General features: G+C 44.3%; 1 protein-coding gene across 1 annotated transcript; it reads left to right on the top strand.

Moving 5' to 3' along the window:
* Positions 1-31896: 31896 nt before the first annotated feature.
* Positions 31897-59240, top strand: LOC148511501 (uncharacterized). The gene is made up of 12 exons (XM_088442112.1): positions 31897-31986; positions 32401-32640; positions 35495-35603; positions 35957-36042; positions 37669-38134; positions 38230-38340; positions 38460-38970; positions 39325-39438; positions 39595-39729; positions 52266-52406; positions 58532-58810; positions 59141-59240. Exons 1-7 carry the CDS (start codon positions 31897-31899, stop codon positions 38726-38728), a joined length of 1371 nt encoding a protein of 456 aa, XP_088298238.1. The 3' UTR covers positions 38729-38970; positions 39325-39438; positions 39595-39729; positions 52266-52406; positions 58532-58810; positions 59141-59240.
* Positions 59241-72089: the final 12849 nt, after the last annotated feature.

Here is a 72089-nt window from a genome sequence, read left to right as displayed (position 1 = left end):
GTGCAAGGGTTAGTCTAGCTGCTCGGTAAGTAGCTTTACCGTTCTATACACAGTAGCAGGTGTACATGTTGTCTTTGTTGTAGAGAGGTGCGTGGGAGTGGCCGACATATAAACTCCCATAGGTGTGGAAGTTGCCTTACTAAATCTTATCTGGGTGTGGAATTTGCCTTTTTCAAATCTTATCCAGGTGTGTGGGCGCCGCCGACTTAAATCGTCCACAGGTAAGTGAAAGTATCTTGATTGTCTTTCACCAGTTTAAATCTTTATTGAAAAGCGGAGGATTTTGTCTCAGAATGGGAGCCATGCAAACAGTAGAGATGTTAGACAATGATGTGCTGCTAATGGAGGCGCTGATCAGATCAGCCCGTCGTATTCTGCATACTAAGTACAGTACTTATGCAATAAGGTATTGTGATTTATGGTTTAATATGACGAGGAAGAGTGTTAGACCGTTTCCCAGAATTGGTAGTTTTGATAAGGATGTATTAGATAATGTCCGGGATCACATCAGTTTGATGCGCTCCCGAGAGAAAAAGGTCAAATATTTGAATGTTTAAAATTGTGGCAGCAGGAAGGGGATGCGTGGCTTAAAAATGTGCAAGTGACGCAAACTAGCGTTGCGAGTGCTTTGCCAGAAAATACATCCGCGACACTGAATTGCAATATTGAATTGAATTGGAGGAGGTGAGCCGCAAAATGACTCGCATGTGCGGCAAGGTAGCGTTGTGGAAAGTATTACCAGCAGTTCACGCTCACCTCCTCCACCTTATGTGGATGGAGGTGCAAGTACAGTTACCAAAAATACCCATAAAAATGTAACAAGCAATTTGTACCCTCTCTTAAGCAACCATAAGGAAAATGTTTATGATGTGGATGATGAGCCTATTGTAATGTCTGCCATTTCCCATGCTGTGCAAATGATAGATGCTGCATCACCACAATCACGGGTGGTGCCGCCATCTCCATCGGTAACAGCAAGGGAAGTGTTAATACACTCTGCACCCATAGAGGAAGTTGTTAATACCATACGTAGCAGCAGATTAAACCCCCAACTAGGTAACCAGGTCAGAGGTAGCAACGCTACCGGTCTGCATCCCATTCGGACGATAACTGTTCCGAATGGAAATGCAGATGCGAATGGTGTAGTGCCCATGAGGTAAGTAGTAATGCATTGTCCCTGGACAAGAGCAGAACTAAATTCCATCATAAATGATTTCCCCGATCCCAAAAAGGAAATAGGCAAATGTCAAAGATTTTTGAGAAATTTGGGTAGTTCTCATGAGCCAACTAATAAAGATTGGCGTGTGGTGTTAAGGGCCTGTCTGCCACGTAATACCAACGTGACAAAATTTATCACGGATTGTGTATTGGATGGTGACGTTCCCTTAACAGACCAAGTAAACCAAGGTAACATTTCCCGCATTGTAACTCAATTGGGTGTATATTTTCCAGCAGTAGTTAACTGGAACAAAATTTTCACAATTAAGCAAAAGGAGAGTGAAACTGCAGAATATTATTGCGACCGGGCTCTGTAGGCTATCACCCAGTACACTGGGTTAGAAGATATTAAAGATAGCACTCACCACAGGGGAATGATAGTCACGGTACTCATGGATGGTCTGAAAGATGACTTAAAGACTCGGATTCAGACCTCACAACCTGGTTGGAGGGGACTCACAATAGATAACCTCATAGAGTCTGCCATAGAACATGATAAAAATATCACAAAGAAGAGAGAGACCCAGAGCGAAAAACTAATGGCTGTCAGTATCCAAGCTCTGGAAGGAATGACAATAACATCACAGCCAACCGACACACCTGCACCCAAACACACACCTGCACCTGAACAATTACACGTCCTCACCAATCCCCCACCACAGCAAACACATCCTTACCCCACATATCATACCCAATCACAGGCCTCATATTACCCACAAACTTCATACCTCCCACAATACCCTTATCCTTCACATCCTTACCCATACCCACCATTTTTTCCTCTTGCTCAACTCCTACAACAATCCTTTCATCCAACCCATTCAAAAATATGTGGGACACGTAAGTAAGAACTGCAAAGTGAAGAACACCACACAGGAACACGAGTTTCCCATGGGTTCATAGGTAACCCCAGTATCTTCTCCCAGGCCTTATATGACTATTTACAATCTTTTCAACCTATCAATGGATCTATTCTAATGTAAAATGTGGACGATTTATTGGTGTATTTTAGGTCATATTTAAATTATATTAAACTGTTGTGCTTTATCTCCCACTCATAGGACACAAGGTTGCTAAGGATAAACGACAGCCATGCCAGGCTGAGGTCGACTACTCAGAATACTATCAAACCCAGTGGCCCAGACATTATTTAGAGCAGTAGCTATTAATAACAAGATTTAATTGCAGGAACCTGATTGCAGATACTATATCCCTAGAATTATTAAAAATGATAGGGAGACTTATTTTACAGGTGACAATTCCAAGAACATGTGTAAGGTGATGGGTAACAACACTAAGATTATCCCAGACTGTCTTTTCCTTTATTTGCCCCCCTTTGAGATACTGTTCAAACAGGCAGCCTCATGTGAAAATATGATAAAGAGGTTACTGTGCAGGATCTCACGAAGATGAATGAGAATAACTGAAATTGAATGTGTTATTAACTAACATCTCTAATGCAAGCTGTCATGATGTCAAATCTGGAGAATTTGTTATGATACAAATTTTTTTTAGCTCAGGTTGTTTGACTGATCGGTGGAAAGGTCCATATCTGACGATACCACATCCTCAAAGGGTGGCCGAGGAAGATACGTGGGTCCATTCCACTCACTATAGGGAGGTTAACCAACCGGTGGAGATACAAGGCGGAGACAAGGCCGATAACGTGGACCTGTCGATTGCGTGCTTGTGCTGGAAGGATTAAAAAGGTGACGGTGAGATATCTGAGCTAAAGAAATGTGTAGATCAGTGCTTCCAGCAATGGAGTGGTCTGCTGTGGTCATCCTAGTTCTTTTTCTTTCCAGAGTTTTTTGTCGTGATGATCTGTTTGGGGATACTCAGTGTCTGTGATGGAGGACCGAATGAGGAAATGGGAGCTGATGGCAGTGCTGATGGAGTGGAGTCAGGAGGAGTGCAATGCCAATCAGGGGAGTGTCTGACCAATTTTAGTATTGTAATTGTTATGTTATTTGGGAAGAATACTTCCAGAAGTTATGACCCTCACACATGTTGAAATGCTTAGTAAACATAAAAACAAACACTCACCATATCTTCACACGCAATATGAACATGGAGGCAAAAGAGACATGATACCTGGTGATGTGCATAAAGCCACTCAGTTAATTAGTGAGACAACTGGCTTTCAAGTTTTAGTCACACTGGATCCCACCAGAATTGCTCGGGGTACATTAAATTTTAGATATATTCAGGAACTTTCTAAATTGATAGATAATATCACCGAGATGTGCGATGACACATTCAGGTATACAGGGAGAGAATTGCAAGCATACAAGATAGAACTGGTGCAACACAGGCTAGTGTTGAATTATTTAACTGTTGTTACTGGAGGGTATTGCGTAACATTATGTCACCAATGATACCAGCAATCCTAAGGAGGTGATAGACCAGAAGATGGATAAAAATTCTGCAGCTAAAATGGGAATTTCATAAGAACCATAATGCTTCAGTGGCTGAAGTAGGGGAAAAGATAGAAGGATGGGTGTCATGGCTGAACCCAGTGAAATGGTTCTCAGGTCTAGGGGAATGGGTCCAGGAAGTGATCGCCAGCATAGGCAAATTATTGATCCTTATACTGATTGTCATCATAATAATTGGCATATGTGTCCGGTGTGTTCCTATTGTGTTGAAGTGTGGAAAATGTAAAAATAGAGTAAAACAAAAGAATGAAATCACGATGGTGGCCAGTATGAATACTGAGGTAAATACAGAACTGCATTACAACCCTGAGCTAGGAAACACCATCATTTAATGTATTATATTTAGCCATGCATAGAATGTATTATTGAAATGTTATTTTTAAAACACCTCAGATAATGTAAAGTCTAAATTCCCCTTCAAGACTGCTTTTATAAGACTGGTGCATCCCCACACCTTTCACATGATCTTCCAAGATCCGCGGTGTGCGTATAATAGTAGTTTTATGTCCCCACCCAGAGACACATTATTGATGGATTAAGAACCACCTTGTGCCATCCCATAATAACACTAAATAATATGTAAATGTAAGCCTAAATTAAATTCTAATAGCAGATTGTGATAGCATGTTGTTCGCTATCAAAGGGTGGACTCTCAAAGCTGGATAATTGGCTGAGACAAGATCAGTTTAAAATTGAAGCGTGCGCGACGCCATCTTGCGTATGGCTGCTAGACTCCATTTTAAAAACAAGAATCTGCAAGACGCCATTTTTCGACCAGCGTCACTTTAAGTTACAACTCACGAGCTAAGAACAGATGGCAATGTTTTTGATAATCTACCAAGGGCAACTAGAAGAACAGCCTCTTGAGAAAAAGTAAATAGAATAGACAATGCACCAGAAACTGTGAGTGCTTTACATACAAATTGGGAATCCCTGTATGCAGATAAGTATAGTTGTGGCAGTTGTAATATAACCCAGGCATTGATCTACACAATTGAATGTGTCTGAATCCTAAACAGGTTTTAGCCCCACACCCAGACAGAATGGCCCCAGCTTCACAGCTGGAGGTAACACATTTGCATTGCAGTCTGAAACTGTGAGTGAGGAATGATATGTGTGTGTATGTATGTACATATATATATATATAAATATAGATGGAATCTCATGCATAAACACCGCACATTATGCACAATTGAGCTGCTAACATGACGCCCAGTAGCGAATGCACAAATCCTGCATGCGAATGCTGTTTATTAGCATCATGCGATTGCATCTTTCACCATTTCACATACACACATTAATACGAGTGAATGCTTAAGATCCTGTATGAAAACGCTGGTTGTTAGCTTAATGCGCACGCATCTGTCCCCAGTTAACTAGAGTCTTCATATCAAACCCCGTACACTCACACATTACATATTCACTTACAAGGTTCCATTAGCATTAAGGTATAAGATTTAAGTTGGTTCAGTTAGTATAAATGCTGTAAAATAAAGATATTTGATAACTAAGGTTTTATACATGCTAAGAAAGCCGTGTTTGGTTTTGTACTGATGCATACTCTTTCCACAGTATTCCGGTGATATCGGTGGGGAGATCGCATCATGCATTCTGGAGTTATGGACCGCAGAGACTTCAAGCAACAAAATGTATTAACTGTTATGATGTTGCAGGGGGCGGATAGGCAGAGATCACCAGCTGTTAGAGGCTGGGTGAGTCTATTTGAACCAGCCTGTTAAATGCTCTGTAACAGATGCTTCTCCCCTGGGAACCAATGATATCAGCAACAAACTTCTCTATTGTCCTGTCTATTCTGGGGGGTATAAACATGTGTGCTCAAACACTGGGTCTTAGTCTTCATGCTGAATGCTGACGGACGAGGGGTTTCTTGCTGATACCTAACATCTGGACCAGAGGCGCTGCGTATGTATACTGTACTTGGGTCTGTATAATTCCTTTGCGCTAAATTGTACACAGATCATAGCGTGTAACTGACTGTACTTTTACTTGAATAATACTTTGTGCTTTGGAACCACAGATTCCAGGTCTAAGTCTTTATTTACTGTATGACTGCGTACGCAAATTAGCGTCATCCTTAGAAGGAATAGGCAGGATATTAGAAGTAGGGGTGTGCACCGGCCACTTTTCGTGTTTTGTGTTTTGGTTTTGGATCTGGATCTTTCTTCGTGTTTTGGATCTGGATTGGTTTTGCCAAAACCACCCTTCCGTGTTTTGGGTTCTGGGTTTTGTGTTTTGGATCTGTATTTTTTTTTAAAAAAAGCATAAAAACAGCTAAAATCACAGAATTTGTAGGTTTTTCTGCTCCTATGCTATTATTAACCTCAATAACCTTAATTTCCACTCATTTCCAGTCTATTCTGAACACCTCACACCTCACAATAGTGTTTTTATGTCCAAAAGGTTGCACCGAGGTAGCTGGATGACTATGCTAAGTGACACGAGTGGGCGGCACAAACACGTGACCCATCTAGGAGTGACACTGCAGTGGCAGACAGGATGGCAGTTAGAAAAACTAGGCCCCAAACTGTACATAATGCAAAGAAAAAAAAGAAGTGCAAGATGGAATTGTCCTTGGGCCCTCCCACCCACCCTTATGTTGTATAAACAGGACATGCACACTTTAACAAATCAATCATTTCAGCGCCAGGGTCTGCCACACAACTGTGGCTGAAATGATTGGTTCGTTTGGGCCCCCACAAAACAAGCTGGCAATTAATGTGTCCCTGCACAAACTGGCTCTACAGAGGCAAGAGGTCATCCTCATCTTCCTCATCCACCGATTCCTCACCCTCTTCAGTGTGTACATCCTCATCCTCACAAAGTATTAACTCGTCCCCACTTGAATCCACCACCACAGGTCCCTCTGTACCTTCTGGAGGCTGGTCTCCCTGGAAGAGCTGATAATTCATTTTGATGAACATCATCTTCTCCACATTCTGTGGAAGCAACCTCCTACGCCTTTCGCTGACAAGGTTCCCGGCTGCACTAAACACTCTTTCGGAGTACACACTGGAGGGGGGGCAACTCAGGTAAAATAGAGCCAGTTTGTACAGGGGCCTCCAAATTGCCTCTTTTTCCTGCCAGTACAGGTATGGACTGTCTGACATGCCTACTTGGATGCTGTCACCGATGTAATCCTCCACCATTCTGTCAATGGTGACAGTATCATATGCAGTGACAGTAGACATGTCAGAAATTGTTGCCAGGTCCTTCAGTCTGGACCAGATGTCCAAACTTGGTCCTGCCTGCCCTGCATCACCGCCAGCGGGTTGCTTAGGATACCTAAGTTTTTTCCTGGCAGCCCCAGTTGCGGGAGAAAATGAAGAAGGAGCCGTTGACGTGTCATGTTCCGCTTCAGCTGACAGTGTGTTCACCAGCAGGTCTTTGCACCTCTGCAGGCTTGTGTCGGCCGGAAAGAGAGACACCACATAGGCTTTAAACCTAGGATCAAGCACGGTGGCCAAAATGTAGTGGTCTGATTTCAACAGATTGACCACCCTGGAATCCTGGCAAAGCGAATGAAGGGCTTCATCCACAAGTCCCACATGCCGAGCGGAATCGCTCCGTCTTAGCTCCTCCTTCACTTTCTCCAGCTGCTTCTGCAAAAGCCTGATGAGGGGAATGACCTGACTCAAGCTGGCTGTGTCTGAACTGACTTCACGTGTGGCAAGTTCGAAGGGCTGGAGAACCTTGCACAACACGGAAATCATTCTCCACTGCGCTTGAGTCAGGTGCATACCCCCTCCTTTGCCTATGTCATAGGTGGATGTATAGGCTTGTATGGCCTTTTGCTGCTCCTCCATCCTCTGAAGCATATAGAGGGTTGAGTTCCACCGCATCACAACCTCTTGCTTCAGGTGATGGCGGGGCAGGTTCAAGAGTGTTTGCTGGCGCTCCAGTCTTCGGCACGCAGTCGCTGAATGGCGAAAGTGGCCAGAAATTTTTCGGGCCACCCAAAGCGTCTCCTGCACGCCCCTGTCGCTTTTCAGAAAATTCTGCACCACCAAGTTTATTGTGTGAGCAAAACATGGGACGTGCTGGAATTTGCCCAGATGTAATGCCCGCACAATATTGGTGGTGTTGTCAGATATCACAAATCCCCAGGAGAGTCTAAGTGGGGTAAGCCACTGGGCGATGATTTCCCTCAGTTTCTCTAAGAGGTTGTCGGCGGTGTGCCTCTTACTGAAACCGGTGATACACAGCGTAGCCTGCCTTGTAACGAGCTGGCATTTCTGAGATGCTGCTACTGGTGACGCTGCTGCTGTTGCTGCGTAAGGTGATACATCTACCCAGTGGGCTGTCACAGTCATATAGTCCTTAGTCTGCCCTGTTCCACTTGTCCACATGTCCGTGGTTAAGTGGACATTGTGTACAACGCCATTTTTCAGGACACTGAGGACACTTTTCTGACGTTTCTGTACAGTCTCGGTATCGCCTGCCTAGTGAAGTGGAATCTAGACGGGATTTGGAACCGGGGACACACTACCTCCATCAATTGTCTAAATCCCACTGCACTAATGGCGGATACCGGACGCACGTCTAACACCAACATAGCAGTCAAGGCCTCAGTTATACGTTTTGCTTCAGGATGACTGCTGTCGTACTTCATCCTCCTCGCTAAGGACTGTTGGAGGGTCAATTGTTTAGTAAAAGTAGTGGTGTTCCTACTTCCTCTCTGGGATGATGAACGACTCCCAGCAGCAGCAACAGCAGCAGCGGCAGCAGTAGGCGTAGCAATGCAGGATCCTCCGGAGGAATCCCGGATAGGAGAGTCAGTCATGCCAGTGACATGGCCTGCAGGACTACTTCCGATCCTGACTAAGGAGGAAATTGACGAGGAGGGAGTTGACGGTGAGGTTTGCAGGTGCTTGGATACAACAGGACAACGGGATTTAGGTGTCCCTGGACTGCTTACGGTCTTAGCCAAAGTTTCTGAACTTGACAGTAACTTTTTATGAACGCGCTGCAGGTGCCGTATAAGGGAGGATGTTCCTAGGTGGTTGACGTCCCTACCCCTACTTATTTCACCTTTACATATGGTACATATGGCAAGACAGTTGTTGTCCGGATTTGGATAGAAATATTGCCAGACCAAAGAGGTGGAATGTTTGGTCTTCTGCCCAGGCATGACCGTGATGGGCTTTTTCATCCCACGGACAACAACTGTCTCCCCCGAGCCTGATTTAAACAAACCACATCACCATCAGAATCCTCCTCGCCAACTTCCTCCTCAGCGCCAGCTACACCAGTATCCTCATCCTGTTGTACTTCAACAGTGACATCTTCAATTTGCATATCAGCAAGTGGACTGTGGGTGCTCCTTTCAGCACTTGCAGGGGGCGTGCAAATGGTGGAAAGAGCCACCTCTTCCCGTCCAGTGCTGGGAAGGTCAGGCATCGCAACCACCACCACACTTGGACTCTCCTTGGGGATTTGTGATATCTTCTTAGAAAGCACAGTTCTTCGCTGTGCTTTTGCCAGCTTAACTCTTTTGATTTTTTTAGTGGGAGGAGGGCTTCCATCGTCATGTGAAGCTGAACCACTAGTCATGAACATACTAGGGATTGACCTTAGCCGTTCCTTGCCACTCCGTGTCGTAAATGGCATATTGGCAAGTTTACGTTTCTCTTCAGCTGATTTAAATGTCTTTTTCAAGGTCATTTTCCTGAACTTTGCCATTTGGGATTGTATGTGCCCTCTACTATGACATTGGGCATCGGCCTTGGCAGACGACGTTGATGGCATGTTATTGTCTATGTCATGACTAGTGGCAGCAGCTTCAGCACTAGGAGGAAGTGGTTCTTGATCTTTCTCTATTTTATTTTTATCAGAGAAAGTTTGGTCCTCCATTTATGTTATATCAATTTGATATATACGTGCGGCTAAACACAGAAAATAATTATTTTTTTGGTTTGGACTGGAGTGTACTTTCGGGGGTTACAGCACCCTTAACGGTCAAGCCAGCCGGCCCTTTACTTATGACACAGGCGCACGCTTGGCACTACTTTGTTGATGCACGTGCGGCTACTGCGCACACAATTCACAAACACAGAAAATAATTTTTTTTTTGGTTTGGACTGGAGTGTACTTTCGGGGGTTACAGCACCCTTTAATGGTCAAGCCAGCCGGCCCTTTACTTACGACACAGGTGCACGCTTGGCACTACTTTGTTGATGCACGTGCGGCTACTGCGCACACAATTCACAAACACAGAAAATATTTTTTTTTTTGGTTTGGACTGGAGTGTACTTTCGGGGGTTACAGCACCCTTAACGGTCAAGCCAGCCGGCCCTTTACTTATGACACAGGCGCACGCTTGGCACTACTTTGTTGATGCACGTGCGGCTACTGCGCACACAATTCACAAACACAGAAAATAATTGTTTTTTTGGTTTGGACTGGAGTGTACTTTCGGGGGTTACAGCACCCTTTAACGGTCAAGCCAGCCGGCCCTTTACTTATGACACAGGCGCACACTTGGCACTACTTGGTTGATGCACGTGCAGCTACTGCGCACACAATTCACAAACACAGAAAATAATTTTTTTTTTGGTTTGGACTGGAGTGTACTTTGGGGGTTACAGCACCCTTTAACGGTCAAGCCAGCTGGCCCTTTACTTATGACACAGGTGCACGCTTGGCACTACTTTGTTGATGCACGTGCGGCTACTGCGCACACAATTCACAAACACAGAAAATAATTTTTTTTTTGGTTTGGACTGGAGTGTACTTTCGGGGGTTACAGCACCCTTTAACGGTCAAGCCAGCCGGCCCTTTACTTATGACACAGGCGCACGCTTGGCACTACTTGGTTGATGCACGTGCGGCTGCTGCGCACACAATTCACAAACACAGAAAATAATTATTTTTTTGGTTTGGACTGGAGTGTACTTTGAGGGTTACAGCACCCTTTAACGGTCAAGCCAGCCGGCCCTTTACTTATGACACAGGCGCACGCTTGGCACTACTTTGTTGATGCACGTGCGGCTACTGCGCACACAATTCACAAACACAGAAAATATATTATTTTTTTAGCACTTGGGGGGAGCACCCCTGATGGACAGTGCACCCCCTGGACAACACTACAGCACCCCTTTAGGACTGGGACACTGCACAGGACTTTGGAGTGGACACAGCCCCTATGGAGAACTGACTGCACAACACAGTCCAGCCAGCCCCTATGGACTTTGAAGTAGTGGACACAGCCCCTATTAACAACAGCAGCACAGCACAACACAGCCAGCCCCTATGGACTTTGAAGTAGTGGACAACAGCAGCACTACACTACACTACACTACACAGCCCTAACTCCCACCCTCCCTCTTCACTGTCCACAGCTGAGTGAGAAAATGGCGCAGACGCGGGTACCTTATATAGGATCCAAAACCCGCGAGACTCGGAAGGCGGGATGATGACGTTTTGCCTCGATTTCAGATCCGAGTCAGGCGGGAAAAGTCGAGCCTGACTCGGATCGGACTCGGATCGGGGGGGCTCGGGGGGGTTCGGATTTCAGAAATCCGAACCCGCTCACCCCTAATTAGAAGGTATAGGAAGGTGTGTATAGAGGTTCTGATCCAATATCGTCAAACAGCTGGAGCTATATTGCTTTAATGTTGACGCTTTATTCCTGTTTGTGTTTATTAGGTATTATTTGGTGATAGTTTTGCACAAGTACGCTCAACGGCGTCTGTTTCCATAGCAACCTCCCTGCTCAGCCAGTGACTTAGTCAGTCGGGCCAGGAGCTGCTCATCCGGAGTCCACTGATGACGTCAGCAGACGGGGACGGTGTGCGGGATCGTAACGCCATGCTGCACTTGTGGTGTATCTACTTAAAGGTAAGTTGTATGTATTTTTTGTTATATCCCTGACGAAAATTCAAATAGGAATTGAAACGTCGGATTACCGATCTGCGCATTTGCAGTCTTTATTTGCTTGAAGAGTACAAGTCCTAGGAGTGCCGCCGAAAGATTGGAGGAGTATATGGTGTATGTAATTACACGAGGAAGGCACCCTGGCTCTTATCTTACGTTGTGGCAAGTGCCGGCTGATTTGGGCTATATATATATATATATATATATATATGATTCAAATCATTAGTAGTAAATCAATATCAACAGATATCTGTATAAATGCGTCAAATAAAATAAAGCTCAATTTGAATATCAATGAATAATGCTATCATATATTCCAATTCTATATAAAGAAACCTAGTCATGCATACTACTATACGGTAAATGGATATAATTAATTGGAATAATTCATTATATTGACCAGTGTGGCCTATTTTATATATTTTATATACACATTTTATCAGTAATCATTCAAATCAACCATTACCTTTGGGCTTCCTCTTCCCTCATATTTTATTTTGAGCAGTAAATAAATCATGTGGTAACTGACAATATATAAAGATATTTATAGTACTATAATATAGTATAGTATATAGTATTATAATAATAATAATAATAATAATAATAATAATTATTATTATTATTATTATTATTATTATATACATGGATGTCGCCTAAGTAAAATGAATTCCTGGTTTATAGCTTTGTAGGTGATTTGTATACATCTGGATCAACTGTGGGTCAAAGTTAGAACTAGATAAACAGATGGGTTTTTTTTTCAACCTAAACAACTAGTTACTATGTAAACACTTCTCATCCTCTTTCATACAGGGTAGCAATCATTATTATCTGACATTAAGAGAAAATAGACACTGACATATCTTCAAGGTTTACTAATGGTATTTGTAAACACTGCTGACTGTTGAAATAAAAGTTGACATCATATCTATTCATTGTGGATAGATAGCAATGGGGTTAGAGTTTCAACTGCACAAAGATAATTAGTTGAAAAACAGACAAAGGTACCTGTCCTTCTTGACTTGCAGAGAGCACACATAAGATACAGCTCTAATACAGGTTGTGAATGTCCTTCCCATTATACAAATAAGGTAAAGAGACATAGAGATTTAGCATTTACAAACATAATAGTGATAGTGCAAGAACTACTCGTTGTCTTTAAAATTAAATTTACAGAAATTATAAAACATTTGAAACTATATTTGTCTCTGACAGCACACCTCTCTACTATATTCTGCCCTACTACAACATATATAGTATTTTTCTCACAAGTTTCCCAATCTCAACTCCGAGTCTCAGATTTCCTTTTATCCCTGTAGACTGTAAGCTCTCTCATGAGCAGCACCCCCTCTTTGGTTTTTATGCCTCCATTTATTTTATCTATCTTGTATGTTCCTGTTTTTGCATGATCTGTTTACCCACTGTCTGGCACTGTGGACAACTGTGGTAACAATAATAATTAAATGTCTGCTCTAATTCTAGTGTCAGTTACAACTCACAAGTCATACCTAATATAAATCAGCTAAAATTGGTCGCAAGGTCCGTATAATTATTTGCAGAAAAAGCTCACAGTCAAACAGATATGCCCCTTAGGCTGGGTACAAACCTTGGCAACTTGTCCACCGACCCAGGGATCCAAAGACCTAGAGGCAGATTGGTAAGCCAATACACACTTACTAATCTGCCGCTTGATGCATCTGTGCTGATCTTGGCGGGCATTTGCCTGCCCAGTTGAGATATCAGTCACTGGCGGGTTCCTGCAGCAAGATATATTGCCATCTTCTGTCCTGCAGAGCCGATGCGATATGTCTGTAAATAATGTAATTCACAGACATATCATCTGTACACGCCCAATGATGCATTATGAGATATGTTGTTCGATGGCTGATTGAACGACATATTGCATAGTGTTTAATACTAAACCTCTCTCTCTTTCTCTCTCCCTTCTGTGTGTTAGACCCATAGGCATAACTAGACATTTAGTAATGGGTGGTCCCAGTTCCAACCCCTCGCCAGAACTTATGTTACCTTTAGTGGTGCAAGAGGCAAAAATTTGCCAAAGGTACAGTATGCTCACGCCTTCGGCCGCGCGACCCAAAAAAATAGGCATGGCCACGCATCACGAGGAGTGAGGTCTTCTCTGCATTCCATTCCAAATACACCTTACCTATATGGTGGTTTCTCTGCAACGTGGAACCTCTGAAGAAACTGATCCTCCCTGGGCAGATGGTGTCTCTTTAGTTGGTATTCACTATTCATGTAGAAGATCACATGATCCAGAAGATGACTGTTTGTGTAGAAATATAGCCAATGTAATCATAATATAACAGAGGTTCAACCAGACTTGTGCCCTGTGTATCCTCTCCGGCCCCTTGTGTCTCTCCAACATCCTTTCTTTACATCCTCCTGCCCAGTCTCTCCAGCTTCCTGCCTCCTGCCGTCACTCCAGCCTCCTGCCGTTCCCACCTCCTGCCCCTGTGTCTTTCAGCCTCAATTCCTCCCCTGTGTCCCTCAGCCTTCCCTGCACAGTGTGTCAATCAGCCTCCCCCTGTGTGTCAATCAGCCAGCCTCACCCTGTGTGTCAATCAGCCAGCTTCCTCCTGTATGCAAATCAGCCAACCTCCCCCTGTGTCAATCAGCCAAACTCCCCCGTGTCAATCAGCCAGATCCCACGTGTGTCAATCAGCCAGACCCCCGTGTGTCAATCAGCCAGACCCCCGTGTGTCAATCAGACAGACACCCCCGTTTGTCAATCAGCCAGACCCCCCATGTGTCAGACAGATCCGAGTCGGCTCGGGTTTTCCCGCCTGACTCGGATCTCAAAACGAGTTTTGTGGGTTTTGGATTGTTTAAAAGGTCCCGCGATCACCGCCATTTTCATTCTGGCTGTGGAGAGTGAAGAGGAAGGAGGGGGCTGTGCTGTGCTGTTGCTGACTGTGTTTAAGGGGTTGGCTACTGTTGTCACTTGTCAGGGGCTGGCTGCTGCATAGGGGCTGGCTGGCTGTTGTCACACTTGTCATAGGGGCTGTCTGGCTGGCTGTTGTCCACTCCATACTAGGACTGGCTGCTGTGCTGGGCTGTGCTGTGCCTATGTTACTCTATCTACTATCCTAGGAGCTGTGCTGCAGACAGAAGAGGGGGGCTTCAGTGGCTCCTGTGTCACTGCAGTCAATAAAGGCTGCTGCTATGTTGTCCATGGGGTGCTCTGTCTATCAGGGGTGCTCTCTCCCCCTAGTGCAAAAAAAATAGGAAAAGTGTTTTTTTTTCATGTGCATTAGCCACACTTATCAGCAAATCAGATTCGCAGGAGACAGCGCTGCCTGTGTCATTTATCAAGAGGCTGCTGCCTCGTTCGGGTGCTCTCCCTCCCAAGTGCCCCCCAAAAATTAATACAATCAATCAATGTGGGGTTTTTTTTGTGTGTGTGTGCGCGTTAGCCACACTTATCACCAGCAACTTAGCTGCGCAGGGGTGCTGCCTGTGTCATTTATCAAGAGGCTGCTGCCTCGTTCAGGTGCTCTCCCTCACAAGTGCCCCCCAAAAATAAATCCAATCAATCAATCAATCAATGTGTTATTTTTGTGTGTGTGCACATTAGCCACACTTATCACCAGCAACTTAGCTGCGCAGAGGTGCGGCCTGCGTCATTTATCAAGAGGCTGCTGCCTCGTTCGGGTGCTCTCCCTCCCAAGTGCCCCCCCAAAAATGTATCCAATAAATCAATCAATCCATGTGTTTTGTTTGTGTGTGTGTGTGTGTGTGTGTGTGTGTGTGCGCGTTAGGCACACTTATCACCAGCAACGTAGCTGCGCAGGGGTGCTGCCTGTGTCATTTATCATGATGCTGCTGCTTCATTCGGGTGCTCTCCCCGCACAAGTGCCCCCCAAAAATTAATCCAATCAATCAATCAACGTGTTTTTTTTGTGTGTGTGTGCACATTAGCCACACTTATCACCAGCAATGTAGCTGCACAAGAGTGCTGCCTGTGTCATTTATCAAGAGGCTGCTGCCTCGTTCAGGTGCTCTCCCTCCCAAGTACCCCCCAAAAATATTTCACTGATATATGCAGGCTGCTTGTTTGGGAGGGAAAGTCGGGCAGGGAACTCGGGGCTTCAGCACGGACACAATCAAATACACCATCAAATAACTCAATCCGGGCAAAACCTGGTGCTTGGTAAATTCCTGATTTTTTAAGTGAAAAAAAACGTTATTGATCGATCCTATCCGTGTTTAAAAACGGGACCAATCGGGACAAAAAATTAATCTTAGTAAATTTACCCCGTGGTGTGATAGTCCTCACAGCTCTTACCGGACGGGCTGCATAGGCGGCTGCAAGTGGTAATTGCATTACATTTACGGCTGTCTGGCTAATGGGTGGTCCGGTGCATCCCCGGACCACCGCTTAGTTTTGCCTATGGTTAGACCTTCTGCCTTAGGGGTCTGTATTTATCATCCCTTAATTTCTACAAAAGTGGGTGAAAATTAAAACATTTTTCCTACTTTTGTAAATATTAAGGATCAGGGCTGTTATATTAATAATGCAATACAGGAGATATCACAGATATCTTCTGGTTACTCCCCCAAATAATTTCCACAGTCCTCATACTTTAGCTTACTAAGAGCTAACAGCGGCCATCTTCGTTAGGGATTGATGCCTCCTTAAAGTGGAATCACGGAGACTGTGCAGTAGTGCCCTCCATATCTCAAAACCCCCTCTCAATACAAGCTTCTCCATGTTACACAAACAATTTTTACTTTCAGCTTTACTGTAGTAACATTTAAAAAACTGAGGGCTAGATAGGCAGGAATATATCAATATTTTAGACAATTCTAGTCCACATTCCTTGAAAAGGATATCAGTCAGACTCCTCTCCGACTGTGCAAACTACTGTATGTGGGTGATTCAGCAAGGATCGCAATTGCAAAGCTGCATGCAGGCAGTAGTAAATTTAATAACATTTTTTATTCCGAAGCAAATTTATGAGGGAGTAGAGGAGTGCATGTGTGAACAATATGTCTCATGTTTTGCCCACAAAATCAACTTGGTGGAGATGCTGTCTATAAACATTTCTGGAAATTTTCTGGCATTCAGCAACCGCATGTCAATGATTACAGCAGCTGTGGCAGTCCAACTTCCAACATGGCACATCAGGAAACAAATGTTTTTTATTCAAGAGGCCTGAGGGAGTTGGAGTATGTATGTAGTTGAAGGTGGGGAAAGGCAGATTTGAATAGTAGTAAATTTAATTAAATATTTTTATTCTGAAGCAAATTTATGAGGGAGGAGGGGAGGCATTTACAAAAAAATATTTTACTCATGCACATCAGTCCTTGCCCCAGAAGAATCTTTGAGTGCTATGCCTGCTGCTGCTGTTGCTAGTGGATTTTCATCCCAGAAAGGGACCAGGAAGACTACTAGTAGTAATAAAACAATTGACTGTTAAGCAATCCTTTGCAAGGGGGAGCAAGTATGACAGCAGTCACGCAGTTGCATAGTGGATCACTGACGCCATAACATCTATGCTGGTATTAGATGTGCATCCAATATCCACCAACAATACAATGGGTTTTAGACAGTTAATTGAGGTCCTGTATCCCCACTACCAAATTCCATCTAGATTCTACTTCACTAGAAAAGCAATTCCCAACCTGGCAGCAGCCCCTTGATGAACAACACAACACCCCTTATGGACAACAAAGCACCCTTGCAGTGTGTGGACGGACCACCTGCAGAGTCACAAATACGTTGATGATAAACTGTGGTCTGGCCGGCAGTATCACCGAACAATAATAGCGTAGCTACTAGCTACAGTAGCACACACCAAAAAAAAATCAAAACATATTTTTTTTTTTTGTGGAATGATAATTTTGTCCCATTTTTATTTTTTTAACACTGGATTGACAGAGCACCCCTGGATGACACAGCACTCCTTTATGTACTGCTCTAGCACCTTGATGGACTCGACAACGCGGCAGCACCCCTTTATGTACTGCAGCCCCAGCCCCTTTATGGACAACACAGCAGCACCCTGTTATGTACTGCAGAACCCCTTTATGTACTGCAACCACAGCCCGACAACACTGCACCCTTGAACAACAGCAGCAGATACCCCCAGCCAGACAACACTGCACCCTTGAACAACAGCAGCAGATAACCCCAGCCAGACAACACTGCACCCTTGAACAACAGCAGCAGAGACCCCCAGCCCGACAACACTGCACCCTTGAATAACAGCAGCACAGACCCTCACCCCAACAACACTGCACCCTTGAACATCAGCAGCACAGACCCCCAGCCTGACAACACTGCACCCTTGAACAACAGAACACAGACAGAGCACGTCTGTTCTGCACACTCTCTACAGCCGGAGTGAAAATGGCGCCGATCACCGAGACCTTTATAGAATCCAAAACCTGCGAGAATCCAACACCGGGAAGATGAAGTTTTGCCTCGTTTTCGGATCCAAGTCAGGCGGGAAAACCCAAGCCGGTCTTGGATCCGACTCGGAATTGTGATGTTCGGGTGGGTCCGGTACTCAGAGAACCGGACCCTCTCATCTCTAATTCTAAGATCTGAACTTGGCAGGAAGATCAGAGCCAAAACCAAATAGCTCAACTCTAAAAATACCTAAACATTGCAAACATAACCTTAGCCACAACAAAGCAGAGGAGTACAATGCCAGCACAGAATTCAAACAGTTATTAAGTCCATTTGGCTAGGTACAGGACGGCACTTAAAGTAAAAAGTCGGTATAGTGCACTTAAATGAAGTGGGAACGCTATAAAAATGGTTGCCCCTCAAGATATGACAATTTTACCAGCTGCATTGAGTATTTCAACTCACATAATTGTATGTACATGTGTTGGCAAATTTTAGTGAGAGATGCTGCTAGACCAACATGATGTTGCCAATGGGGCTCATTCAAGGGTCTATTCATTATCCTTTCATTTCTCCAAATGTAGATGAAAATTAACATTGTAACCTACTATAGTAGAAATTAAGGATCAGAGCCATTAATTTTAAAGGTAATATAGGAGATCTGGCCCAGCATCCCCATACTATTGTATGAGGACAAAATTAATCAAGCTTCAAAAATACAAAATCTCCAGAGCTTGACAGCGGGAACCTTTGCCATCTTCAGATGTGTTGATTCCTGGAGTCCCGGGTTGCTGATCCCTCCGCCACGATTTCCAAGTTCACACATACGCACTAGCACAGCCGATTTAGACTCTGCTGTGATAAGCTCCACTGCTACAGATGGGAATCATGGAGTCAGCTGATCTGTTATCTCTGCAACGGAGCAAATTTGAATTGCTCCAGTGTTTTAGTATCCACAGCTGCTACTCGCAAAAGACCTATATCTACAGCCATATTTTAAGTATTGAGTATTGTTGCCACCTTAAACGTGGATAGGCCAATCAGGCTTTTCTTCTCTCTCCTGAAAATTAGTGCAAACCATTATAACTTCAATGATGAGAATTTGCTGCATACTGGCCTACTCTCTCGGGACTGTCGGAGCCGCCTGAAAATCGTGTGCAGCTCCCAGCACCCCGCAAGAGTAGGCAAGTCCCCTGGATTGTCCGTTGGCCCCCCCTGCAACCCTGCCCGCACGTGAAAGTGGGCGGTTCGGGGGCGATGATGCGATTCGCGCTGAATAGCGGCATCGTAGCCCCGCCCCCTGCTTTGTAATGCCGGTAATATCAGCATTATAAAGCAGGGGGTGGGGCCACAATTATGCAATTGCACCATAACGCCCCCGCTCCGCCCACTTATTCCGCCCCCACCCTCCCTGCTGCACCGACCTGGCAGCCCCTTCCCGGAGGGGGCTGCCCGACTGTCGGTAAGTATGATTTGATGTGAGCTATGTAAGAAGAACTCTGGCAGCAAATAAGAGTGTAGTAGATTTATTATCTTTGCTACTAGACTGCCTTTTATTGATCCCTGGGCCCGATTCAGACCAACTCGCTAGATGCGTTCGCACGCAGCAGTCAGCTGCCAAAGTGTGCAAATCCCGCAAATGCACGGCAAGACTTTAGCATGCCCACTATTTCTTGGCGTGCTTTCGCGGTATGTATTTAGACGCCCACCAGCCTGTCACAAGACGCCCACCCTCCCTTAGTAACACACGTCATCTCCAGGAAGTGTATGCAACAATCGGTAACATCGAGCAACATGGGATCCATATGCAGCACTTGTGGCTGACCATACCCTACTGCAAGCACTGCAGGTGCTTCAGTGTGTAATACAGCCATGTGATTTGTACTATGACGCTGCGTCTTAATTATGCACGCCCCTGAAACGGTGTTAAGACGCACAGACACGCCTGCGTTTGCACCACCACACCCCCGTTTCCATCGACCATGCCCTGTCTCCACCTACAAATGGCTCGTCTGTCTATGGGGTCTATGTGCAGGGTGCGAATGCTTCCCGATCGCATGGACTAGTTCATGCACACGCACTGCGTCTTGTACGCATGCGCACATTGCAAACATCGGCTAGCTACGTGAGAATCCATCCTAGCAAGCGTGTCTGAATCGGGCCCTCTGTTCCAAACATCCTCCCTGCAGTGACACAAGACACAATGCTCTTCTAGCACAGGATGGATGTAGTGGGTCCCAAGACAGTGCAGCTAAAGTATTTTAGATGCTTCTATATAAGTGTTAGTTTTTATCTTGTATAATTCATTTTATTTCAACTGTGCTGCTATTAGTTTCACACAGCGCGTTTCATTATTTTAAGAAGTGAGAAAGGTATTACCAATAGACAGGATATGGAATAGGTGCCATAGCAAGAGGAAAGACTTCAATTTTAGTTTTTGAAAGGTAAATAACACAGGTGAGGATAGATGAGGAGAAGTTGGATTAGAGATGTAAATTGGTGTGTTAAGGCCTCCATACATCAGCAATTCTGCAATTTGCAATCGATTGTGTATAAAAATCTTTCCCTTTTTCAATCGATTGTGGCAATTCTGCAACCTGCAATCGATTGAAAAAGGGAAATATTTTTATACACAATCGATTGCAAATTGCACAATTGCTGCAATCAATTGCTGATGTATGGGGGCCTTTACCCACATCCTGATATTGGAGTCCAATAGAGCTGATAAGCTCACTGAGGAAAGAGGTGTAGAGAGAGAGGAGAAGATATTGAGGACAGAGGGCTCAATTCAGACCCAGTCGCTAGATGCGTTCGCTCGTTCCCAGTGTATGCAAATTCGGCTAAGTGACGGCATGGCAGGCAATCACACGGCAAGGCATAAGCATGCCCACTATGTCTTGCCGTGCGATCGCTTTGTGTATGCAGACGCCCACCAGCCTGTCTTAAGACGCCCACCAGCGCACGTCATCTCCTGGAAGTGTATGCAACCATCGTTACATTGGGTACCATCGGAAGCGAACGCAGCGCTTGAGGTAGACTATACCCTACCTCAAGCACTGCGATCACTTCAGTGTGAAATACAACCAGGTGACGTGTACTATGATGCTGCCTGTTAATTATGCATGCCTCTGATATGGCGTTATTTCAGTCAGGCACGCCTGCGTTCACATCTACACTCATTTCCAGTGGTCTGCCCCTGTTACCATCCACAAACGACTTCTCCTGTCACTCATGCTGCTGGGCTGTCTGTGCTTGGTGAGTGAACGCTTCCCGATCTTTTGCAGTGGTTCATGCATGCGCACTGCAATATATACGCATGCGCACAATGAGAACCACTGGCAGCTACGCGCGAACGCTTCTTAGTGTCCGGTTCTGAATCGGGCCCAGAGTCTTGTGGGAGAAAAGGAGAAGGTGATGGTTTGGTGAATGTAGGTCTGGAGACATAAAAGGAGCAGTTGGACGAGTAGGTGGTATACCATGAAAGTGCTGTATCATGGAGGTAAATAGAGTGAAAGGTGGTCCACTGTGTCAAATGCAGCCAGGATATCATTCGTGCAGTGTCAGATTGGTGAAGTGACTCTTGGATTTGGCAGACAGGAAGTCATTGTAGACTTTGGTGAAGTTAGGTTCAATTGATTTGAGATGTTAAATCTGGATTGGAGCGGTCGGATACATCTGGTGGGAGGAGAGGGAAGAGATTAGTCGGTTGTATAAAACCCTCTCAAGCCCACTTGTTTGAAGCTATGTTTGTGGCAATGTGGCCAGGAGGGAAAATAGTTTAGAGGCATAGGGGAGGGGTCAAGGAGGATGGTAGAAGGAGGTGAGGAAGAGAGAAGGACAAAGACATCAACCCCTGAGGCAGAGGCAAGGCAAACAAGTTTGGAAGTCTTTGGAGTGGTGGAGGAGGGAGAGCAATTTACAGGAAGGAGATGTAATAGCAGAATTAATGAATTTCGTGGTATAGTGACTGACAAAGTCAAGTGCAGAGAGGTTGGAATGGAGGGGTTCCCCACACCTCCTAGATTTCAAGTTCTATCTTTATCTTCTGTTTCTTGTCACTCCATGTTATTGCTGTTGCTTTACAAAGAATAAAGATAACAAGAAAATCCAGATTTATTACATTCTATTTGTCACCACAGCACACACCACACACATATAGGACCCTAGGTGACTACTTGCTATTCCTCACCCACTTCTTTACATGTACAAACAATGTGCAGATAAGGGCAAGTTCCAACATGTAATGCAAACAAAACTAACAATAGAAAGAGCAGATAAGTTCAACTCAACAATGAAATGCAAATAAATGTGAATTTTATTTTAAAGTGTAAAATCTAAGAGCAAACAATAAGTCAGTAAACCATTGTAAGAAAAAGGAGTGCAATTGTGTTTACAATATGTTTAAAAATCAAAGTAGGGATAACATGACTAGCACACACTCGGTAATGGACATTACAACTGACCTTTCTCTTTCATTTCCAGACAACGGGGCTAATTCAGCATTGCACAGAAATGTGAATGTGCAAAACGGGTCCTGCATGATCGCACGCAGCCCTTTCTATGCCTCTGCCAGATTGACAGACAGAATCATTTAAGTGGTGGTGCAGGGGTGGCCGCCATTCCCGGAAACGGCAGCGTGTTCGCCCCGTTTTCCGGGAGTGGCAAGGCCAGGGGCTGCATCCATGGTCGCAGTTTCCTGGCCTCGCAAGCTGGCCAGCCTGATAAAGCTGAGGCTTAATGAGCTGCCTAGTGGCCCAGCGCCCTCCACCAGTCTGAGACCTCGGTTGCAGTGCTGGAAACGCAATTGCAGCAGTGGGTGACTTACACCTCGTGCTGTATTTGCATATTTACAGTGATGGAATTACACTTTGGGCCTGCATTTGGCGGCCCTCTAACCTTTAAAGGGGCAGCACATTACCCTTATTCTCAGTAAAAAGAAAGAGACACCTATTTATATAAACCTATAACATACTTGCCAACTCTCCCTGATTGTCAGGGAGACTCCCAGAAATAGTATCAATCTCCCTGTCTCCCTGGAGAGTCTAGGGCAGGGGTGGGGAACCTATTTTCTGTCGAGGGCCATTTTGATATATATAACATTATTTGTGGGCCAGGTGCAGGCCACGACCCTCCGTGTGATGTCACATGGGGACGGGGCCACAATCGCCAGTGATTACTGCAATGCCCAGAGCATCCTGAGGATGTTTCGGGGAACTGTAAGGGCAGCGGTGTGACCATCTGAAGCCTCCTAAGGACGCTCCAGGCAGCACTACTGCATAGATTTTGGCCGCAGGATGCCATTATAAGCACCCTGCTATCCAGAGGAGGCTAGCAGAAAAAAGCTCAGAGGGCCAGACCAAATGACTCCGGGGGCCTTATACGGCCCCTGGGCCATGCCTAGTCTAGGGGGTAAATTTACTAAGATTCGAGATAGGTTGAGATCTCGGGTGATTTATTGATTTTTTCCCTGCTTGCAAATTTACTAAAGGCAAAGTCGGTTGAGTTAGAGAGAGATTTCTCTCATCTCACTCGTAAAACTCGGGTGAGATAGCACTCTTATCACCATTGGGCCACATCGGAAGTACTTTTCATAAAAAACATACATCTCTCAAATTTACCAAAAATTGGGATAACAAGCTCGGGTGAGATAGGAGCAAACTCTCTGTCAAATCACTTTTCAAACTCTCAACCCCATGAGCTGCAAGATGGTCAGAAACATACACAAATCATTGTGATTTGTGTATGTTTCTTTCTGTAAATGGTGAAAATAGGGATAATATGAAAAAAAAATTATGTGAAGTCCCCCCCAAAAAAACGAACCAGCCCCGGACTTGCCAGCCTGTCCTGGTTCTTAATTTACAGGGAAAAAATGTGTAGGGTTCCACTGTAAATTACGAACCAGCAACAGGCAGCAGGGACAGAGCTGGTTTTAAATATAGGGAGAAAAAAATTGACGTGAGGTACCCCGTATATTTAAAACCAGCCCTGGACCCTTTCTACAGGGTGGTCTTTGCTCTCCCCTTTTTTCAGAGTACTCTGCTAGCATTTCATGTGTATATTTATATAGTTTTGGTTACATTGAGGTAGTATCCAACCCGGCAATAGGATTAAATAATTTGTTGCAAGCCGGGGATCATTTGCATATGTGTTTGTGTTTGGCCATACATGGTATATGAATTTGGTATGATACTCAGCAGACACGCTATTATCACACTCAATGTATAGCTTTATCTCAAATGACCGAGTAGTTATTATTACATACAGTTCTAATTTATGAGTTATTTCCAATTATTATTTCCAATTTTTATATGTCATACGAACTGTACCTGACCCTGCTATTATAATATATTATGTACCCATCAGGAGCTATATGAGCATATAAATTCAAACAAGCATAGTCACCACATACTTTATGCTAATTCTTATAATAGATATATTTTTATAAATTCATGAGATTAATTGCTAAGGGAGCTCGATTAGATATTTTATAAATAAGCACAACAAATCCCTATTCTTTTAGTGGAGATATATTAAAATCTAATTTTTAATTATACTAACAAATCATTTATGTACAAAAGAGTGCCCCACGAAGGAATCACTATACTGATAATTGTTTTTTCCAATTATTGATACTTTTTGAGAACTACAGGTCCCAGCAAGGCTCCCCCACATGCTGGTACTTGGAGAACCACAAGTACCAGCATGCGGGGCATTAAGTGCCCACTGGTACCTGTAGTTCACCTGTAAAGAAATGGTTAATAAAACGCACAACACACCACAAAAATAAAGCTTTATTGCATCCATAAACACACTTACACATACTCACCTGTTTCCAGATGTTCAGTCCCCTTGTCAATGTAAAGTATCCCATCGAATTACCTGTAAAAAAAGATCCAATACTCACCCACGTGGAGGAGCAACTCATTGGCTAAGCCCACGTGGGTCCCAGCCAATGAGCTGCCACTAATGTTAGCCGCCGCTGATTGGCCGGCGGCCCAAGACTGAAGTCAGCTCGTTCCCACGAGCTGACATTAGCACAGTGTAACACCATGCAGAAGCATGTTGTTACACTGTATCCGGAGCCTGTATTGGATTTTCTGCGGAGAACATCGAGGGACATAAAGGTGAGTATTGGATCTTTTTTTACAGGTAATTCGATGGGATACTTTACATTGACAAGGGGACATGAACATCTGGAAACAGGTATGTGTAAGTTTGTTTATGGATGCAATAAAGCTTTATTTTCACGGTGTGTTGTGTGTTTTATTAACCATTTCTTTACAGGTGAACTATAGGTACCAGTGGGCCCTTAATGCCCCGCATGCTGTTACTTGTGGTTCTTAAAGTACCAGCATGCGGGGGAGGCTTGCTGGGACCTGTAGTTCCACTGTAAAGACAATGATGAAAAATCTAATTTTTACACTACACCTAGCACTATCAACCCACCACCCACCACCCAGGGGTGGCGGGGATAGCCCCGGGCTATCAGCCTAGGCCAGGGGTGCCCTGGAGAGGGTGACCCCTTTATTGGGGGGCTCACCAACTCCCCAGGGATCCCTGGCCTGGGCTGACTAACAGTCAGGGCTGATGCTGCGGCTGGGGGGCCCGGTGAAAGGGCACCCCTGGCTGTGGCATCAGTCCCCAATTAGAAAGAGTCCAGGGCTGGTTTTAAATATACAGGGTACCTCACATCGTTTTCTTTCGCCGTATATTTAAAACCAGCTCTGTCCCTGCTGCCTGTTGCTGGTTCGTAATTTACAGTGGAACCATACACATTTTTTCCCTGTAAATTAAGAACCAGGACAGGCTGGCAAGCCCGGGGCTGGTTAGTCTTTTTGGGGGGGACCTCACATAATTTTTTTTTAAAACATTTATCTATTTTTTACAAGTTTTAACACACAAGCAGCAAGCACATATCTCACTGATATGTGCTGGCTGCTAGCTTGGGAGAGATTTGCAGAGAGAAAACACTGCAATCTCGGTTGAGTAATCTCCTGCAAAACGAGTTACTCGGGAGAGATATCTCATTCTGCTTCACCATCGGCAAACTCGTTTAGCCTCCAATCGCCTGTTGGTAAATTTGGTAAAAAAGAAAAGGGATCAAATCACCCGAATTTTGGCGAGGTCCAGCGAGATAAATCGTTTTGAAAATCGGGACCATCTCGAATCTTAGTAAATTTACCCCTAGTAATCTCCCTGATTGTACCTTACCCCAATTATGAAGCTGTTATATATATATTTTTTTAAAACAGAGATATATACATTCAAATGGGTTCTTTAGTATAATTTCCCTGCATTGGTTATAAGGCAAAATGATCCCTATGGCTACATGCATTTTCTGAAAAGTATCAGGGTGTTTTCATCAACAATTAGTTATTACTAACTGCTTTCGGGCTCATATACATATGGATGTAAATCAATTTTATAGCACGTGTCTCAGATGTAGCAGTACACACCCACTTTACCGCCACACTCATAGGTGCTGTTTTCACAATCTCCCTGAAATGCTTTTTCAAAAGTAGGCAAACATGACCTATAATATATCAGCAAGCCCTTTAAACACACTACTGTGCATGCATGCCCTGTCTGCTCATCTTCTATTCTACATCCTCCATAGCAAAGAACGTGGCCCTGAGTATCTCCTGTACAGAGGGTCTGATTCACTAAGGAACGCAACTGCGAATGCATTAACGATTACGTATGCAGTTCAACTGCGATAGTATGCTAATCCATTGTGATCGCAATGCCCTCGCAGCATAACATAAGGATGCCCACTTTACCTTACACACATCCATAATGTTTAGCAAGACTGCAAAACCATCGGTACAATCGAGTACCATCGCAGCTGTTAGCGTGGAATGCTTAATTAGATTATTAAATGTTCTATCTATGTGTATGTCGCTTTAAGAGTGATTTTAAGTGTTACTTAAGTTTGAAGTTTCAGAAAAACATGTTATTCACCATACAGTCTGGAGTAGAGAAGATAAAGTACTATCAAGGGTAGAGACTCTTGGACAGTCTGAAGATAACAAGATAGAAGATGTTGACGAAGATGGCAGGCGAGGAACACAACAAGAATATGCGTCATAATGTCTTATGTTTATCTTATCTATATGTCCAGTCAGTATTGGGGGGCACAAACAAGTTGTTTGTGAACATGCATAAAGCTGACTCATGGTGACTAACCTTTTCAGACCCCTATAAATAAAGCCAGCACTCATACTATTCCCCAGAACGGTCTACGCAGTGCTATGATGTGAAACTACATCGTTGTCTGTGTCTGATTTGTTCTCCAACCATGGTTGTCTGTTTGTCTGCTTGCTTTGTCTTGTAACGTAAGCTACTGCTGATTCCAGATACATCGAAGGAAGTAGTACAGCTCTCAAAAATATGCTAACAACTGGTGACATTGGCATGGGAAAAGCTTAATCTGGAAACACTGACAGATCATCTCCTGCCTGCCGAGGGATATGTTGAAAGCAAAACCGGTGAGTACATGAAAAGCTTTGCCATTTGCTGCAACTGTGTACTCGTTTCTGCTATTCCTCTGGCAGCTGGGAGCGTTCAGTGGTAAGGATAAAAACGCTTTTCGAACGGGTTTACCCGATGTGTTTGGAATCTACTGTTTTATGTGTGCGTGTACGCTTAAACTGTCTTTTTTCCTGCTCACTCTCACGTTTCCTCATCCAGTATCCTTATCTGTGCCACGCAGACGGGGTTTTGTAAGTAACTAAAGATTAAAAGTGCCAATTTGTGGCATTTTTCCAGTATAACCTCTCATATGCAAAATGCAATATGTGTTAATATTTTAAAGTTATGATTGGGAATATATTTTTTTATGGGGAAATGGTGAGTGGGATGGTTAGAGATAACTTTTAGAAAGTGTACATGCAATGTTTTGATGTTTATGTTTTTAAATGAGAACTGCTAGAGAATATAGTTTAAGTATTAATAGATCAAAAGAAATAATTGACATTAATGCTTGTTAGAAGTTATGTAGGAATTGCAGTATTGATGAAATGTTTTGTTTAAATTTCATTGTGCAAACTGTACATATTGCTGGGTAAGGTTAGTCAGAACAAACGCACTACGAAAACCCACAATGCGTATTGTAAAGAGAAGACAGTACCACCACCAAAGCAAGGGGGAAAAAAGAGCTTTCAGTGGTCACATAGTGTGTCCATAACACTGACCTTAGAAGCAGGATAGCTGCTCATATAGAAGCTGGTCTTTTGTCATGGGATTACTTGTGGCATTAAGAAGTAATAGAAGTTCACCTTCGGGAGTCCCTCAATAATAGCCCCCTCAAGAATAGAACGGTCATATATTATAGTCATGCAAAGGCAAGAAGTTCAAGTACACGCCGACTCAGTTGTGTACAGCCCTAATAGGACAGAGATCAGGTATATGGTGCCCCAGCTGTTTCGGGACCCTAGCTATGATTATATATACCGGCAATTGGTGCCCACACCAGGCATCACTTGACCGGCTCCCCGCGTGTCCTGGATGGCCCCAAAGAGGGGTTGGGAGCCATAGCACCAACGTGGTGGGACTCTAGAGACAGAGTGGGACTCTAGAGGCCCGCTGGGGAGTGTGACCAAGTGCCGCAAAAGGCGAAAGGGAATACTGGCCATATTCCCTCATTTGGTAAGGAAAGTAAGGAAAGTAGGAAAGTAGGGAAAGCCCAGGCAACATCCCACAGTTGCAAATTTATGATCCAGCAGCATCCAGTGGGTTGCTTAGATAAAAGCAAGTGGGGAGTGGTCGCACCGGGTGGGCTGCCTTGGCTCCGGGCTAAGTATCCAGACGAGAGGCACCTCATGCGTTGCTGATCAATATCCCACAGCTGCAACCAAAAGGGTGGCAGCGCCCGATGGGTTGCCTCTGTTGATTTGTCCAGGATCGGTGGTCGGGACGGAAGGGTTGGCGGCACCCGTGGGGCTGCCTTGGCTCCGGGCTAAGTATCCGGACGAGAGGCGCCACATGTGTTGCTGACCTGGTTTGATCCCTACACCGGTGGTCTGGTGCCAGAAGCACCTCATGGGTCGTAGAGCACCCTGTGTGTGTCCGTGGCAAACCCCAAAGGGGGGGACATGGGCAGGGGCAAAGTCACAGTAGAGAGTGGACTCCAAAGGGACTTCAAGCCCATGACAAGGGATGTCAGTTACGAGTAGACTGGCCCCGATTAAGAATGTGGCAGATTTTGATCAGGGGTGCTAGTTGTTAATAGCATCAGATATGTATTCTCCATATACCCCTTCACCACAATGCATTTATACCACCAGCAAGACACCCAGATGTACAATGATACATGCGTTACATAGAATTCCCCCCAACATGCAGTGAGGGGAAATAAGATACAGTTTACGCAATAGGAAATTGAGAACCACAAGAAAGGATACTTAGAACAAGCAGTATACACAATTAAAAGTAACAGTTGTTTAAAATGATGTAAACAGTAATTAACAAAGGTTAAATGTATAATTATCTGGCAGTACTCTATATGTATAAGAAGGTACCTTTTAGTTTAGATGCAACTGCATAATGTTGAATAATCCTGCGAGCAAGCGGTAGTCTGTCTCCTTCAAATGCTGCTAAAAAAATTGATTATAAGAAGCGGCTAGCAGAAAGAGAGGGGGGAGTGACTAAGTCACGTCAACTATCAAGCTGTTGATATAAGATAAGAAATTATTAAAAGTTTTTGTGGCTGTGCACATCATATTTAATACGTGAATGCACGACCACAAATAAGGAAGGTATGTCACTTTTTGCATTCTTTTTTATATAGTACAGTTAATGCAGATTTATGACAGGAATGCAGAATAAGAAAAAAAATTTTAATTATAGAAAATGTGAAGTACGTACAGGATTAATGTTTTATTAAAGAATGGTCGACCAAAAAGAAAGTAAACGTTTATAAAGTTAATGTTCAAAGGTTTAAAAATATTAGAAATTTTTGAGCAGAAAGAAATTTATTTAGGATATATTGTACAGATGATACCTATGGTTTGTTTAGCTGTGTGCTGCTAAAGGATGTTTCAGATGATTGCAAAGTCACGTTATGAGTTATAGCTTAGAAGCTCATTGTATTTTTAGGACTTTTGAAACGATAATCTGAGATATAGAGATAACAGCTACATCTGACAATATCAGAAAGCAAGAAATTGCAACCAGAGCTAATGGCAGGGTCAGAGAAAGCTCTAGCTGATATGACAGCAATAAGCACGGGCACACCAGAACCACCACCAGATGAAGTGCCTCCAATATGTCCTACCCAAGACCAATGTGTTGGTGACGAAGCAGGACACTTGGAAGGAACTCAAGAGCAATGCAGACCCTGGGCATTGTCCGGTATGCAACATATAGTGGCTTTGTACGCGCCAGACCCCTGTAACAAGGATAACCAACTGATAGAGGCAACGAACGACATAGAAACCACAATTTATACAGAAGCTAGAACAGCAAAGCAAAAAGGGAATCTCGCTCCAACAGCACCTAACATCGAGCAGAACCTAGAGCAATACCGTGACCAGTCTACACAAACACCTGAAGAAGATTTCCTCATGACAGATCCACAACGTGAAAAGAAGTGTAAGACTCGATTATTGAAACTATATGGACAATCATATCCAATAGAACCAGAAGCAGGAATAATGGAAGTTCCCTCTGTACTTCAAGTAGTAGAAAGTATAGAAGACGTAGAGCAAGAGAAAAATAACAGACAGAGAGGAAAGATCGCAGCACAGAAAATAATAGTGCATGTGGTACAAGACAAGACAATATGGAAAGATCGTGCAGAAAATACTAAGGGGAAGACTCCTTTGTATACTGAGAAAATGATGAAGCTGGGCTTATGTTTCTTCTGCAAGCAAAGAGGTCACATGAAAAGAAATTGTGACGAGTACAAGAAATGGCAGAAGAAGCAAAATAAAACCCAAGCATAGGAAGTAGGCGCTCCCTAGTACCTCCCACTTTATACTGCTGACCAATTTCATCAAGACAAGAATGAAGCAAAGAGAAATGAAGCAATGACTTTACCCACTGGTCAGCAGTGTGAATGTTTACTGAAGAGCAGAGCAAAGTAAACTGATCTATGATGAAGAGGAGGTACCAAACAATCTATTATCCAGTAAAGTTTAACAGCGACTGGACTTGAAGGAAGTGAAGTCAACTTACAAGAAAGTAAGCCTGTACTAATGAACATAAGTTCTGAGCAACTACAGGTACCAATTATGTTTTTGATTTCACCTAAATGTCCAGTTAACCTACTGGCAGCAGATGTATTATCAAAGTTAAAAGCATGTATTAAGTACACTCCGGACAGAGTGGTACTAACTTCAGGCCTCACAAAAGAACAAAACGAACAGTTGACCACAGCTGTACATTATTTTCAGCAGAGAACCCCACCAGCTACAGTATTATCAGAATGGATGTCCGAGCTACCTGATAAGCTATTGTCCAAAGGAAAGAAGATGTGGGACGTCTAGCAGTACAACCTGTTCAACGTACCCTGAAGCCAAATACTCTCCCAGTACCAATAAGACAGTATCCACTGACCCAAGAACAGAATAAAAAAAATGAATCATGCAAATCAAGTAAAGTTGAAAAATCAGAAGTTTTTCCAGGAAAAAAAGAATGAAGAAACTGAGGGCCTGATTCAGAGGCGGACGCTCTGACCAGAGCGCTCGCTCTGAATCAGGGCCCTCCTACCTAAACTTGGAGCGGCCTCTTGGATGCTCGCATAGCTGTGGGTTACCACCCACAGCTATGCGAGTGTCCATGATGATGGTCGCGATGGTCAAGACCATCGCAACCATTGGGCTTGCGACAAGACCCTGCGGTAGGGTCTCGGTGACCGCAAGCCCTGGAGTGATTTTGGATCTATCAGAGCCAAAATCACTCCCACTGACATCACTAGTGATGTCAGTGGGGCCGGACCCAGAAGGTAGGCATTCCCATGGGATAGTACAGATGAAGTTGAATCATGGGATAAGGAAGAAGGTACTGAGATTACAGATGAAGACTGATCATGTAATAAGGAGGAAGAAGTTGTCAGAAGTTGTCAGTAAAGGTAGTAAAGAAAATAAACATACTTTTTTCCTCATCATGATTGTTTAGCTCTTATGTAAGTTAAAGTTAGGGCTCTTCATCATGTAATGGACACTCCTTTACAGAATCCTGAATGTAGATGGCTCCAGATACTATGTTAATGGGAGCATACACACAGGATATACAGACACTTCAAACACAGACATCTTAATTTTCACAGCACGACCTTCATAGTGCTCAGCACAAGAAGAAGAATTGTATGCACTCAAGGAAGCTTGAATCTTGACAGAAGGACAAACAGCCAAACCTCTACAGAAATCCCAGGTATGTGATCCACAAAGTTGCCCCTACCTGAAGAAACCAGAAATTATATCAAGCATGCAACTTTGATTAATCAGCTATTCATTGCCCTTGAACTAACATCAGAAAGAAGCAATTGTAAAGATACAGGCCCCTACCCAGAAACAGACACCAGAAATAAAGAGTAACGCTTATGCATGTACAGCAGCAAAGAAAGCAGTATTGCAAGACCCAGTAACTGTGTACCAAGTTCAAGTACAAGAAGCTCCAATCCATGAGGACACCTTACAGCACTTCCAGGAACAGGTTTCCAAGGGAGAGAAGGAATCATGGATAAAACATAAGAGCCGTAAAAGAATGAACAAGGTATATGGGCAAAAAGGACAACAAGGGTGTCTACCAAGGGCTTGGTATCTAATCATGTTACAGATAATGCATGAAAAGATTAACTGTTCAAAGAAAGCCAAATTGTGTGGCAGCAATGGATGGCACCAGAATTCAATGCAGCAGCATGCGGGATGTATGAAATATGTAATCCAGGACAGAAAGTAAAGATTTTACAGAAACAGACTCCAAGGCCACTCTAACCCTTTCAGAAGCTGCAGAAAGATTACCTACAGCTATTTAAGAGAGGGCCTTACACATCAGTATAAAAAGTAATAGGAACAGGTAGGCCCTGATTACAATGTCTACCAACAGTTTTGTTCTCTATTAGAAACACCTCTATAAAGACACATAAGCTTTGATACAGTACCTAAGACAGGGTGTTACTTCCCTCAGCAGTTACAGCATAATCATGGGGATTTAACTGCCTATGTACAAGCAATGTGTAAAGCTTTAACTAACCTCCATTGTCAAGTATTCTCTTTGCTTCCAGATCCAGACTCTGATGACAGTACTCATTTATTGAGTCCAGGAGACTGGATCTATTTCAAAAGACATGTGAGAAGGGCACTTGAACCTCAATACAATGGTCCATTCCAGGTGCTACTGACCACACCTACTGCAGTAAAGCTGGAAGGAAGAGACACTTGGGTTCACAGCATCGCACTGTAAGAAGTGAACAATGGAGATAGAGATCAAGCAACTTGCTACAGAGTCAGGATAAGAATTAAGTACACAACTAAAGAAGATGAGCAGAATCGCTCTTGCTTGAGTGAAACAGATGAAGATCAAGAATTCTGAATTAACCCTCGACACATGAAGGTATAGTCCTCCTGCATTATACTCAGTGTTTGCTCCAGGTACCAATCTAGGGGGTAGCGACCTGTTCACTTGGTGCAGCAAAGCCCATATCTCGCTTGGTGTATACCATCAGGTGGACTAGATTCCGCGCCCCAGGAGAGGCCTCTTTAACACCTGGGAGTTACATATGAGGGGGGCCTATACTCTAATCCCCGATGTCCAGATACCTGATTCCTCAATTTTCCTCCTGGCATGATTGACCTTCAAGCAACAGTAAGAATAGTTCCTATGATAAACACCAATGATATGTGCTGAATGATATTTGCTCTATCTATATATGGTCATTAGGATAACATATGGATAACATAGGCACTATAAGGTCATATGCTGGTTATCGTAGGTAACTGATAGGCAGGAAACAAAAGTCATAAAGGCCAAACAAAGATGAGGAACAACAAGAACATCAAGAGGCTCCAGAAGGAGTTACTAAAGAAACATGGACATTTCTACTGAAAGATAGATCATTTGATAAGAGGGGAATGTTAGCATGGAATGCTTAATTAGATTATTAAATGCTCTATCTATTTGTATGTGGCTTTAAGAGTGATTTTAAGAGTTACATAAGTTTGAAGTTTCAGAAAAACATGTTATTCACCATACAGTCTGGAGTAGAGAAGATAAAGTACTATCAAGGGTAGAGACCCTTGGACAGTCTGAAGATAACAAGATAGAAGATGTTGACGAAGATGGCAGGCGAGGAACACATCAAGAATATGCGTCATAATGTCATATGTTTATCTTATCTATATGTCCAGTCAGTATTGGGGGGCACAAACAAGTTGTTTGTGCACATGCATAAAGCTGACTCATGGTGACTAACCTTTTCAGACCCCTATAAATAAAGCCAGCACTCGTACTGTTCCCCAGAAAGGTCTACGCAGTGCTATGATGTGAAACTACTTCGTTGTCTGTGTCTGATTTGTTCTCCAACCATGGTTGTCTGTTTGTCTGCTTGCTTTGTCTTGTAACGTAAGCTACTGCTGATTCCAGATACATCGAAGGAAGTAGTACAGCTCTCAAAACTACGCTCACACAGCCTCACACACACTTGCACAAGCCCTGACCTTACTCAGAAATTGCTAACTTCTACGCATGCTATCAGACCTCAGACTGCGTAGGCCATCGCAGTGGATAATTTTTGCATGCCCCTGCAACGGCGTTGAAATGCACTGGCACGTCTGCGCTCGCCCGACCCCCCCCCCCATCACCACCCACAAACGGCACTACCTGCCAATCACTCTGCAATGGGTCTACATAGTTACTGCTATGGCAGTCACGATCGCAATGGCTAGTTCGCACACGCGCACTGTGATTCATGCGCATGCACAGTACGCAACTATCGGCCAATTGCGTGCGTATTAGCAACTGCGTTCCTTGCTGAATCAGGCCCAGAGACTGTATATCACAGCAAAAGGCTCTGGTTTTAAGGCTGTGTCATCACTGTTGACTATATTATATGAGCAACTACCACCACTGACTATATGTAAATATATATATGTGTCACACTATACACCCCCTGCATTAACCCCTAATGTTTTTGGCTGAATCTATTGTACCTGTTGTATGCCTGTGTTCTGTACCTACTGCATACCTGCATTAACCCTGTGTTACTGTTAACCTGCATCCTGTTTTCTGCAGGTTAATAAACCTAGTTCAATTATCTACCATGTGGACTGACCTCCATCGCACACCGCTGACACCTATTAACATCATAGGTTCTGCCAATACAGGGAGCGTAAATAATACAGCACTAGGTTTACCACCATTTTATTTGTAAAATTTCAGATGTATGGTATCAGACTCTCCCATACCCCTACATATGCTCCTACTTCTAGCTTTAATCTATCTAGCAAGAGGCAGTGTAAGGTAGGCAGTGCATATAGTGGCACTGGTCAGCCAGGCAGAGGGTGTGAAGTTGGCACTAAGGTCAGAGAGGAGTGTGTTTGTAAATGAATGGGGTACGTGTGTAATTCAGAGGGGATGCGGTCAATATCCGGACTGCGGGGATTCCGGCACTCAGATTGAGGGCACCAGAATCCGACACCTGTCAGAATGCCGCCATCCCGACTGCCAAAATCCCAAAGGTAAGTAGCGGGTTTAGATGGAGGGTTAGGCACTAGGGGGGGAGGGTTAGGTTTAGGGTGTGGGGAGGGGGAGGTTAGGTTCAGGAACTGGGGAGGGAGGGTTAGGGTATGGAGAGGGGGAGGGTTAAAATACAATACCTACCGGCAGGTGTCGGTGTCCTAACAATGCATCAGGATTCTGATTTTACTTTTTTTTTTATAAATAGAAGTGTTTTGTAAATAATTTTTTAAAAAATATTCTTTTTTTTTTAGTATAGTTGTTTATTGAAGAAATGCCCAGGGAGAAGAGACCCCGTTCACCCCGTTTGCCCCACTCTTCTAACGGGTCCTCGGACACCAGTGACGAGTGGCAGGCATCACAGGAAGAGGGGTCACGATAGAGGGAGAGGAGTGCGGCGGGGACAACCCAAAGACAGGACCGTGGAGATCGTCCACACAGGTATGGTAATTATAACACAATTCCACACACACAATAACATAGACACTTATAAACTATTAACACCACACCAACGCTGCATACACAAGTGGTAAAATGGTGTCTACAGTAGCAAAAAAATTATGTAAAAATTTATTTATTATTTACAAGCTACTAAAGCCATTGTTTTGCCCTAAAGTGTTTGCAGCATTAGTGTAATTCCCCTTTTATGTCAGTTTCAGGCTTTAATTAGCGTCACTGTAATCCCAATTTTTAACTCCATTTTTAATAGTAGTGCAACAGGTTTTTGCTTTTTTATTCAGTAGTAATTTTGTAGCAGCGTAACATGCAGTGCCACCCTATACCAGTCGTTAACCTATTGTTACTTGTTATTTAACTGAGTATAGGGTGGCATTGCATGTTACGCTGCCACAAAATCACTGCAGAATAAAAAAGCGATGAGCTGTTGCACTACTATCAAAAAAGGAGATAAAAATTGGGATTACAGTAACACTAATTACTTACATTGGGACTGCAGCAGGGTCTTGTAAATAGATTTGGGGATCTACACCAACGCTATACACACAGGGTTTTTTAAATAGGGACTACAGTGGCTCTTTATAGAACACCATATTGATGCTGCACAAGTGTATCCCTATTTCAGTGGAACACACTCCTATAGGGATTACTCTTGCACTGCATCAATTCAGTGAATGCCAAAGCTTCTGTTGTCCTTGTTACGGCCCAAAGTGTTGTCATGCATTTGTGTATTTCCCCTTTTATGTAGTGTCAGGATTTACTTTGCCTCACTGTAGTCCCTATTTTTATCTCCTTTTTTGATAGTAGTGCACCAGTTGGTAATTTTTTTTATTCTGCAGTGATTTAGTAGAAGCGGAACATGCAGTGCCACCCTATACTATAACCAGTCGTTAACTTTTTGCTACCGGTTATTTATGTGAGTCTAGGGTGGCACTTCATGTTAGGCAGCTACCATATCACTGCAGAATAAAATAAAGATCAGTAGTTGCACTAATTTCAAAAAAGGAGACAAAAATAGGGACTACAGTTACTCAAAATACAACCTGACACTTTTCACTTTGGGACTGTAGTAGGATCTTGATAGTAATTCAGTTTAAATATATTAAAAATCTTTTCTGTAATGGGTCCAGTGTGTGAGGTTATGCATGGGCCCCTGGGCCCTGAGGGGTCTTCACCGCACACCTGTCAATCTTACTTCAAAATACATACCTCTCCTGCATTTCAACATCAGCTGTTGAGACACTACAAAGTATGCTTTGGAAAATGTTCCTAGGAGCTAATTTCCCAGTGTTCTGTGCAAGCACAGTATGAAAAATGCAGCGAAAATGGCTCGTGCATATTTTTCTAGAAATTCTACACATGCGCAGTAAACTCCGGCCACACACTAGTGGCCTGGATACTATGAAAATTAATGGCTAGTCTGTGGTAGCCTCGAGAGAGAGAGCAAGGGGCATGCTGGATGGTGAGTGTACACTGGCCTTCTATTTTCAATATACGCCCCAGACACATTTTGTAGTTTTTATTGTAGTGACATTTTGTAGCAAATTTTTCTTATATCTTGTTTTTATTTATAGGTGTATATTATGTATGTTTGTTATAAGTTTTTTACAGCCCAACAGGACAGAAGACATCCCTTCATCACAAGAAGGGACAACTGCAGCAACTGGAAAGACATCAAAGAAGCCAAGGAAGATCCGCTTCAGTGAGACAGAGAACAATGCGCTCATCGATGGAATCTACAGGCATTATGACAAGATCTTCAGTCATCGTGCTCAAAATACTTCGGCCAAGGAGAAGAGGAACATCTGGAACGAGGTCACGTCGAATGTCACCGCATCCTCTGGAAGACATCGAGATGCCGACGTGTGCAAGAAAAGGTACACCGACTGCAAGAGACAAGCCAAGGACAAGATGAAGAAACAACAAGAGCACGACAGAGGAACTGGAGGAGGACCACCTTTGACGATTCGATGGCTTCTGTGTGAAGAGAAGATCCAGGACCATATGAATCCGATTATGGTTATTGGCGTTCGGGGATTACTGGACAACCGTGATTCAGCTACACATGCTCAAAAGGGTAACAAAATGTGTAATTTTAAATATAATCTAACTTAAATTCATTAAAAATTATTATTATTGTTTAATTTTTTTATTTCTTTTTAACATCTTCAGCGCCACAAAGACAGAGGACCAGAACTGAACCTCCGACAGAAGAAAGATCGACATCCGAGAGACAGAAGAATCTTATTTTGGTATCGGAAACTATCGAAAGTACAGCAAGTGGTAAACAAATCTGAAGTATTTTTAATAATTAATGATCTTTGTCTAAATTGTATTAATGTTTTATTTTAAATTTTGATTGACTTATTTATATTTTAAGACAATTTTTATGCATATATTAGACTCTACAACAGCAAGAAGAAGAACAAAGGGCAAGGAGCCGAGGATTAAGGTGCTTAAGCACTTGGCAATATTTTACCCGATCTGGCTGATTCCTATGCATTGGAACGACAGATCATGTAAAATATGCCCAAATCGTGAGTCCCCACTCGATGGGCGTCCCCGCTGGTCGCACATTGCATCTTCAGATCTGCCGTGCTGTAGGGCAGATCTGCCAATCTGGGACACAATGCACTGGAAAAAGTCTGGATGCACGATAGATCGTGTGTAAATTGGACACTTTAAACACCAAAACGTGGGAGAGCTGCCGGGGATGAATTTCGAGGGAAATCGTAAACATCGTGGGATCGTGTGCAGATCGCCAAGTGTGTAGGCACCTTAAGAAAGGAGAAAACCGCCATGATCCTGCCAACCGGCGTGAAGAGGAACCTACACAGCCAGTTCTGCCATCGATCCCCAGCATCAATTTGGAATCTCCAGGACCAAATTTGGAAATTGTTCCAAGATCAGAAGGTAATATATAATAAGTTGTATTAAACCAACACTTTGGCTAAAGATAGTTTTGACAACCATCATATTGTGTATTACCTACACACAGAGTATTTAGTTTACAGGCCAACCTATATACCGGTACCCATCATCCTCCTTCCAATCATCCTGTCATCCCTAGCACAGTGCTGCATTCTTCATCGCTTCTCCAGATCTCTTATGCAGGTGAAGTGATCTGTATATGCGAAAGAAGACCAAACGGGAGCTCACAGCCTAAATTTGTACTCATTGTTTTTTGGTTTGTTTTTCCCTCATTTATGTGCCCCTTAGTGGGAATTGAGTTTAATGTTTAAATTATTTATTTATTTTTTGTAACAGACAGCATGAGTCCGCATCCAGTTGAAGATAGACAAGCATCGGTGGAAGAACCTGGAAGACTTCGAACAGAGGAAGATTTCGGCATAGGGAAGCCTACACCAAGAGAACAGTAAGGTTAGTTATATCTTATTTATAAAATAATCGCTATTTTTTTTACAGAAGCCCCAGGCCCAGGGGGGCATGTTACGTAACTATGGCGAGTAGATACCAGATTTACATGCAGGATGTGTTTTTTATAGTCTCAATTTTTTTTTTTTATATCAATTTTAGTTATGGAAGAAGGACCATCGACCAGCACTGGAGGAGCATCAGGAATTGGACCTTTCTTCACCCCAGATCTTCTGGAACCTGAAGATGATGATGTGGCCGTGGCAGAAGGCACACCAAGAAGACCAACATCAGTTGGTAAGTTATTTTTTTCCTGTGTTTTTTCATGTTTTCTTTATTTGTTTTAATAGTCAAAAGTTTAAACAAATACTCTTTGCTATAATGGAGCGTACACACGGTCAGATTTGTCAGACTTGTCAGATTTGTCAGATGAACGATTGAACGATTAAACGATCTGAACGATTTGAACGATTTGACCAAAGTTTTGAACGATTTGAACGATTTGAACGATTGAACGATTTTTGACTGCATTAAAATGAATGGAATCGTCCAAGTCTGACTGCAAACCCATCAGATGTCAGATATCGTTATCTGACAAACGGGAACGCGCATCGTTGATCGTCCATCGTTCAGGCATGTCAGATATGAACGATTTTCCTTCAGATATGAACGACTGAACGATTTTTAAATCGTTATCGTCCATATCTGAAGAAAAAATCTGATCGTGTGTATGCACCATTACAGTAAATGTTTACTGTAATAGCAGTTTTAAAATATTATCTGTTTAAAAGTATTTTAGGATTGTCCATAGGTATTTTTGAACAGCCTTTCACACAGAAAAGACCACACCCAGGGAAAGTGTTACGATCCTGAGGTGTTAAGAAAGAGTCTTGTATAAGGAGAGAAGATAATACAGTCTGAGATGTGCGGCTTGGGAGCCGATGGTGTGGTGTACTGATGGTGCGGCAAAGGTGCCGATGGTGCGTCTCGGGAGCCGAAGGTGCAGCAATAGCCATTGGTAGATAGTCAACAGTTTATGTTGTGGCTTTTAGAAGCCGAAGGTGCGGCAAGTGTGCCAATGATGCAGCAAATGTGCCAATGGTGCGGCTTGTGGGCCGATGGTGCGGCAATAGCCATTTAGTAGACGGTCAAATGGTAAGCTGTGGCTTTGAGAGCCGATGGTGTGGCAAATGTGCCTATGATGCAGCAAATGTGCGATGGTGTGGCAATAGCCAATAGTAGATAGACAAATGGTATGCTGTGGCTTTGAGAGCCGATAGTGCGACAAATGTGTTGATGATGTGGCAAATGTGATGATGGTGTTGCAAGAGCCGATGGTAGGAGAGTTAGTAATCGGTGCTGCGGCTTTGCGAGCCGATGGCAGCATGGTGGTGTTGATGTGGCTTGGAAGCTGTAGAAAAAGCTGGGGAGCTGGAAACAGCATGGAAGCTGTTGGTGCAGCAAATGTGCAGATGATGCGGCAAGAGCCAATGGTAAGAGAGTTAGTAGTCGGTGCTGCGGCTTGGAGAGCCGATGGCAGCACGGTGGTGTAGATGTGGCTTGATAGCCGTAGAAGAAGCTGGAGAGCTGGGAACAGCTCAGAAGCTGTTGGTGTGGCAAATGTGCCGGGAGTGCGGCATGAGCCGATGGTAGTCGGTGCTGCAGCTTGGCAACACGGTGGTGTAGATGCAGCTTGGAAGCCATAGGGAAGCTGGAAAGTCGGAGGTGGCACGGAAGCCACTTCGGGAAGGTCAAAATCTGTACCACAAGGAGGAACAGACTGCTGACCATGCAGCCAAGCCGATGGAACCCACAGATACGCTATAGTCGGCGAGGTGGCAAAAGTCCAGTGACTAAAAATAGAAGGAAGCACCAATCACACAGCACTGTGAACGATACTTCACTTCCTGAGGCATGCCGATCGCCTAGTGACAGGAGAAACTGGAGTAACCCCGTTCTGACTGGGTTAACTGCTTAAAGGATACCAGTCATGACCGCGATTTGTAACAGTACCCCCTTCTTGACACGAGGTTGAAGAGCCCCCAGAACCTGGTTTGTCTGGAAAATCCTGAAAGAATTGTCTTCTCAGCCTGGGAGCATGTAGAGCTGTCTCAGGAACCCAGGAGCATTCCATAGCCCTTCCAGTGGACTAAGAACTGCAGACGACCCCTGGAAATTCTAGAGTCCAAGATCTTCTCCACTACAAACTCATCTTGGCCGTGGACCACAACAGAAGCAGGCCTGGATGAGAACCTAGGTTTAAATTTGGCAGAAGAGAAGGCCGGCTTGAGCAAGGAACTGTCACAAGCCGCTCATGTGAACGCCGGAGGACCAGTCGCTGAACACCTCCTATCAACTGTCCATCATCCATGCTCTGTTCTGGATTGGGTCCTGCGGCTATTTCCTCCTTATGCGAACGCTGCTCCCATACCGGTGGCAGCGTTTGACGTGTTTACGGTTTTGGTGTTGTCTCCTGTTATCCAGTTGAGTACCCAGTCCTCCTGTGAGCTTTTGTTACCTGCCGTTTGTGTCATCTAGGCGGCATGGTCTGCATATCTACTACCTGCCGTTTGTGTCATCTAGGCGGCACAGTCCGCATATCCATGCACTGCCGTTTATGTCATCCAGGCGCAGTTCAGCGTGCAGCGGCTTTTGTCAACCCGGCGGCACAGGCCACTATCCAGCGTCCAGGGTACACATTCCAGTGTACAACCGCTTGTGTCAACCCGGCGGCACAGGCTGCAATCCAGCATCCAGGGTACACAATCCAGCGTAGCTCCGCTTATGTCAACCCGGCGGCACAGGCCGCAATCCAGTGTCCTTAGTACACAATCTTGTGTACCACCACCTGTGTCAACCTGGCAGCACAGGTCTCTCACCAGACTACCACTGTCAAGGCTGCTGCATGGCCCAAAGCCCGCATCTTGTCCTATGGCCCACTGGCCACAGCTTGCCAAGGCTTACCAGCCCTCAAGGCTGCTGCACGGCCCAAAGGCCGCATCTTGTTCTGTGGCCCATAGGCCATAGCCCATGTGGCCCATAGGCCATAGCCCATAGGCCCATAGGCCACAGCTTGCCAAGGTATACTAGCCCACAAGGCTGCTGCACGGCCCAAAGGCCGCATCTTATATCACTGCCCTAGGGCCATGGCTAGTCAAAGGTCTTACCATCGCTCAAGGCTGCTGCATAGCGCAAAGGCTACATCAACTTCTTCAGCCATCAGACCACAACTAGTCAAAGTTTACCAGCCCTCAAGGCTGCTCCACGCCACAGCTAGCCAAGTGTTCCAGCCCTCAAGGCTGTTGCTGGACTCATTCTCTCTTAGATATACCCAAATCCTAACATTATAATCGGCCACAAAACAGAGAGATTTCAAGCCATATAAAGGGTATTATTCTTTTTCATTAAACATGGATCCCTCACAAAATCCTGCTCAAATTCTGGCCACACAGATTCAGGCACTGACTCAGAAAGTGCAGGAGCTTTCCCTTCGAGTTGAGGAGACTCAAGGTGCTTTAGCCCCTGCGGTGGTTGAGCCAAAGCTTAATATGCCTGACCGGTTTTCAGGAAACCGTATGGAGAGTTGTAAGCTCTATTTTAAGCTCTGGCCCAGATCCTCGGGCTTGCAGGTCCAACAAGTTGGGATCATAATTTCCCTATTACAGGGAGACCCTCAGACTTGGGCCTTTGGTCTTCCCTCCACAAGTACGGCATTACAGACTGTGGACTCCTTTTTTGCCGCATTGGGTCTACTTTATGATGACCCCAATAAAGCTACTATGGCAGAGGCGGTCCACACCCGTCCAGATCATGGAACATTGAGCAGACATTGGAAGGGCGACGTTGATATCCATGGCAACATGGGTCCAGGGTCTCCAAGGTATGGAAAGCAGAAGTAATAGACCTGAAGGTGCTGTCCAAGGTGTCTTATTTCGAGCACAGACATCACATTCCAGGACAAATTCACGCACATCTTTGGTCAAGGAAGGCCACCAAACAGAGCGGGAGAGCAACTCTAAGGTCTTACTGATGCCTGGGTGAAGCTCAACATGTGTGAATATCCAGCAGAACTTCTCTTCTAAACTTCTCTGGAACAAACAAATGACCAGAAGGCTTCTCAGGAGGTGACTCTGATTGACAGGCCCAAATGAGATCAACCAGATTTCGGGTGATGGCACAATGGAAGAAGGAGTCCAGAATGATAGCTTTGTCTGCCCTGGAGACCTGTTGTATAGGTCAAAGCTCCTGGATAGGGCATTAGCCTTGATGTTCTTTGAACCAGGACAGAAGGAAATTAGAAAGTTGAACCGGGTAAAAAATAATGCCCATCATGCTTGCCGCGAGTTCAAGTTTTTAGCAGACTAAATGTAAGATAGGTTTTGTGGTTAGTAAAAACCATAATCTGGTTTTTGGCCCCTTCCAGCCAGTGTCTCCAGTCCTCGGAGACACTGGCTGGAAGCCCATTTAATTAGCAGCAACTACCGATTTCCCACGTCAACGTTGTGTTCAGCAGAAGAGAAAAAGAATGCACACGGGTGCAATTTATCATCAGAAGGGTCTTTCTGTGACTAAACGGTTCCAGCTCCTACTTCAGAGGCATCCACCTCTAGGACAAATGTAAGATTAGGATCAGGATGTCGGAGTACCGATGCATGAGTGAATGCAACCTTGAGGGCTTTGAAAGACTGGATCTCCTTAATTGACCAATATTGGGTATCCGCCCCTTTCTTGGTCAGTTTCAAAATGGGTGCCACAATGCTGGAGAAAGACTTGATGAATCGGCGATAGTAATTTGAAAAGCTGAGGAAATGCTGGATAGCCTTAAGGGAAGTTGGTTGGACCCACTTCAGTATCGCCTCAGCTTTACCAGGATCCAGAGAAAATCCCTGAGATGAGATAGTATATCCCAGAAAAGAAACCTGACATTGAAATCACATTTCTCCAACAGGTGGTTCTCCCGTAATTTTTGAAGAACCTGACATACGTGCTGATGGTGTTGATCCAGGGATTGAGAGAAAATGAGAATGTTGTCCAGATATACAACAACAAACACCCCCAGAAACTCTCGAAGGATGTCATTGATCAGGTCCAGAAAAACTGCTGGGCATTGGATAAGCCAAAGGGCATGACCAGATATTTGTAATGTCCCGAGTGAGTACTGAAGGACGTCTTCCACTCATCCCCACTTCTGATTTGAATCAAGTTGTACACCCCTCGAAGGTCAATCTTAGAGAAGATATTTGCCTGGCGCAGCTGATTGAACAGTACCGTAATAAGAGGTAAGGGATATGAATTTTTTATTACGATGTAATTTAGGCCCTCATTCAGAGCCACTCGCTAGCGGCAGTACGCTCGTTCCGAGCGATGTTCGCACATCTGCGCATGCGTACGGTTTTTAGTACGCATGCGCGAACCAGTCAGTGTGGCCGAAAATCGTTTGTGCGCTATATAGCGAGTGCCTGCTATTTTGAGTGACAGAATGAGGCGTATGTGGGTGGTAACAGGGGAAGGTGCTTGAAAACGGGGGAGTGGAGATCCGAACGCAGGCGTGCTTAAAGGTCAAAACGGGCGTTTTAAGGGAGTGCATAATTAATACAGCAGCGTCATTGACCATGTCACTTGGTTTTTTTTAACTCAGAACTGCTCGCAAAATAGCGGTTGAAAAAACCAACCACAAGAATAGCGAGCAGTTCATACGCTGTACGATGTACTCGATTAATCTAATAAATAGCGGACATGACGTATGGTGCGAGCGGCCAGGGGGCGTTTTTAACAAATAAACGAGCGTATGTTTTGCTCGCTCGTTCAGACTTAGAGGTGTGAACAGACTGCAATGTGCGAACGGATCATTTGAATAGCCACTCCTTGTTTTTGAACGAACGACCGCAAATAGCGAACGGCTCTGAATGAGGGCCTTAGTCCTCTATAGTCGATACAGGGGCAAAGGGATCCATCCTTCTTTCCCAAGAAGAAAAAGCCAGCTCCCACTGGTGACTTAGAGGGATGGATAAATCCTTTAGTCAAAGCGTCCTCGATGTACTCTGTCATCGCCTTTTCCTCCGGTACAGAAAGGGAATACAACCGACCTTTGGGAAGTTTAGCACCAGGGATCAAGTTGATGGCACAGTCATGGGACCTATGTGGAGGAAGGACATCCGCAAGTTTTTTGTCAAATACATCAACATAATCACGACACTGGAGTGGAATGGGTGGAGGAGCCTTGGCAACCGCAGGTTGTACTGACCGAACTGGAATGGCTAAGCAATGATTTTGGCAGGCATGACTCCAATTGATTATCTCTCCACACTGCCAGTCAATAATGGGATTATGATCCCTAAACCATGGAAGACCAAGAATGACAGGAGCCAAGGGACACTCAAGAATTAAAAGGACAAATTCTCTGAGTGCAAAATCCCGACTGACAACCGGAGAGGAGGTGTTCTAAACTTGACATGACCCAAAGAAATCAATCCTCCTTCCAGATCGCAGATTGTGATTTTCTGCTCCAAAGGGATAACTGGTACACCCAGTGTGCGGAAGAAAAGGAAATCCATGAAGTTGCCAGCCCCTTCTACCCAGAAATGCCGGAGTAGTCAGAGTGGAGTGAGCAAGTTGGATGGCTGCTGAAACTAATATAGAATTTTTGGAGGAAATGGGAGCCAGGCCTAAGTGCAAATCCTCCTGAAAGCCTAGGCCTTGCCTTTTACACTTATTCACAGTATGACCCTTGTCACCGCAATACATGCAGAGGCTTAGAGATCGTCTTCTGTGTTTCTCTTCAGGTGACAGGCAAGATGCACCAATCTGCATTGGCTCCCCTGCATCCGAAGATGGAGCCCAAGTGAGAGAACGAGGTGACCTGTAGGTGCCGATCAATCCTAATGGCCTGTTGCATGAGATCGTGCAAGGACTCAGAAGGTGAATGTTGAACAAGGATGTCCTTGATGGCTTCAGAAAGAGCGTGACGGTATTGGCTGTGTAGAGCTTTATCGGAATTCTGAGGAGTAGTCCTCCACTGCCTTCTGACCCTTTTTGAGAGAACGCAAATTAGACTCTGCCAGAGCAGTCCGGTCCGGGTCATAATACAATAGGCCTAAGGCCGTGAAGAAGGCATCAACGGTCTGTAATGCAGCATGGGTTGAAGGCAATCTGAAGGCCCCAGCCTGTGGATCCCCCTGAAGGAGAGAGATTACCAGTCCTACTATTTGCAACTGTGTCCCTAAAGAGACTGGACGAAGTCTGAAATAAAGTTTGCAACTTTTGCGGAAGTTTAAAAACTGTAGGCGATCCCCAGAAAACCAATCTAGTAAGTTTATCTTTGGTTCTTGGAGAGGACCTGGAAGCACAGGAGAACGGCTCTCTTTAACCCGTAATGAGAGTTCCTGGACCTTCTGGGCAAGAGCTTGAATTTGAGATGCAAACACATAGGGCAGGATTCTGCCCCTGTTCCATTTTAGCAGAAGCTATCAGTACGATACAACTCTTTATTTCACTTTTTTGGGCCAACTATTATGTTACAATCCTGAGGTGATAAGAAAGAGTCTTGCATAAGGAGAGAAGATAATACAGTCTGAGAGGTGTGGCTTGGGATCCGATGGTGTGGTGTGCCAATGGTGCGGCTACTGTGCCGATGGTGTGGCAAAGGTGCAGATGGTGCGGCTTGGGAGCCGATGGTGCAGCAATAGCCATTGGTGGACAGTCAGCAATTTATGTTGTGGCTTTTTGAAGCCGATGGTGCGGCAAGTGTGCCAAAGATGCGTCAAATGTGCCGATGGTGCGGCTTGTGGGCCGATGGTGCGGCAATAGCTGTTTAATAGATAGTCAAATGGTAAGCTGTGGCTTTGAGAGCCGATAGTTTGCGGCAAATGTGCCTATGATGCGGCAAATGTGCTTATGGTGTGGCAATAGCTGTTAGTAGATAGTCAAATGGTATGCTGTGGCTTTGAGAGCCAATGGTGCGGCAAATGTGCTGATGATATGGCAAACGTGCCGATGGAGCAGCAATAGCCGTTAATAGATAGTCATATGGTAAGCTGTGGCTTTGAGAGCCGATCGTGCGGCAAATGTCCTGATGGTGCGGCAAATGTGCAGATGGTGTGGAAATAACCATTAGTAGACAGTCAAATGGTATGCTGTGGTTTTGAGAGCCAATGGTGTGGCAAATATGCCGATGGTGCGGCAAATGTGCTGATGGGGCGGTAATTGCCGTTAGTAGACAGTCAAATGGTATGCTGTGGCTTTGAGAGCTGATGGTGTGGAAAACGTGCCAATGATGTGGCAAATGTGCCGATGGTGTGGCAAAAGCCATTAATAGACAGACAAATGGTATGCTGTGGCTTTGAGAGCCGATGGTGCGGCAAATGTGCAGATGATGCGGCAAATGTGCCGTTGGTGCGGCGAAATCTGTTAGCTGGGAATAGCACGGAAGGTGCTGGTGCGGCAAATGTGCTGAGGGTGCGGAAAGAGCCGATGGTAGGAGAGTTAGTAATCGGTGCTGTGGCTTGGAGAGCCGATGGCAGCACGGTGGTGTAGATGTGGCTTGGTAGCCATAGAAGAAGCTGGAGAGCTGGGAACAGCACGGAAGCTCTTGGTGTGGCAAATTTGCTGGGAGTGCGGCAAGAGCCAATGGTAGGAGAACTGTTAGTCGGTGCTGCAGCTTGGAGAGCTGATGGCAACATGGTGGTGTAGATGCGGCTTGGAAGCTGTAGGGAAGTTTAAGAGTCGGAGGTGGCACGGAAGCCACTTCGGGAAGGTCAAAATCTGTAAAGGAACAGAACGCTGACCAATGGAATCCACAGATACGCTATAGTTGGCGAGGCGGTAAAAGTCCAGTGAGTAAAAATAGAAGGAAGCACCAATCACGTAGCACTGTGAATGACACGTCACTTCCTGAGGAGTGTCGATCACCTAGTGACAGGAGAAACTGGAATAACCCCATCCTGACAGGGTAAATTGCTTAAAGGATACAAGTCGTGACCGCGACTTGCACACGATGGGCTGTAGTCAGCATCCCGGCATGCGGGATGCTGATGGTCCAAATACCGGAGCCGAAATCCCGACAAATCAGGATCCCGGCATCAGTATCCCGACCGTCAGCATCCCGAAGTTACGTATCGGGTTTTTAGGGGTTGGTTAGCGTTAGCCAGCGGGGTTAGGGTTAAGCATTAGGGGGAGGCTTAGGGTTAAGCACCTGGACGGGGGTCTTAGGTTTAGGGTGCGGGGAGGGGGCGGTTAAGTTTAGGGACTAGGAAGGAGGGGATAGGTTTAGACACCAGGGAGGTTTAGGGAAGGGCTAGGGAAAATACTTACCTATACTTACTATAGGTGTTGGGACTCTGACTTTCGGGATCCCGCTGTCGGTATTCTGAACAGCGGCATCCTGACAGCCGGGATTGGTTGTGGTTTGTGGAAGAAAAATTGAAAGATGTCTATTTTGGACTGGGGGGACCCCAAAGACAAATTGTAGTTTACATTATCTAAAGATTTTGTTAAGATTTAAATATATGTTTCTTTTTAGCATTTGGAAAGTTAGTACATGGGGGTCAGATCGTAGTCACCATGCTTAGCAGTTAGCAAGATATTTATGTGAAATCTCTTGCAATTTATGTCATACATGCCTACTCTCCTGGGAATCGCGGGAGGCTCCCGATTTTTCGGGTAACCCCACGCACCCCGAAAGAGTAGGTATACCTCCCGCATCCCACCCACTTCCTAGTGAAGTGGGCAGGATGGGGAAATGTTACCTGGAATTTTTGTGACAGTAGGGAAGGGGCAGGGCTAAATGGTGTAAATTGAGTAATTTAGCCCCGTCCCCTCCTCACTGACCCATGAATCGCGGGGGTTTTCTGTAAAGGGGTGGGGCCTAATGTCATCTATCATCTGGCCCCGCCCCCCTGAAGAGGAGAGCAGCAGCTCCCCTCCCGCTGCTCCCGGAAAGCTGCCCAGGAATGTCAGCAAGTATGATTTATGTGTTGAATCTAAACATAGAATTGTGCAGAAACAGCTGGTTCACATCAATCTTTGGGGTACAGCATTGCCTACAGAATGCTCAGATGCTCGGTTATGACTCTGTGGTTTTCTGTCTGACACTAAGTGTATTTTTTCATTGTTTGAGCTGTTCATTGATGTTTCTGGCTTTTTTTTAAAGGCATATTAAAGCTTACTTAACTTTTCTCTAGTGATGGAGTGCTGGTCGGGAGACAATACATGCATGTTTAATATTTGACCTGGCACCCTAGCATCAATTTGGAAGTGTGTGCAGTTCTTCTTCATATATATATATATATATATATATATATATATATATATATATATATATATATATATATAAAATTTATTTATACATTATTGTGAGTGTTTAAACATGGTGAGTGCTTAGTTTTCTGATTTTATTTATTTAAGCAATGTGGTCACAAGCCACTTGCACCCCATGCCTCGGAATGGCGAGTGCAGGTCTGCACCCCAAATCTGGGAGTGGCGAGTGCAGTGGATTTCTGACTTTGTTTATGCGGTTAATTTTTAAAGCTTTCTCATGCACCCCATGTGCAAACTAGTTTATAATAACCTGTGTCAGCTGCCTTTTTGGTAGTATGATAGAAGCTATGGTCCTCATTCAGAGGCGGTCGGAGGATGCAAGCGGTCGCTCAGAAACTGGGCGGCCGCTTGCATCCTGACTGGCCGCCTCTGTTTCGGTCGTTAGGCTGTGGGTTTACACCCACAGCTCTAACGACCGCTAGGGTGATGGTCGCGATGGTCATAGACCATCGCGACCATCGGGGCTTACGACGATACCCTAGGGTAGGATCTCACTTGTCGTAAGCCCCGGAGAGCTTCTGGCTCTGTCAGAGCCGGAAGCTCTCCACTGACATCACTAGTGATGTCAGTGGGGCCTCCCCCAAACGGCAGGCGTTCCCATGGGAATGCCTCCGTTTGGGCTGCCACCCCCCCGGCCCACCTTCCAAACGGGCGAGCTGTCAATCAACATCGACAGCTCGCCCCCTTTGGAATGGCGCTGTCGGTCGTAGCAGGTCTCACGCATGCGCACAAAGGAGTCATGCGCACTGGGCAAACATCGAGGCGGCCGTGCGGTCGTAGAGCGTACGGCCGCCTCTGAATGAAGCCCTATGTTTGGTGACTGCCTTGCCTTTAAAAGCCATTAGCTGGCAGATGAGCTTTAAACCAGGTAACATTTTTTCAGTTTAAACTCTGTGATAGCAGCTACCAGGTTTCCATCAGTGTGACAGATAGTGTAGGACCTGCAGAGAAGTGAGGTCCCGTGATGTGGGCTGCAGGCTTAAATGCATTGATCAATCCATGAACCAAAACCCCATTATTTATTTATACATTATTGTGAGTGTTTAAACATGGTGAGTGCTGAGTTTTCTGATTATATATATATATATATATATATATATACATATAATAGTCCTTGAGGCTAGCACTCCACACAAAAAAAGGGTACAATGGCCCCGGTGCCTTCAGAAGTATATAAATATACTATATGTAAACAGAAACCACAGCAGCTGCGTTCTTGATAAAAGTCTGAGTGGACTGAAACGTTGAACGAACGTCCCCTGTGTGGGTGTGAATCTTTTCTGCAAGACCCGTGAGTGCCGCTGCTGTGGTTGCTATTTATATATATATATATATATATATATATATTTATTATAAAGCACTGATCCATGGCACTCACCATTCCTAGATTTGGGGTGCAACATGGTATGTGACCACATTGTTTAAATAGAAATCACAGGGGCTCTGCATTCACCATAATAACAATAATAATAATAAACAGTGGGGTTTTGGTTCATGAATTGATCAATGCATTTAAGCTTGCAGCCCCCGACAAGGGACCCCATTTTACTGCAAGTCCCTACTCTATTGCTCAGAATTATAACATAGACATAGCCATCACATTAGTGTTAAACTCAGGGTGTGCTATCAAGGTTTAAAGCTCACAGCAACTTTGCTTTTAAATGTGAGACAGTCACCTAGCACACCTGTTGCAAAGCACCTAGGAAAACAGCTGACACAAGCTAGATGAAACAGGTTAAAAGGGGTGCATGAGAAAATGTGATCACAAAATGATTATTGTACAGCTTGTTGTTTAAATCACTCTGAAATGCATGTAAAATTGTTAAATAGGTTATACCTTACTCCTAATTTATTGCATACATTTTGGCCTTCTTGCTCTAAATACTGCTAGCGACAATGCGGTGAAGTGGGGCATGTATTTCACATTTTCTGGTCCTGTCCTCTTCTCCATGCTTTTTGGGTAGAGGTTTTCCAGTAGATTAACAAAGTATTGAGCCTATCTTTAGCCTTATTACACATATTTCCTATGGCAGTTTATTCTCATTACCGCTATGCGCTAGGTCATATCTGTTCAGCAGCGCGCGCCACTTTAGCCCAATTTTAGAAACAGACTCTGCCCCCCCGTCTTAAAAGTCTTTCATAAAGTACATTTTAATTTTACTATGGGAGTTTATGCCCTATTTATCCTCAGCATCTTCTCCATTTGTGAAATGGATGCCATGGAAAAAATTTGTGACAGAAGGTGAGAGCGCCCAGTTAATAATGCAGACATCTCAGTTTAACCCTCTTCAATGTAGTCTAAATGAAGCAGAGCCCCCATGATGTTACTTGATGTCTTGTTATATTTTATTGATTACTGATGTTTATTTCTTTACTGTAAGATTTGTCATTACATATGTTCAGCTTATACATTTTATGTACTATGCATACGCGCACGCAGGGGGGTTTCTGAGTACCTAGAAACCCCCCCTGGTCGCCGCTCCATCGCCGCGTAGCTGATTTATTTATTTTTTCTAAAGAGAAGGAGCAGCCGGAGTTCAGCTAACATACAACTGGCTGGGGCTGTGCTGCTGGCTGAATGTAGGGGGAGCTGTAGCGGCAGCATTGTGAGAGGCGGCTGAGAGGCTCTCTATTCCCGGCGCTCTATCTTGGAGCCGCAGGTGAGGGGGTGTTCTTTAATCAATTATACTGTCATTGTTTGCCTGTGTGTGTGTAGTCTTTGTGAGTGTCTGTCCGTGTGTGTGTGTAGTCTTTGTGAGTGTCTGTCAGTGTGTGTGTGTTGTCTTTGTGAGTCTGTCAGTGTGTGTGTGTAGTCTTTGTGAGTGTCTGTCAGTGTGTGTGTGTTGTCTTTGTGAGTGTCTGTCAGTGTGTGTGTGTAGTCTTTGTGAGTGTCTGTCAGTGTGTGTGTGTTGTCTGCATCGCTGCCGCCATCAGAGGGGTACAACCGGAACTTATGTATCGGACCTGGGCTCAGAAGGGGCCCCGCAGAGTGCAGATGATACTGCCGGTGAACAGCTACAGACAGATGTCTGCCTGTAAGTACAGAGCAGTTTTCTGTTAGGATCAGCGGCGCCCTGTTACTGTGACTAGCGGCATGCATTGCAGACAGCTGCTGGCACCCTTCTCATAGGAGGGTAGAGCAAAGGCTTCAGCACTGCTCCAGTAACAAGCTGCGACATTGCGTCCGTGCTAGGCCACCTGTTCTTCTTTCTCTCCTGCAGGGGATGAGTTAAGTCCCCTCTCCCCGCCCCCTATCTAAGTCCCGCCCCCTCCTCTCTCTCCTGCTCTGCCTGGCCTGTCTGTCTCCCTGCTTCTTCCAGAGTCTACCCCCCTCTACGTGGCCCCGCCCCCTCCTGCTTTGATGGGCCTGTCCATGTCCCATGCAGGCAGCAGCCGGTGTGAGGGACACATAATGCTGCAATCAGAGGTAAGGGTGATGTAAAGTACTTATTCATGTTAAGTGGGTGAGGTGGGGGTATATACTTATATAACCTGGAGGGAGAGGTAGGTTGAGGGGTGTAATGTATGGGGGGTAAACATATTGTCTGGGGGTTGAGGGGTGTAATGTATGGGGAGGGGGGGTATAGTAATGTTTAAAGGGGGTGAGGTAAATGTATCTGGGGTGTATAGTTATGCATCAGGGATGGGAAGGGGAGATGATTGGTATAGTAATGTATCTGGGGGTGTATATTTATATATATTATCTGTGAATTGAGATAGGCTTAAGGATGTAATATACCAGGGTGTGTGTATACCTATTTTATTTGGTAGGGAAGGTAGGTTAGGGAGTGTAGTATTGTATTGTGGGAGTGGGATTGAGGCTTTTTGGGATTGAGGGCCTGATTCAGAGCCGCTCGTAAGCGGCCGCTCGTTCGTTCCGAGCGATGTTTGCCCAACTGCGCATGCATATGGATCGTAATACGCATGCGCGAACCAGTCAGTGCGGCCGAAAATCGTTTGTTCGCTAAATAGCGAATGCCTGTTATTTTGAGTGACAGGAGGAGGCGTATGTGGGTGGTAAAGGGGAAGGTGCTTGAAAACGGGCAGTGGAGATCAGAACGCAGGAGTGCTTAAAGGTCAAAACGGGTGTTTTATGTGTGTGCATAATTAATACAGCAGCGTCATTGACCACGTCACTGGGTTATTTTATAGTCAGAACTGCTCGCAAGATTGCGGTAGAAAAAACCAACCACAAGAATAGCGAGCAGTTCATACGCTGGTCGATGTACTCGATTAATCTAATAAATAGCGGACATGACGTAGGATGCGAGCGACCAGGGGGCGTAGTTTCCAAAAAAACGACCGCAAGTTTTGTTCGCTCGTTCAGACATAGAGGTGTGAACAGACCGCAAAGGGCGAACGGTTCATTTGAATAGCCACCCCTTTTTTCAGAACGAACGACCGCAAATAGCGTCCGGCTCTGAATCAGGCCCTGAGATGGGCTACGGGTTGTAGTATTATATCTGGTCGATTGTGTAGTAGTATTTTGTGCTGTGTGGTATATTAATATGACGGGATGTACAGTATACTATGTTCTTTCGGGATATACTGACGTTATTTGGCAAGTCTATAGAGTGTATATATGTGTGTGTGTAATTAATATAGGGGGTAGCTCAGTGGGTAGAGGAGGTGGGGGGCTCTGTATTCGGTATTTGGAAACCCCCTTTTCAAAATCCTGCGTTTGCCACTGCTATGGGCCTGATTCAGAACCGCTCGCTAGATCTGATCGCTTGCATGATGTGTATGCAAATTGCGTAGGCAGTACTACCACACAGCAACGCATTGACACGGCCAGTATTTCTTAGAAAGCGATCACATAGTGTATGCAGACACCCACCAGCCTGTTTAAGACGCCCACTTGTGCACGTCATGTCCAGGAAGTGTATACAACCATCAGTACATCGGATGCTATTGCAACACTTGAGGCTGACCATACCCTGCCGCAAGCACTGCGAGCACTTCAGTGTAAAAACAAGCCAGGTGACGTGTTCTAAGATGCTGTCTTATAATTATGCACACCTCTAAAACGCCATTGAGATGCTCAAGCACGCCTGTGTTTGCACCTCCACTCCCCTGTTTTTAATGGCCAGCCCCTGTTACCACCTACAAATGGCTTCTCCTGTCACTCACTCTGCTGGGCTGTCTATATGCAGCGAGCGAACTGTCGAAGCCGGATGATTGGCTGAGACCTAAATTGTAACAATAATATCTGCACGACGCCATTTTGCGAATGGCTACACAACACCATTTTGCGAATGGCTACACAGTGCTATTTTGCGTTCCCCACACAGTTTCAGTAATATACGGTGCTATGTTGTTATTTAGCGTAGTATACGTTTCCCACACAATAGAACACTGTTAAAAGTCCTCACTATACAAATACGTACATTTATTACTACATATAATATGAACAACCCCGCAAAGCACGTACCATGGTGTACTCCACAAACACGTAGACGCACAACGCATACTAGCGTCTTTTCTTAAAATAACCACACCGACACACTGTATACTTACACATAAAGGTTCCCTAGCATTAAGGTTAATATTAGAGGTTTTACTTATTATCAATTATGTTGTGAAAGGCAGGTATTTGATATCTATGGTTTAGTACATGATAAACAGACCGTGTTTGGTGCTATTCTAAACCACTGTTTATTTACAGATCTCCGGTTCCATCGGCAAGGAGATCGCAACATGCGTCTGCGAATTATGGATCATAGAGAGATGGGCATTGAAATGTTCTCTGTAATGTAATGTTTATTAGCCAGTTTAGGCTTGTTCTTCGGCGGGAAAATGCACACAAAGAGCTGTTGGAGGGCTGAACTATTATAATACAAACTGACCTATGAACTGCATCATAACAGAAGAACCAGGAGGAAGAACCAATGGGATTATGCCAATTTGTTCTATTGTATTGCCTATCTCTGCAAGAGTACATATTAAAGCACTCTAGATCTGATAGTTAGTCATCTTTCTTTTTCTGTTGGCGGAGGTTTCATAGTTGATGCCGGGAAATCTGGATCCAGAGCGCATGCGGATGTATCGACTGTACCTTGTAAGTTGTATAACCTTTGCGCTAATTGTATTATAGATCAAGGCGTGTAACTATATGCTTTTATGTGAATAATAACTTTTGTGCTTTGGAACCACACTCAAAGTCTGGAAAGCGATTATTTCATATGCGTACGCAACGCTAAATAGCGACTTTAGGGTATAGAGGTTAAATAGGAATTCATAGAACGCATTGTGAACTCTCGCTAAGGTATGCACATGCACACTGCGATGCATATGCATGTGCACAATGCATAAACACTGGGGACCTTATTCAGAGGGCCGTACGGTCTACGACCGCACGGCCGCCTCAATGTTTTGCCAGTGCGCATGCGCACGAGGGAGCCGGCTCCTTCATGCGCATGCGTGAGACCCGCTACGACCGACAGCGCCGGTCGTAGCACCCGCTACGACCGACAGCGCCGGTCATAGCGGGTCTCTTTCCAAAGGGGGTGAGCTGTCAATGTTGATTGACAGCTCGCCCCCGTTTGGAAGGCGGGCCGGGGGGGTGGCAGCCCAAACGGAGGCATTCCCATGGGAACGCCTGCCGTTTGGGGGAGGCCCCACTGACATCACTAGTGATCACTGATGGTGATCACTAGTGATGTTAGTGGAGAGCTTCCGGCTCTGACAGAGCCAGAAGCTCTCCGGGGCTTACGAGAAGTGAGACCCTACCCTAATGTCTTGTCGTAAGCCCCAATGGTTGCGATGGTCTCTGACCATCGCGACCATCACCCGAGCGGTCGTTAGAGCTGTGGGTGTTAACCCACAGCCTAACGACTGCAACAGAGGCGGGCGGTCAGGATGCAAGTGGCCGCCCAGTTTCTGAGCGACCGTTTGCATCCTCCGACCGTCTCTGAATGAGGCCCTGTATACCATCGACAGCAGCGAGAGTATGCATCTTAGCGAGCGGGTCTGCATCAGGCCCTATGTTCTATCCCTTCCCCTCCACTTCTTTTTTGTACCCCTTCTACAAAATAATTTCTTTCAATAAAAATTATTGATGTTAAAATCCGATACGTCAAAATCGTTTAAAGGATCGTCTAGTGTCTAGGGGCCTTTAAAGACAATGGCTGCCAACTGGTAATAGTAATGTTACCATGTTTGCTATTTGATTTTATTGCTCATCTTACTCTACAAACTGCAAAACACTAGAGTTGCTGAGATGGTTTTCTCATTGTACTTCTGTCACTTTATGTAAATATAATTACAGTCAATAGATAAATTGCTCTAAAAGGTAAACACTCACTCTTGGAGTGCAAACAGGATTAAGCACAGCCCCAATTATGCATCACATGAAGGGGGGAGGGATCACACCTCAGTGACTTAAATCAGTCTCACCTTTTACACAACATACTCTGTCATTGTGTGGGGTTGTTATTTATTTATTCATAACCTGCATGGCATACTGGTAGCAGAGACTATGCATACATTCACATTTTTGCACTGGCCTGTCTCCAGGGCTGGTCCCAGATCGAATAGCATCCTGTGTGACAAAGATTGTGCTGCAAGACAAGAGCCCTCATTCAGACCCACTCGCAAGTGGGCGTACGCACGTTCGCCGTACGTAAAAAAATATTTAAATTCAAGCACTCGCTCGTATTTTCCTACGCAGTTAAAAATCCGCCCCAAACTCAGGCGATCCCTCCTCTGACTAACGAGCGTGCCAAATAGCGAGCGTACATCCCCGAAATGGCTTGAAGGGAACGCACGCACAAGTACAAACCGGAAGTGGGACTGTCAGATTCCGATTACCTGCTCGTTTTTTCGGCCTACCTCCCTCAATCGTATCATGCCAATCAATGTATCAATTAGCTTAATTGTATTTTTTTTTTCAACACAATGCAATAAACTTTAATCTTGTCCGTGTTTGTATTTGCTCGCAGAATACGTACGGCTGAAACCTTCGCTTTTATTGTTCAAAAGACATGTTAGCCCCAATTAAACAATTGTTCTATTTGTTTGTCTCCCCACAATTTTTCAGTGGTTCATTTCTTTATTTAAATTTGCTTACGCATGTCACTGCATCAAGCCTATCATAACTCTCAAGAGATTTCTGGCCCTGTCGAACACATGACTCATACACTAACCAATAGAATTGGTCCTGTTAATTTCCCAAATACATTAGCCAATCAAATTTTTTTGGGGTGCTTTATTAAAAATATTTTGTCAAAAAAACACCATTGCCATCATAAGATCCGCCGCATACACCAGGCGCGAACTGCTGGTGCTGACGGAGGTGATGGACAGGAGGATCACCAGTCAGCCTCCACCCATCTCCAATAGGCGCAAGCGTTCCGCATATGCGGAGGTACGTCGACGCCTGCGCTCCTTCGGCTCACGCCGACATATTGGCCAGCTGGAGCGCAGGTGGTCGGACCTGCACCGGCGGACGCCCCGCTTGCTGGCATGCTTTCGCATGCAGATTGCGGAAAGTAAGTGTTCTGGACTGTGGTTTTCAAGTTTATCTTGTGGGCCCTAACTGCGTGTGCATGTTTTCATGTCTGTCCTATTGAGTCATTGTAGTCATATCTGCATGTGCATGTTTTCATGTCTGTCCTATTGAGTCATTGTAGTCATATCTGCATGTGCATGTTTTCATGTCTGTCCTATTGAGTCATTGTAGTCATATCTGCATGTGCATGTTTTCATGTCTGTCCTATTGTTTTTTTTTTGTTTTGTTTTTTGGTTTCCTGTTGAAACTAACAACAATTTTTTGGTCATTTTTTAGGGGCACAGCAAACACTACGGCGGCATCGCCACACAAGACGCCGGTCCCGGCCCCTCTCTCCAACCCCCAATTCCTCTATTACCCCCTCCTCCCCAGACCCTGTGGCCGAAATTTCAGGCCTACTTCCCCTCCAGCCCAATTCCCCCTCTCCTCCATCCGTCCCTCCTCCAAATACCCCCTCCCAGGATCGCGAAAACACCTTGCCCCCCGGGTTGGGGAATGTAGCCACCTCCGAGGTGGTCCAGGGAGTGGCTTCTGGCTCTGTCGTTTTGGAGAACGGTATGTTTTTAAAGTTTATTTTGGACACCACAAACTGTTTGTATGTAATCATGTGTCGTCCCCATTTTTTTTGTCTTTTTTTCGCCTTAGGGTATTTTTGGGGGTTGTCTTTACCTGTTCCTGCTGATGTCACCATACACATATCACACCTGTGTGCCTTTTTTTAGGGCCCTTGTATTTTTGGCATACGACATTTTGGGGTGCTGGGTTTTATCCGTGTAATGTTTTTTTGGCCCACAAGCTTGTAAGTTTTTGTTTGCTTGTTTTTTGTTTTTTTACAATGTTGCTTCATTATCGATTTATTAATCCCCAAACTTTTGTCACCCACAGAGGAACAGAGGCGTCGGGAAGAGATTGTGAATTGTGTGGGCCGTATGCGGGAGCAGGTCACCGGGCTAATGCAGGGCCTTGACCATCTGTTGGTCCTCCTTCGGAATTATTTTTTTTTATTTTTTTTTACAAATTGTTTCTTAATAAATCTGTTTAAAATCAAGCTCTGTCTCATGCGTTTGGAGTAAATCCAAGATTCTTTACACTGACATAAGTAGACTCTTCAAGCAAGGTTTGCCCCAGAATCTCACTACAGATTGTGTGTTGTATTTTGAATGCAAACAGGCACAAGAAACACCTCCCAGTACCAATGTCATTTTCCTTTTTTGTGGTGGTCAACATGATAGTTTACACCATTTTTCAGGTTCCTATTTGGTGGCCAAACTGCTTAGGACAATCTTACGAAGGCAACTGATTGTACACGATTCCTTGTTGTGTTGGTTAGTACCCCGAAAACATATTACATTTTAGCTCCACTTGCTTCATTACTAGGTTACCCCTTAGGTAAAATTAACGTTTGGGATTTTGTTTACACTTGCTTCTAACGTGCCCAAAAAGGAAACAAATTACACTTTCCAAATATTTATTCACAACAGAAATCAAAATACAAAGTGGTCACTCACAAACAAAACACACAGTGATAATCAGAAAAACACCACATACCAAAAACACTAAACAAACACACAACAAATCAAGAACTGGTTGACGAAGGTCCATGCCCACATGATTTCAAAAATATGGCGTTGCAATATTGGTGTCAGAATATATTCCCGAAGTTTCAACAGAAAGGTTTTTGAAGGGTAGCAGGAAGTAGTCATCGTGGGAGTGCCAAAGATTATGCAAACAAACAGAAGATGGTGCAAGAATTAATATAAAAAAAGATGAACGTTAAAAAACCGTAACACATTGGGTATACACACTGTTGTTTGATCAATAATTACCTAAAATATCGGGCCACCACATCATCGCGTATGGCCCCCCCACATACTGACCTCCGACCAACCTCGGGGGGGCCATCCTCAGGTAAGGCATCCTCTGGCTGCATTGGAACACCACTCCTTATGGCGATGTTGTGAAAGATCCCACACAGGACCACAATTTTCGAAACCATATCCAGCAAATACATGAGCTCGCCACCAGAGCGGTGGAGGCATCTGAATCGGCCTTTTAAAAGGCCGATACAGCGCTCCACCACTTGCCTGGTGGCTGTAAGTGCGGTATTAAACTCACTTTGTGGACCTGGTGTGGGAGCCAAATAAGGAGTGAGCAGCCAGGGCATGCAAGGGTATCCACTGTCTCCTGTGAAAAAGAATAGACAACATCAGGATCACTGTGTATCAAGCTTAACATTGTTATGTAATAATGGTCTCCACTTACCCAGAAGCCACGCATCACCAGCTTGTAGGTTGTTTAATTTGTGCCATATCCCTGATTGCCGGATGACGAAGGAGTCATGTGCACTTCCTGGTAATTTTGCATTCAGGGACAGGATCTGGAGGGAGGCATCACATACCACCATTACATTCAGGGAGTGATAGTGTTTCCTGTTTCGAAATATGGCCTCCAGCCGTGCTGGAGGCTGAAGTGGTATGTGAGTACCATCCATAACCCCTATGATGTGTGGGAAGCCAGCTATTTGGTAAAAATTGGCCTTGGCCACACTAAGGGCACCCATATCCAAAGGCATTTGAATAAAATGATGGAGGTGCTTGAAAAGTGCCTCCATCACTGCCCTCAGGATCCGGGAAAAGGAGGATTGTGAGATGCCCGCCACTATTCCCACCGTTGTTTGAAACGATCCTGAGGCACAGAAATGTAACACCGCCATAAATTGCGTAAGTGGTGGTATTGCTGTAGGACTGTCAATTTGCTGCCCAAGATCACTCTCTATTAATGAGAGAGTGTCTATGATGATTTTGGGAGGAAGACGGTAGCATCTTAAAACCTCATCATCGGGCATTCCAAAAAGGGTGACACGTGTTCGAAATATCTGGGGCCTTGCACGCCTACGATGCCTACGCCTGGGACGAGATTGAGGTTGGTCGGCTTCCGGGAGCATGGCCAGAACAATCCGCCCTAGATCAACCTGAAATGGCAAGATTGTAATGTAAGGCTTTGGACCCACCCCAAAAGAAAATTCAAAACAACTTAGCTTGATGATACCATCCATTGCTGCTTACATGCCGGGGTATTGTCATGATACGTCCAAACTGAAATTAATCACAAAAATAATTAGAAAAATTTCACTCTGTGCATTTTTGTTTCTAAATTTTGTGCTAGTCAAAACTTAAAATATGCGAAACACACATTTGGCAAAAGAGCAAAACGACATTGCACACAGTACATCAAAATGGGTTGAAATGTTTGCCAAAAAAGCGAAAGGGCAACCTCAAAACATGTAAAATGATTAATAAGCATTTAAAAATGCGCTAATTAGTTCGCAAATACAAGTCACAATAGTAAGTAGTAAAAATGCGCAAATGAGTTCGCAAATACAAGTCACAATAGTAAGTAGTAAAAATGCGCTAATTAGTTCGCAAATACAAGTCACAATAGTAAGTAGTAAAAATGCGCTAATTAGTTTGCAAATACAAGTCACAATAGTAAGTAGTAAAAATGCGCTAATTAGTTCGCAAATACAAGTCACTATACAAACTGTGAAAAATGCGCTAATTAGTTCACAAATACAAGATAAAAAATGGACTTACCAAGAGCAAATATATAAGAGTCCAAATCAAAAGGTCTTTGGGTCCGAAATTAATCAAAAGCTAAAATATATGAAATTATGGATCCAAAAATTAAAAAAAAGAAGAAACACAATGAAACAACAATTGATCAAAAGTTAGACTTCACAAAACTTACCAAATCAAGAAACGAGGGCAAAAAAATAAAAACCAAAAAAGAGAACGGAAAATAAAAACGCAAATCTACCAAACAAAAAAATCTCCAACAACCAACTCCTTTATCCGCAAACAATCAACTCCAGCCAAGGTAACCTCCAACAATCCAAAAACGCCACCTCGACTCGAGACACACCAAGCCATAAATAGTGTTTCGTTTCCCGCACAAATTAAGGAGGGATCATAGGAACGCACAATCAATGATGCGGCCGCAAAATAAGGACGCATGTATAAATACGTCACGAAAACACATTCAAATTCTGGTGTATTTCTTGTTTGGACCTCAGACATGGCGACAAACCAGGGAAACAATGCCCAAGAGTCAGGCGGTAAGTCTTTCATGCATTTTGTATCAATGATTAATTTGAAACATAAGATTGGGCAAGTTGTGATTTTGTGAAATCTGAATATTTACACAAATAGGTGAGGAGGATGACATGGAAGAGGCTGCTGGGCCCAGTATTCCGGCCAAAGCTGCCAAAAAAAAAAGGCAGCCACATTTCACAAGAAAGGAGATGGAGGTTTTGATACAGAAGTGTGTGGACATCCTGCCACAGGCAGACAGGAATATGAGTCTAAGCCAGAAGGGGAGAATGTGGGAAGAGGTAGCCGTTGCTGTCAATAGGGTGGGTGATTATGTCCGTCTAGCCCGGGATGTCAAACGGCGGTAAGTAAACACTTGCCCCCCCTAAAAACAAACACCATTTTAAACAAAAGGATAATGGCTTCCATTTTTCCCCATTTTTTCCGCGAGTTTTTGCTTTAGGCGATATTTGAAGTCGCCCCGACTTCAAATATCGCCTAAAGCAAAAACTCGCGGACAGGGCTAGGCATGCAAGGGGGACAGGTGGGGGTCCCACCCCTGTGTCATTGGAGTTGACGGATTTAGAAGAGCTGGCACAGGGGTGTGTGCAGCCTGTGGAGGTGTTTGGCGTGTCCAACATGGATACGGACATGCCAGACTTTGCGGCTCCTCATGTTGTCCCAGGTAAATCTTTTGATGTCACCAACTCTGAAATGTTATTGTGCCAATATGTAGATTCTAATGTGAGGCTTTTCTCTTTTTTCCTAACAGAGACACAGGCGGATGAGTCTGCTCCAGAGGGGAGCCTTGGCCGCCGAATTTCTGCTGGCGCGGCAGGGGAGGAACCAGTACATCCGGCTGAGGACCCTGCAGAAGCCAGTCCAGGGCAATCCCCCTCGCAGGCAGTGTCCCTCCTCACAGAACTCAATTTCAAATCGGATTTCCATACGGAGATTCTGCAGAGGATGGACGCCAGTCTGCTACGGGTGGCTGAGGCCCTGGAGCAAAATGCTGCGGCCAACGTGACCATTGGTCAGGCCCTGGCGGAAAATACCAGGGCCAACATCCGCATCACCAATGCCCTGGAGCAGCTCGTTCGCCAGCACATGGTGGAGCCGACCTCCCTTCCCGCCGGAACATCAGGATCCTCCACCTCTGGCACAACATCAGCCAATCCTCCAAATGTGCCTAGCCCTGTGCCTAGTCCAGAGGCCACAACATCTGCCTCTGGACAGGCCAGCCCGATGACATCCCGGACCCGGTCTGGTGCCCTCCCTCCCCCATCCAAACGGGTGAAAAAACGGTGACAGCAATGGTGACTTTTCCCACAATCCTTCTGTGCTTGGCTCATATTCCTTTCTGGTCAAAACTTCCCTCTCCTTTCTTGTGAAATGTTTTTAAAATTTTTGTTGTATGTTTATGTCAACAGTTATGTTGGGCCAATTGGTTTGATTTTGGGACATATCTTTGGCAAAAAAAGATGTCCCCAATTTTTGAATTATTTTTTTTTTTGTTTGAGCAATAAATTGACTCCAAAAATCTGACATTGGATTGTGAAATTATTGTACAAATGGGTTACATTTAATCCTGGACCAAAAGGCAAAAACTGGCAAAAAAAAAAAAAATATATATAAAAAAAAATGGGCTCTTTAAGGAACGTTTAAAAAATCATATAACGAGGCAAATTCAACAGGCAAAAATAAAATGGTGCGAAAATTAAAACATGATGACATTATTGTTACAATAGGCCCTAACCACCAAATTGAGGGCAAAATAAACCCCCACAAATGTACGCAAATTGATTGTGTCATCCTGACATTAGCAGCTCTGAGTTCCACCTGCGTACGGTTTTGTGCTATCCCAAAAAACTGATTTCAAAACACATACCAAGCCGGTTTTCAATCCAACACTAATTGCTTTTCAGCCCTCCCGCGATTAATCGCAACAACATCGTGGAGTCCCGGGACGGAGGAGAAGGCCATCGCCAATGTGGTCGAGTAATCCAGACCCTAAGCTGTGCGAGCATTTTGAAGGGAAAGAGGATCATCCAGTGACGTATGAGTCGGTCCGAACACATTTTACGCTCGCATTTGCTAATGTATGTACGCCCCAAAAACGCCTCGCCACGCCTGCGTTTTTCCATCTCCACCCCCGTCAACACCCAAAAACGCCCTGTTCTGTCAATCACATTTGACATGTCACTTCCTGTACGCTATTTGACGAACAAGACCAAAAAAGCTCGCAATCTGACGTACGCACATGCGCAGTGTTACACCGACGCATGCGCGGTTATTCAACATCGGAACGCAACGAGCGTACTGCTGTTTGCGAGTGGCTCTGAATGAGGGCCAAAGTTGTCTTTTTTATTTACTATGCATTTGAACATATAGAATATAGAAATGCATCTGAAGTAGTATACTGATGACTATGGGCCTGATTCAGAGGTGGACACACTAGTGAAGCGGGTGCGACTGCCTCTGTATGGTAATGCTGCAGCCTATGTGCGTCCTATTGAGACGTCCCCTGAGCACCATGAATCTGCCAATGTTCGTACAGATGCACTATGGGCCTGATTCCCAGTTATCAGGAATCTGTACGTGTGCAGGACCTGTTCTGCACATATCGCCCCTGTTTTCCGGGAGTGGCAAGGCTTACTCAGCTGGCCGGCGCCATCCAACATGGCTATCCTCAGTCACAGCACTGGGATCACAGATGCAGCAGGACGTGTCAGACACCAAGGACAGCAAAGGAAGGAATTGCAAAGCTTCTTGTGTGTAGCTTTGCAATTCCATCCTCTACTGAATCAGACCCCATAGGCGGATCCATCGGCAGAATTCATGGGCAGCACAGATGGTGTAATGGTTAGCATTATTGCCTCACAATATGCAATATTATCCTTCAATGCTGTGATTGTTCATCTTAGAGGGAAAGCAGCTGAGTGGAGTCTTTTTATTGTATGTATATAAACAAATGAAAATGTCCATGCTGATTTACCTTTTCACTTTTGAGAGTCCAGCTGTGCATCTCTCTCTGGGAATATCAGCAGGGCCTTTGAGGGTTCCGACATTTCTGTTATGCTGGGTACACACTTAAACGATATATTGTTCGTTCGAGGTACAAACGATATATCGATGGTGCATCGGTGGGTGTGTACGACGTCGTTCACAGACATATCTAATTGGCCCTGCAGCACAGCCGATGACGCTATATCTAGCAGATATGTAGTTTCATCTAGCTGGCTGTATGGCCAACCGTGCAATATGTCGGCAGCAGCAGGCAGCCATTGAATATGATGTCACAAGCGTACTGGCATATTCAAATGGCTCTGCTGTCCCCACACATCAGCCAGGTGTGTACAATGCTTTATTGCCAGCAGCACCAGGCTCTCCATAGAAACAGAGAAGGCATGGACCACATCTGAGCCGGAAGATGAGCCAAGCGCTGCCTGGACCAGAAGTTTATTAGGTAGTGCAATGCTTTAGGTGCCTGGCAGTCAGTACCGCACCAGTCATCGGTCCCAAGCGGCCGCATATGAGCCAGCCCTGCCAGTCTAAGTGCACCCTTGTGGAAAAGTAATGGCCTTTACATGAGTGAGGGGCTGAAATAATCTCATTAAAATTAAATAAATATTAATATCACTGGCACCCCTGTCTGCAAACACCATAAATAAAATTGTGTACATTACTGAGAAAACTAGAAATTACTTTTCTAAAATTGATATTGCAGAAAAAAAATGTAGAAACAACACCATAATGATTGTGGGATACTGATAAACTCTGCGGCTCTGAGATCATCTAAATTTTATTTATTTATTTATTATCAGTTATTTATATAGCGCACACATATTCCGCAGTGCTTTACATAGAGAGTATTTGTCCATTCACATCAGTCCCTGCCCCAATGGAGCTTACAATCTATGGGCCTGATTCAGAGCCGGATTTAATTCTTTGTTCGCTCGTACGCATTCGATGTTTTCCAACCACGCATGCGTCCGGTTATCACTGCGCATGTGCAGCCATATCTTTGCGGTCAGTTTTCTTTCGCTCGTATACACAGCGAGCAGGAAGTGACCTATGTAATTTGATTGACAGAATGGTCCGTTTATGGGTGGTGACGGGGGTGGAGATTCGAAAACACAGGCGTGTCCAGCCGTTTTTTGGGCGTACATTAATTATCTTGTTCGAGCGCAATATTTAATCGGAAGTTGTAGTTGTGATACGTCACTGTGTGATCCAGCTTCCATTATGACTGCTCGCTCAGCTTGTGGTAGGGTATTGGATCTCGCAAAGACGATGGTGTCTTCGTAGCTCCCATAGCGACTCGATGATTTGCTATTCTCCTGAATAAGGCACAAGACCAATCACCTAATAATTGGATCACTTGTTATAATGTGATGTGCAATGGCCCTGATTTATTAGCTAAATTTGGAACGCATGTTGTGATCCTATTTGTTTGTATGTTTGGAAATCACAACAGCAATCACCTAATAAATGTTTCATTTGTTATGTTATTTGAAATGTGCTTGTTTTATTTGCTATATTTCGTACGCATGTTGTTGGCAAGGAATGTGTATGATATACCGCGGCAGCCCGACAGGAGCAGAGTGCGAAGCAGCGGAAGCCCGACAGCGCTGGAAATCCCGATCATGGATAGGTAAGTATGTACTAACCTAACCCCCCTAACCCTCCTTAGGGGTGCCTAACCCTAATTTCCCCCCCAAGTGCCTAACCCTAATGCCCCCTCTAAGTGCCTAACCACCCCCTTCCCCGCAGCCTAAACCTAAGTCCCCCGGGGGGGTGCCTAACCCTAAGTTCCCCCCGGGGGTGCCTAACCCTAACCCTCCCTCCCCCTAGCCTGACCCTAACCCTCCCAGGGGGGTGCCTAACCCTAAGTCCCCCCCGGGAGCCCTAAATCTAACCCTCCCCCCGCAGCTGTCCACTTGCGGCGCCCGGCATCACTACGATCGTGATGCCGGGCGCCGGTCTCCCGGCATTGGGGAAATGCGGGTGTCTACATCTAGACGCCCGGCATTTCACCCATGCCGGGATAAGACAGTCGGGAAGCCGGCTGCCGGTATTTAGGCAGTCGGCTTCCCGATTGCTTCCCGTTGGCACATTTCCTTAGTTATTTTAGAGCACAACACCAATCACCTATGTTTGTTTTTTTTTGTTTTAAATACACAAAGATAATCACCTACTAATTGCTTAGCTTGTGTTATTGTTTACTTACCTGTTGGGTTTTTTTTTTTGGGTGCAAATATTTTAGTATAAGATCTTTCTCATGTATTTAAGTATGTTTGTTGCAGTCCCTTTTACCCAGTGATAATGAAATTTCAAACCATTTTTTTTGTTTTTTTTGATTTGCACAAAAATTTTATTAATGTCATTTTTACAAATTTTTATTTTTTGGGGTCAACGCCTTTTCGTCCGCTTGGCCTGGTGTTGCTGGGAGCATGACTTTGTCCGTGTGCTCCTGCACCTGGCCTGGCCAGAGGTAGATGTTCTTGCCTCTGGCCTAGGCATAGGGCTAGGCACATTTTGAGGGATGGCTGATGTTGCGCCAGAGGTGGGCCCTGATGTTCCATCAAGAAGGGAGGGTGGCTCCAACATGCGCAGGTGGATGAGCTGCTCCAGGGCATTTGCTATTCTCACATTGGCCGCAGCATTTTCCTCCAGGGCGTCCACCACCCGTAGCAGATTGGCGTCCATCCTCATCAGAATCTCGGCGTTCTTATCCATTTTTTCATTGAGATCTGTGAGGAGGGCCACTGCCTGCGAGGGGGAATGCCCTGGATTGTCTGCCACAGGGTCGCCAGCCAGATATACTGCTTCCTCCCCTGCGGAGCCAGCAGATTACTGCGGCCAAAGCTCACCTCTGGAGCAGACTCGTCCTCCTCTGTGCTTGTGTGGAAAAGATTGAAAAAAAATTAAATTAGTAAATTAGAAACTTTACTTCTACATTTTTTATATAATTTTCAAAAATTTTTACCTGCGGCATCATGTGGAACCGCAAAGTCTGGCATGTCTGTGTCCATGTTGGACATGCCAAACACCTCCTCTTCCTGCACACACCCCTGTGCCAGCTCTTCCAAATCTATTAGCTCCAATGACACAGGGGTTGGCCCACCACCTGTCCCCCCTGCATGCCTAGCCCTATTAGCCAATATTTGAAGTCGCTACATCTGTTGTTAAAAAATATAGGGTTATATTTTTTATTGAAAAAAAAAACTTTGGAAATAGGTTGCAGCAATTACGTACTGGCGTTTGACCTCTTTGGTTGAACGGACAAAGTCACCAACCCCATTGACAGCACTGGCTATTTCCTCCCACAGTTTCCATCTCTGTGTTGCACCCATATTTTGGGGTGCCTGTGCCAGGTTATCAATGCACTTTTGCACCAAAGCCTCCATCTCCTTTCTTGTGAATTGAGGCTGCCTTTTGCATTTGGCCCTGGCCTGGGTACTAGGCCCCGCAGCCTCCTCATTCTCAGTCTCCACACCTTTCAAAAAATTTTGAAAAAAACATTGTCTATTTTTTATATTTTTTTGTAACTTAAATTTTTTAGCTACTTACTGTGAGGTCCTGGATTTTGGCTTTGCTGCTGTTCAGCGGACATGATGAGACACTTGAATTCAGCAGACCCATTGTGGGCTCTCGTGACGTTTTTATAGATGCGTGTGCATTATGCAGGCGCATCTATTGTGCGTCATTGATTTGAGCGGGAAAGTTCTGGCTATTTAAGGCTTTCTTGTGGCTTTTCGGGGTGGGTTGTTTGGAGTGTTTGTTGTTGTTGGAGTTGGAGTTGGCATTGGAGTTTGAGTGTGAGTCGGAGTCGTGGTTTTTGGAGGAGAGTTTGGAGTTTGTTTTGAGATTTTTGTTTTGTTTGGTTATTTTCATTCGCATTTTGCGTATTTTTTTATTCTAATTTTTTTCTTTTTTTTGGAGGTAAGTTTTTAATTTTTATTTTTGGTCTATTATAACTTGTTAATATTTTTCACATTTTAAATGTTAATACGTGTTTACTTTGCTTTTTTTTAGTTTTTGGATTATTTTCGTTTGGTGTTTGGGATTTCGTTTATTTTGGTGTGTTCATCTTTGTGTGGTAAGTGTTTTTTTTCCTACATTATAACCCTTTATTTTAGTAAATTTTTCTTGTTTTTTTTAGGGGTCACGCTATGCAGATTGGTGTACCTAAAAACATGTTGGTTTTGCAATGGTTTTTTTGGGGGGAAAAATTTTAAATGTATTGCATATAGTTTGAACATCTCCTGTCTGTGGGTTAAGCGTACCATTAAGCGTTAATTTTTTAATGTATTGCGTATAGTTTGACCATCTCCTGTCTGTGGGTTAAGCGTACCATTAAGCATTAATTTTTTAATGTATTGCATATAGTTGACCATCTCCTGTCTGTGGGTTAAGCATACCATTAAGCGTTAATTTTTTAATGTACTGCGTATAGTTTGACCATCTCCCGTCTGTGGGTTAAGCGTACATTACAATTTTATTGTAAAATCCAAGAATAACTCAACATCATCTGTGTAGTGCATGCATTCTTGATATTTTGGCCTTAGCCTGTCTTGTTTTTTGAAAATTATATATATTTTTTCTTTGCAAATTCTAAATCGTAGGTTTACTGCAAGATGTCACTGCCTAACCCTGTAAGATTCTTCTTAATATGAAAAAAAGATAAGTATATTTTAACATTCTTAAATTTAGAAAACATAACTACATTGTCTAACATTTCAGATTGATGTTGGGCGAATTATAGTGGCGATGGTCCCCGACCCTGACCACCCTGGACATCCTCCTAGGCATAGGCCTCATAGGTGTGCAAGGCCACAGATATTTCGAACATGTGTCACCCTTTTTGGAATGCCTGATGATGTGGTCTTAAGGCGTTACCGCCTACCACCCAAAATCATCCTAGACACTCTTTCATTAATAGAGAGTGATCTTGAAAGGCAAATTAACAATCCAACAGCAATACCACCACTTATGCAGTTAATGTCAGTGTTACATTTTTGTGCCTCAGGATCCTTCCAGACCACAGTCGGCATAGTTGCGGGAATTTCCCAATCCTCCTTTTCAAGGATACTGAGGGCGGTAATGGATGCCCTATTTAAGCACCTCCATCATTTTATTAATATACCATTGGATATGGGGTCCCTTAATGTGGTTAAGCAGAAATTTTTCAAATTTGCAGGCTTCCCACACATCATATGGGTTGTGGACGGCACTCACATACCACTTCAGCCTCCAGCAGTGCTGGAGGCAATATTTAGGAACCGAAAACATTTCCATTCAATGAATGTAATGGTGGTATGTGATGCCTCCCTCCAGATCCTGTCCCTGAATGCCAAATTTCCAGGAAGTGCACATGATTGATTTGTCATCCGGCAATCAGGGCTTTGGCACAAATTAAACAACCTACAAGCTGGTGATGCGTGGCTTCTGGGTAAGTGGTACCCTTAATTTTAAAAACAAACACTGTTAACTTAGAAATGGTACTGATCTTTTTTTTTTTACACAGGAGACAGTGGTTACCCTTGCACACCCTGGTTGCTCACTCCTTATTTAGTTCCTACACTAGGGCCACAAAGTCAATATAATTCTGCACTTACTGCCATCAGGCAGGTGGTGGAGCACTGCATTGGCCTTTTAAAGGCCAATTTAGATGCCTCCACCGCTCTGGTGGCGACCTAATGTATTTGCCGGCTATGGTTTCCAAAATTGTGGTCCTGTGTGGGATATTTCACAACATCGCCATAAGGAGTGGTGTCCCAATGCAGCCAGAGGATGCCTTGCCTGAGGATGGCCCCCCAAGGTTGGTCGGAGGAGAGTGTCTGGGGGGGCCATACGTGATGAGGTAGTGGCACGTTTTTTCAGGTAATTTTTTTCAATCATTTAGTTAGGAATTCACTTTTTACACAGGTTTTTTTTTTCTTTTTTTTTGAATAACAAAAGGTATTATGGCGAAGCAGTATGGAGGGAAAGACTAATACAAATACGTTTATGTAAATGTATCCATAAAAAATAAAAAGCATAATGTGTGTTAAGGAATTAGCAAAAATTCTTATTAAATGTAATGGTATTAAAATGACCACTTTCATAATTACTTGGAGTTTCCAAATATTCCTTTTCAAAATGTCAAAACACATTCCACAAATGCAAACTTATTATTTATCCAAGGATTAAAATGTTAGAGGCAAGGAAAGAGATTTATTAACCAATTTTTTATTTTATTTTTTGAAGAAAAAAAAAATTAACAACTGTATTAAACAAAATAAAGCACAATTAGGGCCTCCTTAAGGCCAACAAGGTCCAAACACACTAGAATGCCAATAATATGGCCATGCAGATGCCCAAGCTCCTCGAATATTGCATCATTCTGCATCCATGCCTCTGTTGAAAGAGAAATGTGTGTATTACTAAAATTTAGACATTAATATTTTTTCTAATGGTCATTAGGATTAACATATAAAACAAGATAAGATACAATGCAAAATGGGGAAAACATTTCACATTTATTAAAATAAACTCAACATTGTAAACTTTCAAACACAAAGCATATGTAAAAAAAATATATATATAACAGTGGTTAGAACTAAAACATTTGCATATGAAGTAAGCCTAACACAAGTTGACAATGTTAAAATTAATTAAAAAAACATGAAAGACACAAGTGGTAGTGGTTTTGCATGTGTCATATGCGCAAGGTTAAACCAACATTTTTTTTTTTTAACAAA

Source organism: Taudactylus pleione, unplaced genomic scaffold, assembly GCF_031769625.1.
Source record: "Taudactylus pleione unplaced genomic scaffold, aTauple2 ptg000305l, whole genome shotgun sequence".
NCBI classification, from domain to species: domain Eukaryota; kingdom Metazoa; phylum Chordata; class Amphibia; order Anura; family Myobatrachidae; genus Taudactylus; species Taudactylus pleione.
The sequence above is the reverse complement of the archived record's forward strand: the minus strand, read 5'-3'. Positions and strand labels throughout refer to the sequence as shown.

Bases quoted from the DNA above. Each gene is read 5' to 3' on its own strand.
- LOC148511501 (XM_088442112.1), top strand. From the start codon at position 31,897: ATGAAGTTGAATCATGGGATAAGGAAGAAGGTACTGAGATTACAGATG. The intron at 32,641-35,494 runs GTATATGGGCAA...TGTGTAATTCAG, and splicing joins GCCGTAAAAGAATGAACAAG to AGGGGATGCGGTCAATATCC. The intron at 36,043-37,668 runs GTATGGTAATTA...AGTTTTTTACAG, and splicing joins CGTGGAGATCGTCCACACAG to CCCAACAGGACAGAAGACAT.